We start from the raw sequence: 72,089 nt of genomic DNA on the forward strand, positions 1-72,089 counted from the left end.
GTATAATAGCATTGATATAGGTAATAGCCGTAATATATAAGGGAACTTTACATAACTTGCAGTAATCAGAAAACCTTATAGGTTGAGGGTATAGGTAACTAAATTATTAGTATACATTAGTTCCTATATATATGTTTAATATAAGAGAGAATAAAATATATATTAGATAAACTATTTATATAGTTACACCTTACACACATGTATAACCTATTTGAAGACAGTTGTAGGTACTGCAGTACAAATACGTCTCACTGACATCGTTAAAGTTTCCGACGAAGATGCACATGATGGGTAGGTATATATTTATAATATAATATAGTTATACATATACTCATAATAATAATATATAATAATAGTCTATTATATAGTATACTCATCATATAATAATGTATACTATTATTTATAAGTCAGTTTATATTAGTCCTGCAGTACTCTATACCTATACTGACTATTATATACTTCTATGGTTTTGTGGGCTTTTAATATTTCGGTGCGTTTACCGAAAAGTACAAATTGAAGATAATTATTACATTACAACAACAACAACGATATTATCATCATCATCATCATCATCATCACGCGCGCGCGCGGCAACGCCGGTCCCTTTGACGGTGGCGGCGTGGTGCTATATCGGGCAATAACCGACGCGACGGCGGCCGTCCCGGTGTCCCGGGCGGCGGCGGTGGGCGTGTCTTTCGGAGGCCACTCGAGGCGTGTGTGGGTCCGGAGCGAACGAATCAATGAGCGACGGCGTCGGCTGCGGCGTCAGCAGTGGGAGAACCGCTCGCCATCATTACCCGGCAATTTAGTCGGCGCGTACACACACAACACATACACACAAATATACGCTTATTGCATTACGGTATATGGGTGTTCGCGGTGCCCGTGGCGTCTGATGGTGGGGCGGCGGTGGTGCGCGCGTGTATTGGGGCGGGCCGGGCCGGCGCGGAGGCACCGAAAAATAGGTGTTAACTATATTCAATAGCCGCGCCGATGCCGTACCGTGCGCTCGTCTGCAGTCGCGCCGCGCCACATCACAATCGTCCGGTCGCCGTCGCCGCGTAATAGTCGTCGTCTGCACAGTGCCGCCGTCGTGTTCGTGTTCGTCGTCGCTGCCGCGTTCGAACGACTCTGCAGTTATAATAAATTAATATAAATATATTATATCCTACACTGTTGTTATCGCCGTTTTTGTTTTTATTGTCATACGAGTGTTTTAAAAACGTACTCGCGCGATGATGGTGTTGGACTCGGGACAAGCGTCTCCGTCGTTACGTCTGTACGCCGCGGCTGCCGCGGCCGCGGCCACGGCCACATCCGGTGGCGCAGGGCAACAGTCTAGTGGCGGTACAGGAGGTGTCCAGATGCCGCCGCATCCGCTGTTCCCACATTTTGCCGCCCGTTTCCCGCATGGTATGGCGTCCGCGGCCAGTTTTGCGGCCGCCGGCCTTTCGCCGTTTCTTCAGCAGCACCACGTCGAGCACGCGGCCGCCCAGCGATATGCGATTGCAGCAGCAGCCGCCGCAGCAAGGAACAACACGATCGCTGGCCACGTAATGTCCGCCGCCGTGCACCAACAACAACAACAACAACAACAACACCAACACCAACACCAACACCAACACCTCCACCACCGGCCCAACTCGGAACCCGCGAGCAAAAAACGACTGCAACACAATCACCAGCAACAGCAACAGCAACAGCAGCAGCAGCACCAATTATTGCTGCAGCAGCAGCAACAACAGCAGCAACAGCACATGATTATTAAAATGTCAGGCAATCATAGCGATGACAGCGCCTCCGAAACTGGATCGCCCTGCAAAAAAGGTTAGTTGTTTCATACAATAAATTATTATAGTTGTAATCTTTAGGCGTAAAAATAGGTATATTTGCATTTTGCAGCAAAAAAAAAAAAACAAAAAACATAAAAAAATGTCTGCAGGTATACTAGTATACTGTATATGTAGAAGATTTTTTTACATTGAGCGTTTTCTTAAATCCCTCACCAATTTTGTTTTGGATGTATAGGTATACGTACATTTAGGTATATAAAGTGATATATAATAGGTATTTTGTTAACTGCACTTGGCTAATTATGTTTATATAAAATCATCATATACCTAATAGAAAATTAATGCACAATACATTAATATTGCAGTATATAGCATCGCGGTATAAGAATGCGAAAACAAAAATGTGTATACCTACCAATCTAAATATATTGGACTTATTTATATCATGATGCTTATAACTTAGGTACATATATCATACTAAATTTTAAGTTGGAACTTGTACGTAGGTATATAATATCAAGCACTATATATACGACGGCAGTGTATCGGCATTTTTTACGTTTAGTTTTAGGGTATTAAGTTATTTTATGATTAGGGTGGGTACCCAATTAATATTGTATAATAATATTCATGATTTACTACATTTTATTAAAAACGTTTTTTTCTCAATAATATGGAATTATGTATAGTAATAAAACCAATTCGAATTTCAATCTTGTGATGAATGTAACTAAATTATTAGCGTGTGAAATTGAAAATTTAATAGTTATATATTATATATAATAATATATTCTCACGAAAAATGTTTTAATTTAACCCCTTTCGCGTGATTATTAACGCAAAACGCAATTACATAACATGTAGGTACATCGATTTAAATATAGCAGGTAACCCTAGTAACAAGATCTATAGCTGGACAATTATAAATACCTACCTATATAAAATTGATAATGAATAGATTTTTAATTCGTATAATATAGACATAATTGTGCAGTAACATATTTAGATTTATTTTTAGATCATACCAAATTTTATAGAAAATATTAACTTATAGTGAAACCTGCTATTATTGCGGTATATATTATATTATAAATCTGTGTTAGAAATTAATTCATTTTAAAATTTTACATCAATCTGTAGGTATACATTTTCAGGAGATATCTATATATTCTATATGTATAATTGTATAAGAAATATAATATATACATATATATTGCCGAATTAAAATTAAATAGTTTTATGATTTTGATTAAGTACCTACATATCGTATTTTATACTTATATATAAATCGTGAGTATTTATATAGTTATGAGGGTCGTGGTGTACTACGATTGGTTCTTTATTATTGTGATATAAGTTCAGAGGCTAGGTGCGCCATTATATCAGGAAAAATTTAAATATATAATGTGTCAATATATATATATATATATATATATATATATATATAATGGTTTAGTATAATATATGGTACATGTATATGTATACATATTTTTATTTTTCAAACATAAATATACATAGTACCATTGTGATATAATATAATAATGTGCCTATTATAGTTTGATGAAACTAGTATAGTTGATATATTATGGATATAGGTACAGCTGTATGGTTCTTACGAATATTATATGCATACGTTATAGGTATAGGTAGGTTTATATATTATTTTATCAACATAGTATATTATGTTAGAATTCGATTAGGAACCTACACGTATCTATGTATGTATATTATGTAGGTATAAGTATATGCAAGTTTTTTTTTAAAAAAAAGCGCAATTTATATCTACAATTGTAACGATAAATACGAAAATCGCGTGACGGTAAATATTCGAAAATAAAAAGGGACAGTTATATAAGTGTGTATGTGATCGTTTTACTTTATTTGTATTATTAGTAACTATACCATTTAACCGTGGGAACCCTACAAGACCGGAAGGGTGCTCCCTCGTAAGACAGGTGTGCAAAATATAGTTATGTCCAAATCCTGCAATTTTAAATACTCATAGATTTGTTATAAGACTGTATATAGGTAGATATATCATTTAGTAGGTTAAAGTGTGCTGAGTGATTTTTGATCTACTATAAACCATATATATAATATACATATAGTCATTTTCCCAAATAACTGTAGATGTATAGGTACATAAGTACCGGTGCATTCGAATTGCGTCCCTAAATGATATTTTGTCCGAGTTGCGCCCACAGGTTTTTCAGCGACTGAGAATAATATGTTAGGTGATAAACTCGTAAATGCTATAAATATCTCAATTATCGATACCTTATTATCTGTCCGAGAAATTATAAATACACCCTTACAATTAATTGTTGGAAATTAATTCTGTTCATGTTAGCATCAGACATCAGTCACACTTCGACATTCCATTGTTCGACAAATCAACACAAATTTAACACGTCTTAGTTCGTTCAAAAATCGGCATACAAAAATTTACCCATTTTATAAAATAATATACAATTACATCTTTTAACTACAGCATTTCATAAAATTAACATTTCATTTTAGAACAATAAATAATTTAATATATAGAATCATTAATTACAATACATCATTAAACCACACCATTTATACAAATGGCAGTCCTCAGTCTGTAAAAGTGGGAAGGAAAATATGTATATGGCGTATAGATATGTATACTATTAACCAATTAATCAATTATCAACCAGGACGCAACTCGTACTTGTCGCGAAAAAATTGAGGACGCAACTCAGAATAGATATGTTGTGCAAAAACCACGGATGCAACTCGGATATCGCGATGTATATTTTCGTATTTTGGGAAGGAACTCGTATGCAGCCATAAGTACCTATCTACTTTTACATTTTATTTTATTAATGTATATCTGGACTATTATTCATCTTCATAAAATCACTACAATAATATTATACAATCTGTAGTAATTTTATATATATATATAAGTAAACTCTTTTTTTTGTATATTACATTCTATATAATTGGATCTTTACGCACGGACACATAAACGCATAATTAACAAATAAATATATATTTGTCAATTTCAGTTCTAAATATGAAATATGATTTAATTTTAATAATATTATTATCATTATTATTCATAATCATATTTTTTTTAAACTATAAAATCTATAAATTAATTTCACTATAATATGGAAACATGGAATCATTGCAACCTTGTTGTGAATTGTAATTATGTAGATATGCAACAAAGTCATTCATAAATTTGCAGCTATAATTAGGTATATAACCTGCTACTTAAACTTTAATCATCGCCAAATAATAATTATGATCAAATTAAAATAATTAAATTAAATTAACATACACGTTTAAAAATTATTAAAAAGTTAAAAACTGTATTTTATGCTATAATATATATATATATATATATATTTAATGTTTTGGAAGCATATTATATTTGTAAAACTATTTACAATAATATAGCTAAATTTTGTCATGAATCACACAAAATATATTTTCACTTACAGTCGAAATACTAAATATTGCATCTCGCATTTTAATAGTTTTAAGTAGGCATAAAACAATAATAAGTATAACTACTCTATTATACCTGGTTCATATCAATGGAAATAATAAAAATAATCGAAACGTTTTATTACAATAATTATTTCTATAATAATAATAAACCAGAATCTGAAATGGCTATTATGGTTTATGTTTTATAAATTCGACAATTTTTAATAATTATTATTAATTTTACGACTTAGTTATGATTAAATAAATATATTATTTCATTTATATCATTAATTTTAATATGTTATAATCAGTAAATTAAATGTATATATTATAGTACCTAATAGTATAGCGGTAACCTTATTATGTTAACGGGATGCCTTATTATTTGTTTTATTTGAATATTTATCTTCTATTGACTATTATTTCGGATTAAAAATAAACCAAATAACATTAATGTTACCTAATCAATTAACTAACGTAATAAACGGGTATATATAAATGTAATATAAATATTCAACTACATGGTAATATTGTTTTACTCCTGTTCTACTACCAGACTACTAGGTTATTAGCAATTAAATATCATAACCATTTGCTTTGATATATACGAACGGTGAAATAATTAACAGATAAAAATGTTCAACTATGTATAGTATTATAATGTGAACCTTTGCAGTGTTATCGAACGTGTTATTTTTCCTTTTTTAACACCATATGTATAAGTACCAAAATCAAATAAATATAATTAATATATATATATATATGTATATTACATTCTATTATGTGTATAAAAATTATATAAAGAAAATAATAATTGTCTACTTTAATAGCTATTATGTTATATTGTTATTACTTTAACATCTAAATTGATTTTAAACATTTCAGTTTTATCTTTTTTATGAGGTTCAATTAGAAAAATTTGATTGTATAGCAGTGTTTATATAGGTATTTGTTTAATATGCTTATTCATAACCATGTATAAGAAATAAGTCAGAACCAGAACGTTTTTATTGATTCATAAAATTACTATATTCTAAAAAAAAAAAAATGTAAATTCTTCGTTTTTTATTACATAATTTAAACGTATCAATTGATTTCTAAATGTGTTTGCAGCTGTGGATATTATATAGTCTCTGGAGGCTCATAATGAGTATAATAATAATGCACGTTCGTTGCATATAGATACCCCTAGATATACGCTGCGATGGGCAATAATGCATCATACATAAGATATTATAAGTATATGTATAGACAAATCATAGGTATATTTGTTATTTGTAATAATATATATTATAATAGGTAGGTACTATGGAGTATGGAGTCTAGGAAACTATAGGAGTTTTGTATGTGTGTATATACTATATATGTATGTAGGCCCAACAAACGTGGTCATCATTTTTATAATATACTTACAGATATGTATTATGTTAAACACTTACTGCCTTCGTCTAGAGTCGCGGGTAAACAACCTCTAATAAAATATATGGCACAATTCATCCAGATCAGTGGATTAAAAGCTACGTATATATAATATTATATATTATAATGTGTACGCCGCGTGCATGAATGTAACCGGTCATTACTATACAATATTATATACACACATATATACTTATTTTATATTAATAAAAAAATAAAAACCCCTATACAGCTTCGTTAAACGTTTGTACATCGAATTTACCTATATCATCATTATATAGTACATAGTTTAATAGTATATTATGTGCACAATAACGTGTCGGGAGATTTAAGAGTTAATTTTAACTGTTTTTCGTGCGGCAGCTATTAAATACAATTATTATTATTATCGTTATGACGACGTATATCTATATAAAATACATTATATCATCCAAGCGATTGTACTCCTATAATGTATAATATACTCTCATCCGTATAAATATTAATCCTTAAAAAGTATAAAAACTTTCGCATTCGGCCAATATTTTTTCTAAATCTTATATATTTATAATTATTGTAAAATTTAATCTTAATGTTATTTATTTTCTTGTATTATAACCGTTTTTTTTACAATAAATTCTTTCAAAAAAATATATATATATATAAATATAACAAGAGACTTTATACGTGCGAATTTTCAATTGCAGGAGTCATTGATCTTCATATTATTAAAAATATATCAAATAGAACCATAATATGACAACTGCATATTATGTAGAAATCTGAATCATGTATAGCGTATACATTATATTTTTTGGTAAAAAATGAGGGAGTGGGGTTGGTCAACACCAAAGACACCCCCTTGGCTACGGCATTGCAGTGTTGTGGTTATATTATTTTCTTGTTTTCACCAAGTGGTTATATTCTGTATAAATGCCTTTATAGGTATCGTCGATCCCAAATATACATTCACGTATCTTAAATAGTTATATTAACGTCATAACTAATAGATGCGATAAAATTCTGCAGGATAAATTTTAGAATAACCATTTAGCGAGTATATAATAGATTATAATAAATTGTGATAGATACTATTATAATATATAATATATATAGGTTTTTCGCCATCATGCCGAGAAATATTTTTCTACATTTTTATTTCGAATTGGTGCCTATATAACGTCAGAGTTGACTATATCATAACAGATTAAGAATCGTGGATATACCTACCTATTATAGGACTTTCACGAATATATCTATAAAACCAAATATTTACGAGTATTATATAAATGAAGGATATAAAGCTAAAATACGAGAACAGATTTTATTATTATTAAAAAATGTAGCAACCAAATTATAACATTTACCTGGATTAACCTTAGCACTGTATTCAAGACTCTCCGAGTATTATATATTATTTACCTTTCATCATATCATAGTATAATATAGTAATACCTACCTATTTTACCATCATCATGCCTCGTAGACATTAATATATTTCTTTCCAGGCATTTTGTAAATTTCTTGAGTTTTTTTAATCTTTAATGAGGTATATTGGATCTTATTAGATGGCAAAACATTATCGGTACATTGAGAAACACATAATATAATATCAAAACACTACCTAGTCATTTCAGATAAATGGTTTTTATTACACTTGTAGGATTTAATTATTAAAAAAATATATAATAATATAATAATAATAATTAAAAAAACCGTGGTATCTGGATTATAATTATTATAATATAAATATTATATACATAATTCATTAATTTATGCTACTTAGATTATAATTTTATAATGTTCTTTGGGTTACAATATTTCAAATATTTATTTTGCCAAACAAAAAGGATTTTAGACGGTTCTATAATTATTTGTTATAAAATACATAATATCTATCTATCAACAAACTAACCGACTTTATAATAATAAATAACACATTTTTTAAATTAATTAATGCTGTTAAACATTTTGAACAAATTAAAAAGATATAAATTATTATGCATAACCGATGAGTAAAAAAACAAACTTGTTATTAGGTAGAAATTAAAGGATTACGCATTTCTGTCGAACAATACAATCAATAATAATTGATAGATTTACGTGTAACATAATATGTTATTATGTTGTGCAAATTATGATCTATGCGGTATGTTATTTGCTCGAAAGGTTTCTTTTTTAAATCATGTTTTCGTATTTACGATGATTGACATTGACGAGCGATAAAGCAATCGATCCGAAAGCGAATTCGCGGTAAAAGACGGTCTGATCAAAGGTTTGAATCGATTTGAAATAAATAAAAATCAATACGCCAAACGATGGGCGAGTAGTATAAAAATAATAATTATTATTAAATTATTATCGTGGTTTTTGTTGTATATATTTTACACGAGATATTATGACGGAAAACACTGTTTAACGTATATACATTATTGGTAAACATATTATTGAATAATAGTACCTATATATATATATATATATATATATATATATATATATATATGTATTATATACACACATTTCTTAGAAAATGTCTATGAAACGTTCGGGCGATTATATGATTAATGATGCCCATAATTGATGAGCGTCTTGAGCGCACCCAAATTGATTAGAAATTAGCTGTAAATCGTCTAATACATATTATAATCTGAACGTATATTAGATGTGTACATTATCATAATGTTTTGACCGAATATTGTTTTTGTGAATAATCGCCGCAGGTATTCGCGTAGCATCGCTTAAACTCTCGTTCATGTGATAAATAGAATTTGTTTTAACTTAAAAACCATTTGTATGATGACAGAAAAATTACATTTTTTCCACGATAAAAAAAAAATTATACATTATCAAAGATTTTATATAATATCATATTTTGATACCTTATGAAATCTTTGATACGGTGCAGATGCAATTTGTAATCGTATTGTCGCCTTAGATCATGTACTATGGATGGAGTCACAGCGTATTTTTAAATCCTATATTTGCGACAAGTGTCTGTTTTATAGGTGTTCGATATGCGCATGCACAATTTATTTCGTTGCATAATTATCCATAGGCTGTACCCAAGGTCAAAATATAACAGTATAACATATGGATAAATAAGCGACGAATTACATCGCGCATGCGCACATCGAACACATAATTTGGTAACTCGTCGCTAATATCGGCATCATTATTTTGTATTGGTATAATTCGCCGTGGCTCCATCCATATAGTATTTTATGATCTAAGATTGTCATATTATGGAATCGATGAGAAAACGTCGAAACCATTGTATATCACTTCGACGCGCTAGGGTTTTATAATTATTATAATAATGATTTTTAATATTAATTAATCCCACGAATATCAATTATTGTATACAACAGTCATTTTATTGATATATGCAATTGACGTATGATAATGTGATATGTATTTCGTTGTTTTCTGCCACTGACGTAGTCGAGGATGCTCGCGTATAGTATATAGGTAATAGGTATACCGGAACACGGATGTATGAGGAGGATATTCACTTCTAGATATTACCTATGCAGTGTCGTGTCTAGAATCGATCCTTAAAACAGTATAAAATAATATGAGCATAATTATTATATCCACATCTTGCACGTCACGTCGAAAATCTCGTCGCATGCTGCACGCGTGGCACGTGGGAATTCGGAAATTTCTAGCCGTTACGAATTATTTCGCTGTCGTCCATCTAGAGGTCATAACATGATGTGATGTAATCTCGTGCGCGTGCGTATTATATTATACACATAAACATGGTGTGTGTGTGTGTGTGTGTGTGTGTGTGTGTGTGTGACGTCGCGGGACCGTCTTTTGTGTTTGCGTTCGAATCCAATTGAAAATTTGTGCGTCTTGTGTGTGTGTGTTTGTTATATTTTCTTAACGAGAAAAATGGGTCTTGCGACCGGTAGAGAACAGCCGCCACAGTAAGGTTAGATTATATTTGTTGTACTGCTGGTACCTAAGTATATAATATAATAATGCGATGTGACACGTCTACTCGCGCGGTTATTGCGGGTTAAGTATTTCAAATTATGTACCAATACCATTGTGCTCGCCATACCAACTCGGCGGTCACGTAAAGCCGATATTTCAATTCGTTTTCATTTGTGACCACACGCGTGTGTGTGTGTGTGTGTGTGTGTGCCCTTACTTATACGTATATAATACGTGGACAACAACACACGCGTGGCAGGCACGAGTCACGTTTCCGTTTCTATATAAATGACAGCAGCAATGTGTATATATATATATTATTATTATTATTTTGCTTATACGTATACATGCGTACAGGTATACATGTGTGGTGAAAGACCCGTGGAAAGACTCACAGCGACGGAGACGGAGAGGGGGACAATTTCGATCATAATTAAATTATAAAAATAATGATACATACGATTCCATATAATATGATGTGTGACATGATTGAACGTTGGAGACGCTTCGTTTTATGTGCAATCGAATTTATTAAATTATGCAAAAGTATTACAAATTACAATATTTATAATTATGTATATATAGTAGCGTATATTTAGAGGTTTGAATCTATATCGAGTTGCAACTATATATCTATTAGGTGTGATTAAGAGTGCAGTAAGACCTGCAACTAAAACATATTTGGTAAATTTTTTTTTTCGAATCACTCAAATAATGATAAAAGATAACATTTATCATCGCTCAACTGAAAGCCAGAGATAAAGAATAATATATATATGTTATTATAATATTATTATAATATGGGTGTGCTACTATATATCAACAAACGATTGTAAACTGTGAATAATCTATTTCGATGTATAACGCACGTACCTATATGGGTACAAAATATAAAGTTATAATAAGTCTTGATCGACCGACGATGATCGAAATGCGCTGCCACTTAGGTGTTATAACAATCAAGGTATACAATAATATCATTTGGTTAGGTTAAACATCCGATAAGACAAATCCCTTAGGCGTATGATATTGCAGTGTAAATTACTATAGATCCCGATGATGGAGATTGAATATTGGACGGTTATGGTCATGTTATTTGGGCGGTTTCTAGTTTTCGAAATATTATATTGTTATCAGTGGCGCAACCAGGGGTGGGGTTTGGGGGTTGTGACCCCTCCCGAAATGTGTTTAAAAGTCAAATATTTCAAAGTGTCTTCACTTCATTAAGTGAAGACTTTTTTTTTTGCTAATTTATTTTTTTATATGTATAACCCCTCCCGAAAATAGATCCTAGTTGCGCCACTGATTGTTATCCCGGCGATCAAGAAAAAAAAAGCTAAGGAGGAGCACAAAACGGACAGTCCGCGTATTAGGATAAGTGGAGGCAAGCGCAGCGCCATTCGATATATACACCACAACCATAGGTTGGGTTAGGTAACCTATATGTTTAATACTTATATACCTATATATTATTATATGATATAACATCATGAATGATCGCGGGATTATTTATGCTCCGGGCGATCCTATCCGATCAAATTGGGTGTATATAGGACAGACACACACACTCACATCATACGCTGCAGCGGTGTTATTCAATTTCGTTTCGGAGGTTTTTTTTTTCTTCTTCTGTGTGTATCCTAACTATATATACTCTACCTGCACCCTGCTCCGTCGCAGCGTATAATATTCGTATATATATACATATTCGTCTGTATAAATAACACGGTAATAACATTGTCAGAAATGGGCTGTATACATAATATAGCTGATACATAGGTACCATAATGTGTATATACGGGTGCAAGAGGCGAAAAACGTCCGCCTTTAAACGGCCCGTCGTTGAAAGTAATAATTACACAGTCTTGTGTTTCACGGGTTATTTCATTAAACCATCGCGCTGTATTAAAATAATATATTTTCCGTCATAGCCGCACGAGACCGAACGCGAACGCACGAGGTTCATTATTATTATTTTGATGTAGGTACCTAAATTCATTTTTTCCCCATTCCTGTGTCGAAAACGCATTTCACATCGGATAAAACAATTATCACACCAAGTAATGAACGTTTTTTTATCATCTTTTATAATAAGATGTTTGTCCAAATATTACTAACTAGTTTAACTTGTTGGATTATATTTTTCGTTATAAAATATTTATTTTATAGAATAGGTATACCTAAAGATATATAGGACATAATCTATACCTACTGTCACACTTTTTTTTATAGTCTTATATTTTACTAATCATTCAAATATTAAGAAATAAAATACAATATGGTGATGTATATACAGTATGTATACTATACCGAATTTTCAATAATAAAAACTTATCATCTCGAAAAGTATTAATGTTTTTGATAAAATTAATTATTGTAGACACAAATTCTACACGCGATATCGTTATATAACTCAATATTTCAGGGACTCCCGCAGAAAAGTTGCTAAAGGGGGAGGAAATGTAGGCACCTAAATATTTATAAGAAGATTTATCACTAAATCTCTCATCTATTACTCATATTTTGTAATACTATCATAAATATTTTTTTTTTTTAATCAGAACTAATTGAAGTTAATATAAAATTAAACTATTAGTTCAAATATTTATAAAAAAAAAAACATAATCAAGTTTAAACAATAAACAACTTTATTTGATTGAATTTACATAATATTTTATTATTTTATTCAAAAATTAATGACGATCTCCTTTTTGAAGCAAATAAAATTTCAACCTATATCAAACACGATTCGTATGTATTCATACTTGTGTATTCACCGATTTCGGCAATACGTAAGATCAACTATTTTTAATTACTTTAACTCGTCCGTGCTAACAGACAATCCATAGGAACCACTCAAAAGTGACTCAGTGATTGAAAATAATTGTAAATCATAATATATTATTTTACGATTAAATACCTCCTACACGACTTGTTAGATAGATACAAGAATTATCGAATAGTCGCTGAATACCCAAGACCAGCTTTATGTAAAAAAACTTCCTATTTTGCAACTGACACGAAATCTCATTATAGGTTCAGTGGTACGTTTAAAATTTTAATATTATTATACATACTCAAAGTTTCAGAGTTTATGTTTAATAAAACTCATCAAATCATAAGCTAAAGTCTTATAGGTTACAAACAATATCATCATTGAGTATAGGTAATAGGTATATATATCTATATATGTATATACTACACTAAACTCAATGCTATAATATTTTATTTTACGTGTTTTATAGCATTTTTTTGTGATCACCCGCTTATTACCTACACATTATTTTTGTTGGTTTAAACTTTAAATAACGCTTACTATCTACTGTTGTGTATTTTTTTCTTAAAAATCATTTAACTGAAGGCTAGTTCTTTTATAACTGTTAACATTTAAAATCACAAAAGTATTACTTACAATGTTTTGAAAATAGTAATCCAATAATGGGTTTCTTGTATTACATTAGGAGTTGTTACAGCAAAAAGAAATAGAACAAATTAAATTCATCAAGTATATATAATAATTTCATAAACGTTGGTGAGAATATTTCAAATGTGAAATGTGTAAAGGTACTCTGAATATTTGAAAAGTTTATACACCCAGATAATTATAATTTTAAACGTATACCACTAAACATGTATAATAAATTAATAAGTAATAAACTAATAACTGTAGTTAAACAAAATTAAATTAACACTATGACTTTTCACTTATGGAAGGGCATTTATTATAACGTTAAAATGTTAGCTATTTGATGAATACGGGTAGGTCTTCTGAATAATAATAATTGTTCGAAAACAAAATATTTTTATTCTCCATGTGGATAATTTTATTTTATCACAGTAAATGTCACAATTATTAATTCTTATTAATTATGGTCTTACATTTTTATTTTTGATCGTATAATCTTCCAATAGCTAACGTACTTGGATAACATTATACAATTTTCATTTTTGGAACGTGTTATTCGATCGATATCAGATTTTTATATTTCAATCTTATAATGAGGCAATTTACCAGATGTTTTTCCAATACGACCAAGATATATTATGTAGAGTTTCGTAAGTCGTATACTTATTATATTAATAATGTAATAATACTTATATTATAAACATTCAAAAATAGCGCAGAAAACCTATATAAAATTATAAACGCTATTGGCATGCCACCGTCTGTCCGAATTCCGGTGACCCATTAGGAAATTGAAAACTCGCTCCTAATTAGTCGCAATTAGATAAGCCAGGCTGTAAAGAAACTGCTTTTATTTTTTTTTATCGCCGCCGACTTTCATCAATAGAAATTCGCAGAACGGAGATCAAAGGCCGCAAAGTGTATGCCCGAGTTTGAATACATCTATATACGTGCATATTATACAATATGTACCAATGTAGGCTATATTATTTTTAATAAGAAACAAACACACCTTTATTAAATATTTTTTTTCCTTTGTGATCACCAGCTGATCGGTTCGTTTTAATTAAAATACGAGTATTAAATATATTACACTTAGAGATTATTATATTATTATATACCTATTCCTATACATTATAAACTTGCAGCTTATCAATTTTGAGGCGGTGGCGCGGTACAGTACCTGCAGTATTATTATATATATATACATATATATATATATATATATATAATATAGATATGTTTATTATTGAAGCTGGCCTAATTGATTAAATATAATTAAATAACGAAAATATTTATCGATACAATAAGGTTATTCGATTCATATTTTATAATTTTTGAACGCAATAATAATAATAATAATTAATAATAACACGATTCGATAAATTAATCGTGTGTTGAGATTTTTAAAGGAATGCTACTAGTCTTATAGTGAAATATATATTAGTTATTATTGATTTTCTGGTAGACTTTGAATTAGATGAAAAAGTTTTTGATTAGTATGTACTACACTATTTACTAATAGAATATGATCTAAACTGTTTAAAGTTTTGTCCGATTGGACCCGACCCCCGTGGCCCTTATATATATATAATGTGTGATATATCCGTATATGTTATATTAATATTATATATTACACGCTTTGTTTACGATTTTGGTACACATTGTTTAAAATTAATTATACATCTTGTGCGTTTTATATAGATACACATTAGGTAGGTTCTTACACATAGGTATTATATTATAGGTATACGCATTATGCACTACACACAAGTTTGTCTTCGTATATACTTTGTATTCGATTTTATTATTTCAGTATTAAAGCCCTTTAATAATGTCACAGATCACAATTAAAAAACTAAAAATGTCATGGAATGTTTTCTCAAAACTTGTTATAATAAGCGTTCTATATATTATATAAATAATTGAATTGTAATTCTGCAAACAGTTATTGTAACGGGTGAGCTGAATTGTTTTTTTATTATTATTAAAAATTATATAGTTTGTAGGTATATGTATGTTATATAGTATACGTATGTGTTATACGTACATAATAATATGTAAACTAGATGCGATAACATATTCTTTACGGCTGTCTATATACAGTAGTTTTGTATTGATTAATTTCACAATATATTATCACCATCGTCTATGATAATATGTAATGTACCTATATTAGAAATTTAATTTATTTTAAAAGTAATGAAAAATAAATATTTTGAATTCGCTTAAAAATAATTTAGACATTTAAGTTTATATTCATAATTTATTAAATTATAATTATTTTGATTTAAATATATTATATAAATTTACCCGGGTATATTATACATAAACGTTAATTTAATAATAATAATAAAAAAAAATAATAATTTAAAATAATTTATTTAATTCATAAAATATGATTTTACAGACACTACACGAAACGCATCTTAATTAAACATTATTTTTATTTATAAATATATAAAAAATGTATGGTAACCTATAGTCAGAGCTTGATTTCTACTCATATTTTAGCCGTTTTAGAGGGATAGGTGGTGACACGAACCTTGACAAACACCGTTTGAATTCAAACTGCATAATAGAAATAAAAGCAATGAACCAAAATTAAATAAGACTCGTAGAAAAAGTCACCAATAAGTTATCTTATTATATATTTTATATTTATAATAATATATGATTGGAATTAATTACAATAGGTATATGTGATTTTGATGGGCACAACAATCAATCGTTTAATCAGGCAGTTACTATCATATTTCATGATGTTTATTTCAAATATATTAATCGTACGCTAAATCCAATAATAGTAGAATCTTAAAATACTTCTTAAATATTAAATGAAACTTAAATAGCAGTTCGTAAGAGAATAATATAAATAGGAGTACAAACGTTTTTCGCTAAATTTCTTACACTTCATCCGCTAGACTGTAACATTTAGGTGTATGCTATTTTCGACCTTTTGAATAACAATCAAACAGCTGTCCGGGGGAATTAAATTTTGAGTGTATAATACATTTTAACTGATCACTGCGATATATATAAACATGTAGAAAGCGGTGGCAATTTTTTCCACCCTCTCTACTGGTTATTACTATTATTATTAAGTTGTGTTTTGTAATTGGGTTGTAATCATAAAACTCTTCACCCCGTGCCTTGTCCCCATCATGTCCACCACTACAATATATACGTATATATACTAAATATATATATATATACATTCGCATCGTTATTAAAATGAATTAGAACTCGGTGGCGGCGGCGGCGGTTTGTTTACAGGAAATTACAATTCAAATCACGCTCCCTCTTCTCTGTTCCATCGTTCGAACTACCCCACAGTTCTATCATCCCTGCGTATTATACTGTCGATCGTTAAATTAACATTGCTATATTTTATACATAATATTATTTTCTGCCATTATACAAAGTCGATGGAGGTGATGGCGTAGTAAGTCACAGGTGGCCGATGGGAGTCTATATATATATATATATATATATGGATTATATACCGTCGATATACACTCAATTATTCGTGTTATTATTATTATAATACGAAACGATGAAGACGTTGTCGTTAGGCATCTGGAACATATTTTTTTATGTAAAGTAAATACACATTCCGGTGGAGAGCTTAAAAATTATTATCTGTATGTAGGTACCTACAGCAACAAACGAGTATAGAAATTAATCATATTTTTAAATTTTACTAAACGCCTCTATATTATAAGGGATGATTACCTACATACCGCATTGCTACATATGTCTATAATATACATACTCAACCATATGGCGATGGCGAAGACTTCCGTTAACGAAATAATTAACATTCTAAACAAGAACTTAATATTACCTATACGTAATACGTCATTCTATGAGAATCAAAATTAAAATAATGTTACTATAATTTCAATATATACGATAGTAAAACGCAAACCCATTTATAGACACTATTAGCTGTATATACCTATAATAGGTACATCATAAGAAGTGTGTTGAAAATAAGTTTTCTTCGAATCAATATTTGCATACTATACTGTTTCCGCAAGTTTGCAGTACAAAATACAGACACATTATATTATTGGTCATATATTTGTTTATTAAATATCTATAAATAAATAATTTTACATTTTAACGTTTCTCTACGGTTGATCGATTTAGTTTAAATCGCAAACCTATATAAATTTATTATTTTATATAAAATAAAATGTCTATGACGACGTGTAACGGAACTTGTATACGCATACCTTTTGGAACTATACCTATATAAACTAACAACACTAACTATATTGTCTTATTATTATTATTTTTAAAAGAGTTCATTACAAAATATTATACGCGTTCAGAAAGTTTGTTTTCATGCAAAAACGCTTCGCACGGTTGCGTGCTTGTAACATTTCAGTAATTGTTATACATTATATTATATCTTAGTAAAACACTTATAGTAATAATGATAAACGTATGTATATAACAATGTGTACTTAGTATTTACTATATTATAATCTATGCATATGGCAATGTGTATTTTTATTTTATTAAAACATTCCATATACATACACCGATACACCTATGCATTAATTTGTATTCATCAATTAAACAGTTGGCCAATAACGAAAAGTGAATTTTATTGACAATAAAATAAAAGATATTCATGTTTAAACAATAATATCGCTACCGGTTTATCGACGAGTCGGGACGCTTATATTTTGGGAGTTCACAAGAACCTGTTTCCTATATTATTATATATACCTACCAACAATAACGGACGTAATAAAAATGAAATTATGAAATATTTAACACACCCCCGTAGATATACCGTGAGCGAAATGATTGAACATGTCAATTTATTTCGAAAATTCAAATTGTTAAATGTACCTATACTACCTATAATATGAACGTGACTTGATATTCCTCAATTAATCATGATGAAAACGAATGCGTATACATTATTGGTTTATAAGACATATATTTGAATGTGTTTTTTTATAAATCCTTCATGAAAAGTTTATTTAATGAATAAAAATGAAAATTGTGTGTAGCCTATAATATATACGTTAGGTTAGTACTATCTATTCGTGCTTGTCCTTATTGTTAATTTTCAAGGTAATTTCGCAGTGGATTTAGCATTTTGAGCACATAAAAGCCGATTTTCAGCGATGTAGGTATATGTCGTCAAGGTTTACATATAATTGGACTCGTGCAGTATAATATAATATAACATAATATATATATATTAGAAACCCGGCTTCCATCGTCATCTATCAAATGAACTTTGTTTAATCAAAAACCTCTTCAGCGTAATGGAAGCCCGTGAACTAACTTTATCTATCCCGCGCCAGTGGCCCATATGTATACATATAAATGTTGGCAAACTTGCCAAACATCGACGTGAGAAAGCTGTACAGAATCCGAAATTTATTACGAGCTCGAACTTCCAGAATATCGCATTATATACGTACCGGTCGGATGATAGCCAAGACGATCCGCTTAACGTTCAATAATAATGGTTTTACTACGACGAATACCGCAATTTACTCGACAGAGATGGTCACATTATTTAAAAAAAAAAATCAAAAAATCTCGAATCTGTGTTTGCGACTGCCCAAATATTTACGGGAATTAATAATAATATTAATATCACGACAATCGCTGTTTAGCATAGGTACTTAAGCTGTATACTTTATATAGCACGCACATATGCATGATAATTAATAAATAATAATAATATACGAAATCTTTTTCAAATTTTTAATGATATATATCGTCAAAACATCAAAACATAGTACATATACATACAATTACCAAATTTAAATTCTCCACACGTCGAGCCGATTGCGCACGTCTGACGATGATGGCGCCTTATATTATTATTGGCATACCTACCTATATATTATATAGACCGTTCGTGGCGCTACGATTTCCCGCTAATATAATATTATATATAACGACAGTATTATATACATATATGTACTCAGACGCGTAATTGTGCCATCGCCGTCGTCAGTGTATAATATTATTATATGATAATAAAAATTCAACGTCCTAGATTTTAGTGTCGCCGCCCGACGTGTGTTTTGCACATCGTTTTTTATTTTATTTTTCCCTATTGGTCGCCTTCGGTCTTGTTTGTTGCGTTTTTTTTTTTTTATCATCATTATTGTCGCCATTATTTCTATTACCATTGTCATATCGTCATTGTCGCCTATAACGTCTCATAACATAATAATAATAATAATAATAATAATAGTAAAATAATACTCATATATATGTGTTGTATACGACATTACACGTTTTAGAGATGCCATTTCAGCGGCGATAGAGAAAGGTTTTGTCGGAGCGCCTATCGTGAGAGTCTCCGTCTCCGTCGTCGTCATCGTCATCGCGCGACGTCGGCGAACGCGTTAATTCAATTTTAACGAATTGTTATCCGTTTGACACGGTCTACCAGAAACACGTCCCCCGCGTTCTTCTCTTGTCAGGAAAAATAATAATAATAAATAAATAATGTAACGTATGTGACAGCTGCCCCGTAACATCGTCGTCATTATTTGTTTCCACTTAAGACAAGGCATTTCATTGGTCAACTGTATATAATATGACGTATATACTCGATAAAGTATATTATGTATATATATACGCTGTTGGTACTTATATTCTATAATAGCACTTATATATTGTATTTAAAACAATTATACATATACACATTTTCCCGATTTAAACATTTTTCATTTTCGACAAAAATGTATACACTGAAATACTTAGAATTTTTTTTATGTCAAATTTAAAATTTTTCATGATCGATTGAAATCTAAATGTGATTCTTACTTTACACAACCGTACGAGATTATATTTTGTACAACTATTCAGAATATTGTTACCTTCATGCTACTTTAGCAAATGACTTTAAAATTCCCATATATAGTTGGATTTTCTCGACGATTAAATTCTGTATAGATATTAGATACCAACTACAAATGTTCAATGTTTAGGACTATAATAAATATTATTAGTACTATATATAAGTGAAACGAGTTTTTTAAAGTTTAAGTATATCAGTGGACCAGTTTTCAATTATTCTATTTGAGATTTATACTGGAAGCGAAAAACGTTGTACGTGCGGCAGTATCAACTGTGATTCATAAAAGTTATCGCAATTTCGTTGTCGCCATAATGGCGGTCTCTGAAACATAGTAACTGGGGTAACATAAAAACAATTCGTTCGGTTATGATTCGGTTATTATACAAATATTTTTTTTCCTCTCCAAGACCCCTCTTGGACCAACTCTGTTTTGGCGAAAATTAATTTTTCCTCCCACTCGCCGCTACCTCTTAGACCGCCAGAAAACTACTTCCACGCTCCCGATTCTATTATCTAGTCTCGTCTTTATGTTTTTCCATAATATTCTTGTATGATTTACGACCGTCTGAAGTGCATGCACGCTACGAGATAAAAATCCTCGTGGAAACAGTTACTCTGTTGTACAGTCCAATATTGCCATATGTCGTGGGGACATGATTTATAATGCGATTGCGAAATTGTTTTAACTCAATATGCGGTTTTTTTCCCTCGGGCTTGCATAATATGAAATATATACTGTAGCCATACAGCACTGGTTCCCGTTGGTACTATTGATCAGCGAGGGGGAAATATAGATATATTATATATTAGTTTTTATCTACAGTTTTTCGGTTCGTAAACAATACGCCTGTTGTAAACTTATGTTTCAATTCGAGAACTTTGAAAGTGTGTTTTTAACGCCCTACGGTGTATCAAACTTTTTACCCCGGGCTTCGGAAAAGCCAATTTTCAACTTTTCGGTAATCGAAAATACAACCACTCCCCTGTGGCGTAAATCTGTTTCCGAAATAGTTCAAATCACCCGGAATGTGAAAAAAATATTCTCTAATAATCTAAACCCTGAGGGTTTAAAGTATTTTAAAAACACCTAAAAACTATCATTTATACATTATACTTGCGCACGCTGCACACACAAAACGTATAAGGTTACTATATAGTATATATAGACACACTTATATAGTTATATTACACAATATATATAAATAATTTTTTTTTAGAATTATATTTTTGATAATATCGATATTTAAAAAAATATATTACGTGCAATATGTCAATATAAATATGCCATGAGCAAATTTAATTGTTGCCTGCATACGTCATCATACGATAGGTAATACCATATGTACCTATACGAAGTTTTTGAGAAATCAGTATAACGAATTGTAATAGTTTTCCACCGCATAGCATACCTATACTTATTACTTATACGTATAATTTATAATTTTGATTCATCAAAAATTATATTTAATATCAATGAAAATTTACATGATTAGTCATGCGAAACGTATATCATGCATGAAAGAGTAGGTAGTAATAGACAGAAATTTAACGAAATATAATAGTTCTATAAGGGGTTATATAATATAAACATTCAATACTTATACACTATGTAAGTACTTATGTACTATATATATATATATATACCAAACGACATGTATATAATATGTGGCGATGCGTGATATCACATTGATCCTTATAATTACGAGTAATCTGAAATTCACGACTAGGCAATTTAAGTGGTAACATTTAACTCACAAAAAATCGTCAGAGTATCTTATTCAGGGGCGTTCTGATAAAATATATTTTTATTATCAAGTTATCAATATATGTTTAAAAAAACCATTTTAATCATGTGATAACGTTTATATAGGTGGAGTTGATGGAGACAGCGCAGCAGGTAGTTCGGAAGACCTGGCCAACAAACGGCGAAGGTCCAGAACAAATTTCAACACGTGGCAGCTGGAGGAACTGGAAAGGGCGTTTTTGGCCAGCCACTACCCCGACGTGTTCATGAGGGAGGCTTTAGCCCTGCGGTTGGACCTCAAGGAGTCCAGAGTGGCTGTAAGTATATATTATGTATGTATTTATATATACATAATATTATATAAACGCAACAAAGTTATTGTACCCGCGCGAGAAATTCGGATTTTTTTTTTATCTTTTATATATAAGTTCCCTCGAGTATCCCTCTCGCCCAATATTTTGATTTAGAACCTCATTCCCGATGCTTGTTTCAGCCAACTTAGGGTTGGTTTTTGTTAGTCGTTTTTTTTTTTTTATCGTGAGGGGTGGAAAGTGCATATACAAACGGTTCTGTGTATGGTTAAATAATTTACGCCACCATGTTGCAGTCCAGAGCATACAGTCAGAACACGTCCCTGGGGTGTAATACGTTCTGGTCTCGGGACCGCAAATTCCGGAGGCGAGAAATAGACGATAAACTTTAGTGTGCGCGTATATATACCTATTCATATGTATATACACATAGGGCCTATGCTATCTTACTATATATATATATACACGTGTGTGTGTGTGTGTGTGTGTGTGTGTGTGTATTTATATCGAATTATTATGGAATTTAAAGGTGATTTGTTCTCGGGAACTTTTCTCCAGTTTATGGTAAATTGTTAAGATCAAGTGTCGGCATATATATATAAATCTATTATAAAATGGCATAGGATTTCATGCTTTGATATTATCTGCATTGTTGCTGTAAGTACCGAAAAAGGTATTTATTATTTGATCCTCATCTGTTTTCTGATTTTGCAAAGGGGGGGGGGATTATTATTGTTGATAATTTATAATCGTCTGAACTATGTCATATAATTTAACACCTTATTGTTATAATAATATAATTAGATACTGAAACAGTGCGTAAATGTTCTTACCTATAAAAATAACGAATTTATTTTCACAGGTATGGTTTCAAAACCGACGAGCGAAATGGAGGAAAAAGGAACACACCAAAAAGGGACCGGGTCGACCGGCGCACAACGCACATCCGGTGACTTGTTCCGGAGAGCCAATACCTGCGGACGAGTTACGGCGTAAGGAGCGCGAACGGCGGCAGAAAAAGTTGCTCAAGAGCTTGGAACGACAACAGAGGAAGTTGGCTGCCAAAGGAGTGCACGTTGACTTGGACACGCTGCGCAAGGAATGGGAGTCTCAGCAAGCTAACAGTAAGTGGTGTTTTCCATACGATAATACGTAATACATATAATATGTTATTAAAACGTACGCGATGTGTATAGGTACAATAAAACTATTATCATCGATTTCGCCGTGTCGAATTCCTTATTAGTAGTTTTTAAACAGCCATAATATTGTGTATTATGTTCTTTATACTTTTCTTTTAATTAACGTTATGCAATCTACAAAATAATAACCTATATAACCTACCTATATAGTATAGTATGTTATATGTTCAAAACGTATAGCGTAGGTATATGAGTAGATACATTTAATATAATAAGATTAATAACATTATGCCTACAATATATAACATGTCGTTGTACAATGTATACGACACTTGGTCCCATATCAGCGTATAATTATTTTAATTCATTCTTTGAATCGTTCGCATGGAAAAAAACTATTTCACTGTTTCGATGTCTATAACACTCATCTTGAATTCTCCAAGTCGACAGTATATATACCATTTACGACTACCGCATGGTATACAATATGCGTTTCGTTACGGTTATTGGAAATGTTCTCATGGCACTAAACTCTATGCGTATAGTGCGTTACTTGAACGAAAAACCAATCAAAACGACCTCGTTAAATGGTCTTTAAAAGTGTGGACCATACCCAGTATCCAATGGAATTGTCGGGTTCTATATATAATAAGATTAAGAAGTCGAACCGAGAATGATATGTGCATGCAGCTCTCAGAGTATATTAGGTATATATTATTATCATCACTATTATACTCTATGAATATAAAAATAGTTATACTTATGGCCGTTTTTGTTAGTATTTAGTTATAGTATTCGATTTTCACGAGAAATGAACGCATGCGAAATCATGCTAATATTTAATACACAATACGTATATATGTATAGAGGTATAGCTTCCAACGCTTGTACAATAATGGATATTAAATAAATATGTCGTGACGTGGTGTATGCTATCGTAGTTATAACACAATTTTACATTTAAAAATAATATAAAAGATCATTTGATTAGAATTTTCTTTAAGTTGTGCATTTTTTCAACCGTGATTTGTTTTTGAAAAAAGCATCGTCTTACAATGATATTGTGACACGGTAAATTTAATTGCAACGATTTTTCTTTTCCATTACATTTTTTTCTGACTACTATATACCTATAAACACACTTATTCCATCACGTTTAATATAGATATTTTATTTGGACAGAATTAAGCACAATTATACTACGTATAAGTATTATGTATAATTATCATAGAAAATGGGAATTTCAACTTTAAATCGTATTATTATTGTGGTTTAAATATGGTATCACGAACTATACGGTTATAAATATAAAAATCTTAAAAATATGTGCTTATATGATGCAAAAATCATGAAGCGAAATCGAATTTATAGTTTGAATATTTGACATTTGTTTGTTCGTATAGACGCGGCCAAAAAACACAGTCAGATGGATTGCGGAATGGTCGGTGGAGGAATGGACGGAGTCGGTGGATCGTCAAACGCCGGTATGGATCTGTCTTTTCACGACTCGTCGAGCTGTTGCAGCGGACAGACGAGCCGGGACGAGGAGATCGACGTGGTCGGCGAAGAGGACCACCTCCTGCACCATCACCACCAACACCAACACCACCACAGGATGTTACACCACAGGCGGAGCGCAAGTACGACGTTCGACGACGACGACGATGACGATTTGGACGAGGACGAGGACGAGGGACTGCCGCCGTACGCGCGCGCGGCTGCGGCTGCTGCGGCGGCGGCGGTAGCAGCAGTAGCGGCCGCTTGTCATCGGGGCAACGACAGCTGTAGTTCGGACGACGAATTCAGCGGCGGGCGTTTGTACAGCCGGACACCGGCCGCTGACGGCGAATCGTCACCCCCGCCACCTCTGCTGAACCTGACCACGTCGTCGACGGCCACCGCGGACAAGGCCCGTCGTCTGAACCCGTTCAGCATCGAATCCCTGTTGGCCGGTGGCAATCGACCGTTCAGCATCACCGCCGCCCACGTCAACAACATCAACAACAACAACAACATCAACAACAATAACAACAACAAAGCGTGAACCACCCACGTACCTCATCTTATACATTCCCACCGTTTGTTTGCATAAGCGTTGTCGTCGTCTTCGTTTGTCGTCAACGTCATCATCGCAGGTTCCTATACGAGTATATGTTGTAATAATATGATATGATTCAGTCGAGTCTCGATAACTCGATTCTCAAAGGGGATAAAAATAAATTCCACTTGTGTATTTTTCAAGATACATACTTACCTCGAACATAAGCTAAAAAGCAACAAGGGGCGAGAAAAAACTTGGATTTATCGAGATCTTATATAGAGCCAACGAGGTTCGACTTATCAAGACTACTCTATACTGTAAATGTTTTAGATATTTAATTTTATCGCAGATCGATGGCCAATGATATTTTGTCCGTAAAAATTACGTTTCGCGATTCTTTGACTCAAAATTATTTGATTTTTATTCTGGAGACTCCAGCAACAGCGTATATAAAATATTGGTAATTCAGATGACACTTGGCTGCAGGTGAACAATAGATCATCGTAGTTTGTATAATATAATACGCGTTACGATATTAAATTTTGGTTAACGTTATTATTATTTTCCAAATTTTTCATTCGATCGTGAATCGATTTCGTACATCATATTTGTATTACGGTGGGTTATACTTATGTTGTACATAAATAAGCACAACAGAGATTCGACCCAACGACCAACCGGACAAGCACGCATTTTTTTGTTAATCACTATTATTATTATTATTATTGTTATTCTTATTTGTTATACAATTATTTAACTCGTGTACCACCTGTATGGCCATTTGATGACAACGTGATCAGGAAACCCCGTCCGGATAGTACCTCCTATACATATTAACATGATGCAATGCGAAAACACATTGGAACCCGCGTTGATCAATATATCATATTATATTGTTGTGTCGTAATACGTCATACTATTTATTTACTGTTCTCTGTACAGATCTATATATTAACTCCCCGTCCGTAATAAACAGCCCATTAGTATAATAAGTACGACAAGATTCTAGTCAATAATATACATATACATATATGTTGTAAGTTAACACATTGTATATATTATAATAATTGTCGTACCTATATATTATATAATAATAATTATTATTATTATGAATTTGTAAGTAATATTTATAGTTAAGACACGTTTATGATAGTGTTTATTTAATTATTATTATATACGATATATACCGCGGACAATATATGTATACTCATTACTCATATAGTCATATGTAATGATTTTTTTATTTTTATTTTTTTGTTAAGCGGCGCACGATCGAACGTTGGTATATCTGTAAATTTAAACACGCGAGTGCAATAAGTGTGTATATTATACCTAATATTATACTACCTGCGTTTATAGTTTTGTGTACGAGTCCGAAGAAACGTATTTATAATATTGTATTATTACATTATATTATTATTGTATATAAATATTTCTTATTGTTTTCGTCCACTTGTCGTAGACAGACCTTCCCTCTCCTCGTTGTCGTGGGGCACGAACAGTAGTGAAAGAGTGACGAACGGAAAGATAGAAAAAATTAAACTTATCGTTTTCGATCGCTACCGTTCTCGTGCCCTAAACATATACTTACGTATATATATATATATATATATATATGTTATACATTATATATACGTGCATCAATCCCTTATTCCGGAATGACTTGTATAAACGCGTTTTTACGTTAAGGTTTTTATTATATATTACGTATACGATTGTATTATAAAACGAAATAATAATCATAATAATAAAAAAAAGTTGAATTATTATTATTTCATTTTTTTTTTTTTTATGGATGCATAGAAACGTTTTTTTCCCTCCATTTCGTTTATACCATCGCACATAATACAGGTATATATTATAATATTAAATATACCAGTGCACAGGTACACACCGGAGGAGGACCGCCTCAATGCGATAATAATTTAATAATAATTATATCGTTTCCGACGGAAAGTAAAAAAAAAAAAAAAAACGCGAGAATACCGCTCCGTGTATTATTGTACGTACGGCAGACGATCAAACTGCAGTCACATGTACACGTTCGGCATGAGTATGTATACAACGACTCTCGCGCACAGGTGTACTGCAGCAGAAGAGGAAAAGACGAGAAAGAAGAGGTTCGTATATAACAATAATAATAATATAATAACAACATAACGTGTAAAGCCACTTTATTCTGACATCTGTGTGTGTACGTACGTACGTTTTCCGCGCGGTGCTACGGCGACGATGAAGACATCTTTTACAATTAGTCTCGGCTGCCGCCGCCGTCGGTGTGAAGACATTAAGTGTGTTGTACGTTTGACAGGCACCCAACACCTCGTAATATTCAACACCTCTCCGTCACCCGCCTCCCTGCCGACCGTCTCGTCTTCGTGTATATGCGTCTATATTATATTATTATATACTCACTTATTGTTGTTGTTGTTGTTTTTGTTGTAATAACGATACACGACGACCGGTCGCGTCCAAATCAGTGGTGCCCAAATACGATAACATTACACTCTCGTACATTATTCACATGACGATCACGACGGAATTTCAGAGAAAATAATCACTTTTTGAGGTGGATATCGATATAAATCATTCGATTTTACGTGTTATAATAATATAGTTACACTTAAAACTCAAAGCTTATAACACAATATTCCGTTTTATAAATTATTATTTATTACAGCTATTATACCTATCCACATAAGTGGACTCGATTTTATGAATTTTTGGCCTTAAACCGTCTAATTTCGTCTAATTTTCTTTGGTGATTTTATTCACTTATTGTCTTTGTATAGGTTATATAGAAAAAGAAATCAATAATTTTCGAAATCCATTAACACCGGTATTTTTTCTTTTTCTTTTATTTACTTTAACTATATTATATAGTACTTTATGTAGACAATGTAAATAAAAGATGATATACCTACTTGACGGACAACGATGAGAATGTAAATAATATTTTACGCGTGTCTGCTTAAGAAAGTTCACGAAAATTGATTTTTTCAAAACGAGAGTAAATAAAAAACCTAACTTAATATGTAGTCATACCTACTCACCTATCCAATAAAGGTATATCGTAAATCAAAGCTATTTCATCGGGGTCCACAAAATGATTAAGCCCGACGCGACCAAACAATAGACAATATTATAATAATACTATGTTTAATAGGTACACGCCTTAAGAAGTTAAACTCGTTTGTTATGTCTTATATGTTATATTATATTAGTACATTATTAGTAAACTACTGCCAAGTGCCGATGTCGTTGTTCGACATTAATGATAACGTATATACGTGATGCCGAGACGGCGAACGATCGGTGATGGGCAATAAATAAACGCGTTGACCGAGTTTGTTAAAATACAAAAACTACCATATTATATTTGAATATCGATTTATGATAAATCGCCGAAGAAACCGGTGGGAAAACAATAAATTGGCTAAAATATACTGTCAACCAATGAACCAAATTAGTTATACTGCACGAGTTCAAATCTGCAGCTGCGCCGAATCGAGGCTACGCCGCCGTGGCACCGCCCAGGTACCTACATATTGTTAAAATTCATAATTTATTATTATTATTATTATCGTAATACGATGTGTATATGTGTATAGAAGCGCCGATGTTTCTATCCATTTTCGACATCACGCCGCCGTCGTCAGTATAATATTATGTGCGAGCGATGACGGGTTCCCCTTGGAGTATTTAATTACGACGCGCATTCCATCGGTATAGTCGCCAACAGTCGAGTACGTGCCGGTGATTTTTTTTTTGTTTTTTTTTCTCGCATCATTCCAAACACACAAACATAGCTTTCATTTAATGATATTAACAACATCATTCGTATCATAATGTGTGTGTAATGTGCGCAGTGTGCGGTTAATCAATTACAAAATAATATAATATTATTGTTTATTAATTATCTCGTTGCCGCGCGCGGATTTAAGAGGACAAAGCGTACGTGAGACGGCCGAGACGAAAATCATGTGCCTATACCTATAAACGCCGATACGATATATACTAATTATTATTCAAATAGCTAGGTTACATTTTAAAGTTTGCATATTTTATTATGTTGTTGACGCGTTATAGTCAAAATATGCTATCATTGATCGAGGGTGTCCGTTTTCGACCAAAATCTTATATACCTTCCCTTTTCAGTCAAAATAAAAAGTTAAATAAATACTTTATGTGATATAAATTATAATACAAATAATCATTAAATATATAGACAAGTTTTATAAAATGAGTAGAACGCATATAAATAATTAATAATAATATAAAATACAATTACAATATTGTCAATAAACGAATGAGCATCTAATATAAAAACATAAAATCAAACATTAAAAAAATGTAAACATGACAATATTATTCCTAAATATGTTGTCTTGACCACGTCTTTACATAATATTATGTAATACTACAGTACCTATGACTATTGAGTCATGAGCATATTTTAAACTTTATGGCTCATAATAGCAAAAATGATTATCGTCAGGAGTCAAAATAACGATTACGGGATCTAAACTATATATAGTTTTTTGTTAAGCATAGCATTTCCCTAAAAGAGATTATTTTTTCAGTTCGTTCAACGGCTCACAGTTAAAAAAATTATAAGCGAGTGTAAAACTGTTTAAAATATCGTACAATATAAAATCATTAAGTACCTAACGTTAGGTACCTTTAAAAATTATAACGTATGTCAAACCTTCGCGATGTATATACTATATAGGTACACCTACTTCCTTGGACTCGGCTATATAGACAAGTTTAAAATGGCAGCGTCCCATAATTGACCATCACGCATATACACGCGTAATAACATTGATTTTATGATAGAATAAAATATTATAAAATCAATGGTATTAATTATTATTATACGATATTATGATATTGGGCATAATAGTCGCTCGCAACTGTTTTTCGACGGAAAAACGCACGAAACGCGTGAACGATGTTATTATTACACCATTTGCGCACTTAAACGGTTATCAAGACCGTCTCTCATTTATCGCGTGTCGATAATTTTTGTACAAAAACCCAATTAAATTTATCTCGTGTTCGATGTGCGGCACTGCAGCGTATATTATAGGTATACCTATATATTCCTATGTATTACATATTATAGTATTAAGGTACCTACATCCCAATGGAGTTAGGGCCCGCAGCATTTATGGGTATAGGTTACGCGGTTGTCATCCGCCAACTGCTATTAGTTTCTTATAAAATTATTATTCGGATGATGAAGACGAACTGAGGTGAACTTGATTTCTCAATAAAACCGCGCCAATTATTCTTTCTAAATTATACCCATCACATATTATTTTATATACACCTATAATATACATATATGTACTGCACCTGGCATAATTATTATGTAATAATATTACATAAAAAAAAATCGGTAGAAGTGAAAATAATAATATGTTATCAAAACAAGATTATATATATATATATATACAGATGTTAAGCCAACGGATAAAAAAAAATATATATAAATACAATTAAGCCTAATTGAGTAGTAGGCATTACACTAAAATGTACTTAAACAGTCATCGATTACCTATATTATATAAAATTATAAACACATTTCTATTAACGGTAAAACACGATTGAGCACGGCCCTTATTATCGGAGAAAAATTTTTAATATTATGAATGGGCACGCTCTTAATTAATACCTTTTTTTGTTCCAACGCTACTAATATCAATCATCTTTATTTAATATTTTGTGACCAATTTTTTAATGAAATTCAATCTGAACACTTTTACATTTTAGTTGTAACTTCCACTAAAACATTTTCCTCATTAACGCTTTATAAAGAAATATATTTATAGCACAAGTTGTCATTATTTTCATGAAAAAATCAGAAAAAAAACATTAAGTAATTTATTACTCTAAGTGTATAACTATACTGTAACTGCTTACTGCATGCATGTGTCTAACTCGTAGGTAACCATTTATACAGATGTTCAAGTTAAAGTAACTTATTATTTATTATTATTATTAATAAGGGTATAATAGCCAATATAGGTATCCTGTAACTTTTGTAATCAGTTACAACTAATCAATAATGACTTGCCTATATCCCTGTCTGTACCTACCTATGTCATAAGAATAACGTAAGCAAAACGGTTTTTCATTAACTTGATAAAGTTTGATACGACGTAAAGATTTTTGCTTATTAAATAAAGTATGAAGTGGCTACTTTGCACAAGTATTTTATTTTTCCGAGTCGTTGGTTCATTGAGAAATTTTAAATATGCTTGACCATAAAGGTACAAAAACGCGTGCTCAACCGTTCAATAACCCTTAATAAATATTAGAATAAAAATATTTTAGTAATTTTAATGTTTCAGCAGTAGGTAATTATTTTTCCGAACGACCCACGCTTCCACCGTTGTCGAATATTATAATGTGCGTTATTAAAATTAGTGAATTAAATGAGATGGAAAAAAAAAACGGAGACATCATCTGCTGCAGAATTTTTTCCTTGAAACTAGGTCTTTCCACGACATAATATTATCATATACCTATGGGTACACGCAGGTGAAAATCATTAGCCATTCGTGATTCGGCATTTATATATTTTGGTCGTCAGAGCTGATCATAACTCATTTGATAGTGACGGATGGCACCCTGCCACGTAGAATTAAAAATTGTAATTTAATACACATTTTCATCGGTGAGCATCGTACCCAAAACAATAATGGAATGATATCATAATATTTTCATTTGCGGTGCGTCAGATTTTTACAGCGCGATATTGTTTTAGATTGGCCGTTTAAAAACGGAATACTATTTATTAAATTGAGCTATTGGATAGGCAGGTATATAATTTATTATAATACTATATTGTTTTTTCACTAAACAATTGTTTTTTTTTTATTATTCATTTACATACAATAGGCGCATTAAACGTAGGTAATACGATAGTGGAAAAAACTAGTAGATAATATTATTTATATGTATTATTTTGTATTTATGTAATATTATAACATAATATAATCGTCAGTTAATATTATAACTCCTGCTCTATACAAACGATAAACTGATTTCTATGTATGCTGTATGTGTTTTTATAACGTGTGAAAACAACAGAATTAACATATTGGAATATTAATCAATCATACTTATTCAAATTGATTTATTATAAGCAGTTTTAATTTAAAAAATCCAGTGAATGATAATAATTATAATTATAATTATCAATCGCAAAACAGATAAAATATGTATATATCGAACATTTGTTTCAAACACATTATAAATCTCCGAACGGTTTTTTTTTTTTTTAATTAAAATATTTGAATCAATTTCAGTAGTCAAACCTGTTTTCAAATCACCATCATTCTTCAATTTTACAGCAAACAACTCGTGTTACACAATGTTCTAATTATTGAAAAATAAAATAGTCTTCAAATATTTGTAATCGAATAACAAACTTGTTGGACGTGTAAAATATTTGTATAGGTACTTAATATAATTCGTTCGACGTAAAGATTTTGTTTTCGGCATAACACATATAATGAAGTGAATTGGAGTTGCGGTGGAATGCATTATTAGTTATTACCTAGTAAAACAAACTACAGTGAACGAGAAAACGACTTTCTTTGAAAATAATACATAAATCAACTTGGAGAAGTTTCTGTATTAGTATTACAGATTAATAAAATAAAAATAATATTGAATATATAATAATAATAGTATACGAATTTCTCACGATAGAGATTCAACATAGGTATGATTCGTGATTTAAACGGCAGTCATCGAATTTTCCTCATAGTTATTTCTATATAGTCATTTTTGCAGAAAAAATATAAGTACTTGCATATTTCATATTAAAATTACATTTTGACTTCGAGTGGAACATTTGGTATGAAAACGAACTTCATACCGCTGGAAAACCCAAAATAATAATAATGGTATACCGACACAGTTTTTCCCTTTGTCATTTTAAAGTACTTAATGATTTTATAAAATTTTTCAATTAATTACAATAGAAATATACTAATATTATCTGTAGACTATAATCAATGATAACCATTCATATAAACAAAATAATGTTAGATTTCCGTTTGCCGAAATAAATTTTGACGAAAATTTCAGTTTGACTCGGATGAAACAAGATACCTACATTTGATAAAATAAACACAAGACAATTAAAAAACCCATAAATGATTTTGAATTGCCACCAAATATGATATGTATACAAAAGTAATTTGCAAACAAAAGTAAAACACAAACATTTTCAAACAAAATGTCTTAAAATTGATATAATGGCCGATCAGTAGGTACATCTCAATTATTAAACGCCTCATCTTTAATACATACTTATACTAGTTATATAATACCATAAACAGTATAAACTTATTACAACCTGTCACAATTTATTCAAGCGCTGGGCTTGTTCTATAAGAATTATATTTTAGATTTGTGAATGACTTTAATTTGATGCACCCTCAAACACGGACCACACCACGCCATATTTTTCATTTAAGTTGAGCTTTATGCAAAAAATATGTCAAAAACCAAACGCATGAAATAAAATAAACCTTGTTTAAACTTACATTATATTATTATTATTATGTTGTATATTGTCGGAACAATAAAACGTATAGAATAATACAAGAGGCGAGATATATGATGCCCCCTCTCTCACTTCATCGGTTAGGCACCTACCTTCTTTTACATATTATTATTCTTTTAACGATGTATATATATATATATATATATATAGGAGTATAAAATATACGTAATTGGTTTTGCTCAGTGAAAAATTATAATCTATTATACTCTGTACGGGCGGCTATTGTGGACGACGAAATCGTTTTGACGTGTATATTGTTATGATTAATATACTATTTCACCGCGCGCGTTATATGCTATATACATAATAAATATACATATATACCTGTGTACGTATATAATATAATAAGTTAGGTACCTACGCTGCTATGCGAGAAAGTGCTGAATAACAAACAATATTGTGTACCTTACCTATATATAGTGGCGTTGTGAACCGTATAGTGCGCGTATAGGTACTGTTACAGCCATAATACGAATAATATTTCCAATAATGATAATGTACATAGTAAAAGGTTTTGGTTTCGATTCACCCTCTTAAAATTCACAAAAATTACACTTGAAATGTAGAACCACGTCAATATATTAAATTTATTAAATTTTTTTTTTTATTGTTACAGCATCAATATCATGGTTATTAGCTTACAATGTGATGAAGTTGTTAAATGCACATAATGGATTTTTACAATGAATTTTAATAATAATGCAAATTAAGTTAAATTAAGTTATACATTTCTATTTTTTTTTTTTTAATGTGATTATTTTTTCCGTGTCAGCATAGGATCCTATATAGCTTCGTATAGATTGTCTGGTATTTAGCATTCATTTCTGGCCTCTGTGAAGTTTTGGCAGTGGATGATGATGTGTTTGCTTTTATAATATAGAATTGCAAGAGCGGCATGTAGGAGGTTCGGTCTTAGGTATCCATGCGTAATTCTCGTGCGGTCAATTCTAAGTCGGTTCATGATTACTTCTTTTAATACAAAATTGTACGAGGAGAAAATTAAAATTAAAAAAGAGCTCCAATAATGTATTATAATTAATCGGATTCACAAAATATGATTTGATGTTTTATCAATAGATAAAAATCCAATTTAGCTGCTACAATAAATATAGACAACTCGTTTTCCACAATAGTTGAAATCAAGATTTTTATGTAATCGCTAAAAATACAAGTTAGGAAAGTGGTGGTCGCAGGACACTCTTCAATAAATTAACCTCTGCAAATCACCGATAAACACAACAATATTACTGTAGGCTTACATCTAAGGGTCTAAGACTTGGCAGAACTTAGACCGAAGATAAAACTACGCCTTGCACAAAAAATAATAGTTACAATACATCACAAATTATGGTTCAATTAATTAATGATATTATGGTATCAATAAATTGATCGTCATACCTATATATGTGTCAACGAGAGATTATAGACGAACAGTAAACTAATTACACATAGTTTCTACTTTCCATTCACAGCGCATATATAGGTAGTGATAATTATTATTTTATACCGAATGATGCTTTTAACAGTGAACCCATTATCCCGAAAAGGTCTAGTAATATTTATTTTTGAATAATATTAAATCGTTTTTGGAAGAAGTAATATTTTTTACTACCTATATATTATTATTTTATTTTAATAATATATTTTTATATTTTTAAATGATACCTTTCTTTTGTATTCTAAACCTGAATACTTTTATTAATAAATTGTATGCATAAAATTCGAAATTCTAAGGAATAGTTAACACGCATTACGAACGGAGTACTTATTACACCTATATAGTGGACTAACATTTTAATTTTTTTAATTATTTAAATATAAGATTAATTGTACACATTATAAATATAACAATACAATATCTCTTAAATGTATACCTACCTTCTTTAAGCATATAGCTTTTGATGAAGGTGGGGAGTTAATATTACTTACTAATAATATACAGATTACTTAAAGCCTTAAACGATAACAGGATAAACACGTTTAGTAATTATATACAAATTATACAAGTTATACAAGTTAATTGAAATAAAATTTAGATTAGAACAAAATATAGGTAATAATTAATTTTAAGCAATGATATTATATAATATTTTATAATATGAATGATATACATTTTATTCAATATTTAATATTGACCAATTTTTAATAATATTTAGGTTTTTCGATTTTTTTTTTTTTAAATCTAAATCTAGAAAGTTATAAAATTTCGGACCAAGATAATTAACAAATTTTTTACCAAAAGAAGTAAACGTATAACTAATTTTAGCATCATATGCCCTAATTTCCCTAGTTTGTTTAGATTTATCTATATTATACCAATTTTCCATATTTTTTACTACCCATAATTGTAATTTTCTTATACATGAGCAGCAGTGAGCTAATCAGGCAAAACTTAGAATTCTTTATAATTTTGAGACGTAGATCCTTCTAAACTGTATTTATTTGGACATATTCTAATAATTTTATTTTGTTGCAGTTGTAGTGGTTTAATAGCTTTTTGGGTAAGACATCCCCATACTCGAATGCCATATTGAAAGACTGCTTGGTATAATGATAAATATATATTACGTACAATGTTAATAGGAAATGTTATCTATATATACATTCCACCTTAAGTTTTCATCATATATAATACCCAGGTACCATGTAAAAGGTACTTTTGAAATTGATTTACAAATATTATTATTACATTGCTCCTTATCTCTACAATAATGGACAGTGATTTTATTGGAAGGCACTTTTTCATTGTTTATAGTAAAGGTCATAAACACTGTTTTTTTAATATTTAATAATAGTTCCTTTAAGCTTAAATGATCGACAACTCTTGTCAATTCATTTTCTGACTTTTGTTATACTGAATCCCAAGTGGGACCAGAAAAAAGCAAACATGTATCATCTGCATATGTAATTATTTTCCCATCAATTTTTAGATCGCATATAATATTTATGTATAATATAAAAAAGATCGGTTCAAGTACACTGCCCTGAGGTACTCCACGTATTATTTCCCTTTCCTCACTTAAAACACCATTTATCATAACTATTTGATTTCTTTTAAATAAATAACTTGTAAACTATTTTATACTACTCGTTTTCATACCAAAACTAGGTAGAATTCTAATTAATTCCAAATGATTTACCATGTCGAACGCTTTAGCAAGATCTAGAAATATCGCCAAAGTTTTCTTTTCCTTATCTAGTGCATTATAAATAAAGCTAGTGGCACTATAAAGAGCCTCTTCGGTACCTATCCCAGGTCTGAAGCCAAACTGATTTTTTGATAATAACTTGTTTGCTTCTAAGTAGTTTATTAAGCAGTTTTTTATAATCTTTTCTAATATTTTTGAAAAACTACATAAAATAGAGATTAGTCTATAATTATTAACTTTATGTTTATCTCCATTCTTATATAATGGAATTACTATTGCAGTTTTAAATTTATCGAAGAATGCGCATTTGCGTATACTTAAATTACATAATATGTATCATACATCATTGCCCCCCACGGGTCTGTTTGAAGTTTTTTAGGGGTAGATGGTGAGTTACATTATTTTACCTAGTCTGCCCGATTGTTTTTAAACTACTTCGGCGCCACTGTATGTACCTATGTTAGTGGCCTCAAGATACTTTTAGCTATATATTTTATCATAACCAGCTAAGGTGTGATCTTTAAGTTTATCAATTATTTGAAAAATATCCAATTCATTGATTTATTCTTCAAATGCAGTATCAAAAGAATGATTTAGTAGTTCAGTAATATTTTCAATATTATGTAGTATGATTATTACAATTGCTAGTTTTATGATTTCCCACCTGAATAAAAAAATCATTTAAGAATTGTGTCACTTTATACGGTTCATATAAAGTACTTATAGCCTTGTTATTGATAATTATAGTTTTTATTTCGTTTGAATTATGGATAACTGTGTTCGGTAACTTCTTTGATTGATTTACTTACCAATCTCACCGTACTCATCTAAAATGTTCACAGAAAGTTATCTACTTAGGGATATGAAATTAAAAATATATGTAGCGATTCAATAAACAAAAATGTCAAAACCTAACTATTGTATTGCGATGACTCTGGCTATGTAAAAAATACATAACGTTAATACTTTTCGATTTAATGAACGACGCGTGCACTGTTTGATCATAGATTTATCACTCATCACTGTGTGCATAATATATAGAGCGTGTAGAATAAACACAATTGTTATACGTACCTATATTATAGTCATAATACCGTCTTGCAGTTATCACAGTCATTTATGATATTATGATATATTATACACATTTGCAGTATGGCCGTTAACATAAAGAATTTTAAGTGTATTAAAATAATATTAGGCATGTTGGGCGATGTTTATTTTGGGCAGCCCTGGCGATGCGGTCCTGAAACCATACAATAAACACCTATATGGCGTGTAGGTATATTATTTATAAAGAGACGGGGCGGAGTAAAGGAAACAAATACACAACACAATCGTCGGGGCCCGTTACGCGGGGGAGTAAATTGTACGTGTAATTTAATAACGTCTAACAAAAGATCAGAGAATCGTTTGACGGGCACGTGAGAAAGAGAGAGAGAGAGTGACGAAAAAGAAGAATATGAAGAAGTGGAGACGCCTCGAGCGGCGGCGGCGGCGACGGGAAATTAACCGTCGGCGGCACGGTAGACGGCCATATAAAATAGCTGTTATGACGCGTCGTTATTATATTATAATAATAATATTACCAACGTCGTATATATTGCACACATTGCGTATATTTGTAATAATAATATTGTAGCGTATATTTATTATTTTGTCATTAGCGCATAAATTGGCGTTCGTATATTATGCTGTTGACGAGTGATCTTCATAATATTAATACCTAATATTCGATATTTAATATTCGTCGGATGTCGTTCGACTCGTATATAATAATAAGCACCGCTAAGTGACGTTTTTTTATCAGTGTTGTATTATTACCATCATCGAGTTACAAGTTTATTAAAATTATAATAACATAAAATTATTAGGTATACCTACTGATATTGGTTCAACGTACCCAGTCGTAGGTAAAATATTTAAAAAAAAAAAAAGCTTAATCAAGCAGTCAAACTATCTATTTTTAAAAATAAATCATCTCTTTGGAACAATTTTTGGGAGGGTTATTGGTATAATATACTGACGGCTGATACAGTGATACTGAAATTAAAACTTAACACTTCGATTAGAAAACAAATAAATTATGTGGTATCGTATAACATTTTACATGGTGAATAATATTTTCGGTAGACGGTTGCAGCGAGCCAATCTGGTTTAAATAAAGATGTATATGATACGGGTATCTATAATGGAATATATTTACCATTTACCAATGATTGGTTACAACATAATTAATTTAATGATGCTTTACTAAAATTGGATGAATCAATCGTAAGTCACTGTATAAATCATTTTTAAGTAAACATTGACCTTACCAGTTGCCAATTTGCCATATTATATTATTTCATTGACACATTAAATGTTAAAGTAGGTATAGTGATGATTGTTTCTAAAACTCGGCAGCCCGGGATATATTGTAATACACTATACCATAATATAATAATATTAGGTACCTACATATGTTTTTACCAATGAAATAAAATTTAATCTCTATTGATCGAGCTATATAAATATACAGACATAATTTTAAAATATTCAACTATATAGTTATTTATTCGTGTTTTATTTTTAATCAACTGGTCGTAGTTAAAAATTTATCTTCCTGTATACAATTTATTTTTGTCTGCCCATTTGTGGACGGTGGTCAATATGGTTGTATTATATGCTGTAGAGAAATACAAAATAAAACGCAAAAAACGATTTAAAAAAAATGGTGTTTCAAATACATCACACCTCCGCGGTTCCGCACACCATCACGTACTTTACATTCGGACAATTTCAGTACTTGTATCGTAGTGTTTCGTCAGCATGTGTAACGATATAATTGCGAATGACGATCGATCAAATCATCAAATAGTTGTACCAATTTATACCTAAACGAATCCCGCGTTTAAATTTTCCGAAAAGTTACATACTATTGTCTGAAAAAACGCAAACTAAGTGCAATATATATTATATACTATAATAAATTACACCTATTGGCTTTTACCTCTTTTTATATGACATTTCACTGACACGATGAGCGTTTTAGCGAATTGTAATTCATCGACCAAACCACTCAATAATATTTTAATATATCGATCATTACGTACTATATATTTATAGAGAAGTACAAATAATAATCGACGTTTTTAAAAAAAAAGTATGATTGAAACGTATGATGCATCTATCTGAACTATCTATTTTATACAATATATGATACAACTACCATATATATAATATTGTTACGTATAAATATCATAGGCGTGCGGAGGGGGTATGCAGGGTATGCAGCTGCAAACCCTGAAGCTTTTTGAGGGGTAAAAATCGACTCTAGAAAAAACCTTTTTTGCGCAAGAAAAATAATTAGTACGTATTTTAAAATATTTATAATGATAACAAATGATTAAAAATGAGAGAAATTATATCAGACTTTAACGGCGGTGACAACGTTTGATTAACGTAGAGAATCATAACAAGGTGATTACTATATGCTAATCACCATCCAACGTAGAAATATACCTATGGCCGGGTGCTATTATAGCAAATTGAAACATCTAGTTGTTAGTTATCAACTATTGCGAAATACACACTTTTTATATTTTGTCATTGTATTTGTTACAATATTTTTTAAATTAAACAGTAAGACATTTGTAGTATAATATCTATAGTGTAGAATTATATGGTGAACTAAATTACCAGTATCATAATACTAAAAATGTATCAATCTTTGCATAAGTTATCACTATTTAATATATTTATATATAACTTATAACTCAGTAAATATTTTTATTTCCACTTACTGTATTTTTCTTGTGTAGGTACAATAAATAATTGTTTTGATATATTACTAAATCTAAATTTTAGAAGTTTCGATGCTTTGAAAATTATTTTATTATCACAAGAATATATATATATATATAAATTGTAGTAATCAACATACTAAGAATTGGGCATACTTGGCTCACATGTTATTTCTTCATGAGAAGCTTGTCCTAGTCTGACGTAATTTTGCAGATACCAGAAATCCTTAAACATACCGAATTACTAATATGAAGCATTTAGACCTGATCATGAAAACTGTAACAAAATCATAACTTTCCTAAAAATAAGCAAACTGTATTTATATAAACCTAATTTAAATATATTTTTCTTAAGTTGTGTTCTTTTTTCTAGTTTTTTTAAAATACTTAAACTAATCATATTGTAATATATCAGAATCCCATTATATTATAAGGTAATATTAATATTGTAAATATCGTTATCTAATACCCAATAACCTTAGTTGTTTTTGAGGCTTTAATAAATAAATAATAAATAATAATAATATTATGAATAGACAACAATTAAAACGTACACAACCTAATGTGTTTCATGCTTAAGGTGCGTACGAATACATTTATTTATATACAATTTCATTATCGATGATATGTAATATCATTTATAGGTAAGTGTTATTAACAACATTCATATATTATATATATTATATATACCTACGTATATCTCGTACTCATAAAATTCCATTTACTGCATTTACTGACAGAAAGTTAAATCTATTTTATTTTTATTTTCATGTTTAGTGTCTTAAGTACAGCAGTTTGGCTTATGGTTAATGTTTCTTTAAATTTGATTTACGATAATCTTGCACAACTTAAATGCGTCTGTTTGTCTACTATAACCATTTTTAAATTAAGTGAATTTTGATTTATTTCGCTTTAAATTTCAGCCTATATTCTCTTTTGGCTGCAGTAAATTATCCTCTGTATACTGTATTATTACATATACATACTCTATTGAGCGCTAGAGAAAATGCAATAATTCATGCAATTTATATGTTTCCGAAAGCTATTATTGTTTCTTTGTTGTTTAACGATTATTTATGTCAATATATAGATGACATATATTTTATATTTTTATAAATTTCGTACTATTGTATATCAAATTGAATTGCCTAATTAATCAGAATTATATGGTAGAAGTATATTATTATATTACCTGAAAACATGATAATTCTGGAATTTTCGTAATATCCTAGCCGTTGTTGGCAATGACTGTAAAGGATCGGTAATATTGGATATTTCGTAGTTTTTTCAACATTTCCGTATTATATTAGGCAATTTTATAAATGCGTATATTTGGAAGAGAACGAGTTTGTCAATAATATTTCATGCTTTGTGGGAAAAAACGTTCTGGGAAACCTCGACATAGTCAGAGCCAAGGATCTGTTGAACGTGTCAATCAAAATGTAGAAGATATATTTTGGATACAATATGTATGATATGAGAATAAAAGTAGTGGTTAGATGTATGGATTAAAATATATTATATACAGTTCCGAAAAAATTGAGCTTTTAATTCAGGTAAGAATTATTTAAATCATTATATTTTTTATTTTTTTTAACTGAAAGAAACATTATTAGTTATTACATTTATACATTAAAAAGATTACATTTTTGTGTATTGGATGATATCCGTATGAGGCGATATTTGGATGTTTAGCTCGATAAGACGTCGCATCAATATGTATGGATGAAATATATGGCTTTTAATCTGAAAAAAGATATTGAGACTATTTTACAAGTTTTTAACCCGACTCTCGGGTTAAAAAATCTTGGTACAGATTCATTAAAATTTGAACAATTTTATACTATACAAGTTGAAAAAACGGACTAGCCCTTAACAATAGCTTATAGAACTTAGTATTAAAAAATAAAATTAATATCTACTAGTGTATATTTTATTTTAATGTGAATAATTATATTATTATAGTCAATCAACGACAGAAAAATTCACCATGGACGAACATTATTTGTTAAATATATACGCTGTACACTAACAGATTTCCTATCCCAATTCACAGCTTTAAAATAGAATATTTAAATTCAACAATATTGTAGACAGTTATAGTAGTGTGTATACAATTTACAACCTTTATGTGTTGTTTATTTAAGGGGTAAATTTAAATGTTTCCCATAAATCTAACATACTACCTAATAATAACTTTCATGTTTTTATGTATATTATATATTTATATATTTAGGTATACAGTCACTTATATTATTGGTATATATTATATTCCGTGTAATTTATTTTAGACGGGTATTAAGTCGAATATAATTAAATATTCCTTTTATGATGGTAGTTGTAATAATTAGTGGATAATTATTTTCTACATGTTCTATGTAGTGGATAATAATTCAGACCAACGGCGTAAAACACGATCCAAAACATAAATTATTCATTATTGGCACATCACATGTACCTAACCTATATAATTGTTTTTGAAGAGTGTATCATTGACTTATAAAGGTATAGGTACACGTAAATAATAGGCAGTATAGGTACCTTAATTCAAGCCGGTAGCGTTTTCGTGATTTCCATAATTTTAATAACTGTTTTAAATTAAATGGAATTTTATAACAGTGATGTATAATATTACGTTAACAATGCACTACTTACATATTTACTGCTGTATAAGATTAAAATTATTCCAATTAAACATAATATTATGTAAAAATTATATTATTTTGAATAAAAATACTTCATGTTCACTCGATTGTATCCAATGTGCGTGAATAATTAATTGTATTATTTATTGTTATTTTCAATTTTGTTAGAACGTAATATGTATGTTGTACCTACTGATAGTGTTTACAATATTCTTGTGCGTTATACCTACCAGTTGATATATATTAACTCGTTAACCTTACATTCGATCGTTTAAGTCTCTCTGTTCGTGAAATATTTATAATAGTTAGGTATTAATTTTCATGTTGTATCCCAACGAATTTAGTAGTTTTTTACGGTTCTGTTGGTTTTACACTAATGCGTAAGTATATTAGTTTTAAAACATTTACCGTGTAATTTACTTGTCCGGTAGAGTGTCACATATTATAATAGTAGAGGACAAATGACTGTGTGAAAAACAAAACGTTTGCTACGGTTCCATATGTTTCTCACGACAACAAACCGGTGACTATAATGAGGCTTTTTCGTTTTTGAGATTCCAATCGAAGTACCTACATTACTCAAAACTATATACCGTTTTAATTTTTTACACTTCTTGTTTACGTCGGGATAAAATACAGTCATTATCCTAGTAAAACTAATTTATTATTTGATGAGTTTGATGAGGTGTGAATACAGATTTATAGATAATAACATATTGTTTTAAAAAACAAAGCGTTGAGCATTATAACTATTTAAGTGTGCCTATATACTACCTATATAAATTATAAAGTATAAATAATTATACAACATATTTTAAAAATATAAATATTAATATAAATATTTTAAATAGTTAACCCCGCATAGAAATTATAAAGAACACGCTATATGTATATTGTATACCTATATGTATAAGAAATAAATAAACTAAATAATTTAAAATTTACTTATTTTTTCTTATAATATACATAGGTACTCTACTTAATGATATTCAATAAGGGTTATGTATCAAAAAGAAATAAAAAAAAATAACAAAATATGCTTTGGCGATAGTGAAGACGATCAGATGTTTGTAAAACCTTTTGGATATTATATATTATATACATGATATAAAGAGTTACGGAGATATAATAATATCCTATTATCATTACTACCAGAGTAGTACACACAATTTATTCGAAGAATGTGTACCTGACCGATCGAGCATAAGCTGCACGCGCACACGTAATAATAATATATATTTATATAAACGCTGTTATTAATAACAATATTTGATTTATAGGCACATGACTTGGTCACGACAAACAGCCGCCCATTTCCAACACTTTTATCCTGGCGACCAGCACACCGAAACCGCCCGTGTGGACGTGTCTTGTTTCGACAATACTAAATCGGTCGATAGTCGATACTAATAAATGTATTATTATTATAAGTCGTCGTCGTCGTTCTCGATGGATGGTGGGCGAGGAGGATGACGTTGAAACATATTATACATATATATATATATATATGTGTGTGTGTGTGTATAAGATGTATTGTCCATAAGACCATAGACGAACGTTTTAGGGTGCTACACGCGTATTATATATATAAATATAATATAATATAATATAATCGCAAATATAATAGCATTTATATCATCGTCGTCTGAATTTATAATTATACACTGTTATTGTGTAGGTAGGTATAAACTTATTTTTGATCAAAGTATAATTGTACCTATATTCATATTTTTAATTACTTTTTTCTAAAATATTGGTTGAGTATATCTCATATCTATTGTAAATTATAAAATACACACTTTTCAACGATTATTAATCGATGAGACTATATACGATTGCTTTTTATTAATTAAGTACCTATACCCTACACACATAATTTATTTGTGTATATGTAAGTTTTATTTATGTATATATCACTTTTAAACAGTTATGAGCTAAATATACAAAACTACAAAATTATAAATTAAATTAATCTATTGTTTAAAATAGTGTGATCCTAGTCAGATGTTATATTGAATACAGTTGTATAATATCTCGAAAATATAAAATAACTGCTGTGGACGATGTGTTGACACAATAATATTTAGTAGATACATATACCTGTCTGACCACAGTTATCAAAAATAGAAAAACAATATATTGCAGTATTGCATGTATTTGACATCTATAAATTGGAAGGAAAATCATCTAAATTCCAATTTGATTCATTTGATGAGCTGGATTCATATCATATTAATCGTATAGAATCGCGTACCTGTCAGTTATTATGTATATATACAAATTTGTTCGATGTGAATAATTGAAATAATTTTCAACTTATTTGAAATAAATTGCTGTCAACTCTATTGGTAAAATATTTTAGTTCGATCAATATCAATTCATAACATATAGTTAATTTCGTAAGACACTTTAATACCTCTTATATGCGAAAGCAATAAGCATGCATTCACTTTATTTAGAATTAAAGTTCCTTAAAAAATGTATATTACATTTAAAATTAAACTTAAATTAAACTGTTAACTATTTAATATATATGTTCATACTTTTATGACTATGGTGCTTATATGTATACATATAGGTATATATTACTATTTACTTTATAATATTTTAACACAAAACCATTGTTTTGAGATATACTTTTAGGTATATATAGGTTTGGTAACTTAAAATAAATTTAATTTAATAAAAATGTATTAAATAAATATATTTCATTGGTGTTGTCGTTGAATCCAAAAACTAAATACTTAAGATAAAATACAGTAGGTATAAATCTTGTACAATAAGACTAATATTCTACGCACTATACCTAATATAGTAGTAATAGGTTAATATCTTACACATTTAGAACCTATAAGTTAAGATTATAAACTTTTTGGTAGTTGGATAGTTAATTATGCTCAAAATTGTTACCTTCAAATGACATATTATATAAAAATGTATTGTTTATTATATTTATATATATATATTTTTTTTTTTATTGAAAATTTATTATACATTTAGTCTCGACAGTTATTTACACAGCAATTTCATGTCAGCAGCCTAAAATTTAAAATGAATACGACAGTTGAAATAATGGCAAGAGATGTTTGGGATAAAAGTATATGTTGGGGGTTAAGAGGAATGAAACAAGGTAAAAAGACGTTGGCGCTCAGTTGTCATGGTGGGATAGTGGAAGAGGATGTGGTTGAAATCACAGATGTTGAGATGTCTGGAGTGTGATTAAAAACACAGAGAGGCGAATCGTTTAGGGATAATTCAAAAGAATGAAAAGGGAGTGTCCATAACGAAGGTGGAAAAATGAACTGATTACTTTACGAGATAGATTTAATGCGTAAAACTGTGATTTAGCCGGGATAGTGGATTTTAAGATTCTGTGCCATGTGGCAAAATGATGTGGAAGATTATTGTAAGTCGGACACAAGATTTGAGTATGGGACAGAAGTCTGGCCAAGGAATCAAATTTTTGATTGGTAGTTTTATTAACATCGTATTTTTGACCAAGGATGAATCAGCGGTTTTATTACCAAAGATGCCTGTGTGCTCTGCAATCTATAAAAAGCCTTTATGGATAAGAGAAAATAAAAGATTTCTGATTAGGAAGTGATTATTTAAATTATTTAAGTAAAAATATTATATAAAATAAATAACTGTTGGCTTACTATCTATTTATCGTACAATAATTATATAAGAATTTTTTTCTATACCTACGTTACAATAACAATAATTCAACTTTTTTGCTTAAAAACATAAATCAATATTCATTTTAAATCTAGATTAGTGCTTTTTCAAAACTTTTTAGTATAATCTTGGTAAAAAATTTTCGACGTTCATATAACACTTAGGTATTCTGGTTTGTAGATTAAAAATTAGTTTGTGGTTTTAACTATAGGTACTATACCTAAGTTTGTGTTTATTTTGCCATACAACAATCTGCAGGTGTGTGGTTTTTGAGAAAATATCATAAGTGTGCGGTATGATTTGTAATTTAAACTTATTACTGAAGCAAAGTTCCACAGATAGACATAATATTATTATGTTAAATTCACAACCATGGCAATCCACTCGTATTATACACATATATTGCATTGATATTCTTATATATACCTACAACCATTCATCGCTAATAATTTTGCCGTCATTAACGAGTTATAATTGAATTTCACACAATATAAGATAATAAATTCAATGAATACATCTATAGTCAATACATTATGATATTATAGGTAGGTACCTATTATACATAATTGAATGCATTACACACACACACACACACACACACACACACACCTAATATTATGGAATACATACCTATCAAAAGATATATTTTGAACTGTGTGAAGACGCGACGATGCGGACATGGTGTGGTGTAATTAAAATAAACAAAACGAAAACGATGGTGCACCGACGAATGGTGTTTTATGAGTGGTGGAGTGGAGGAGAGACAGTAATTAACCGGTTTAGGGTATATAGTGTGCGTGTATATGTGAGAGAGAACGGTAAAACGTTATATTATTGAAAGGTATCTATGTACGTGTAAAGATTTTTTTTTTTAAATTTTAAAGTGACTAAAGGATTGTGCGAGCCAGACAACGGCAAACGAATAGATAATAATAATATATACGTCGTTAGGTGCGCGCGATGATGTAGGCGCGTTAACGCATTAATAACGCCGCGGTGTCTGGGCGATGACGCAGTCGGTCGTCGCGTGTAAGCTGCAATAATACAATAATAATAATAATAAAGCCTCCGGTGCGCCGAAAAGCGAGCTGCGAAGACTTAATTAAGAAGAAGACTGAACGGCACAATATTCAACATGTACAGGTTCAACTAAGATGGTCGTTATCTCGTTCGAAATGTGCAGTATTTTCATAAAAATAACTTTTTTATTCAGCTTTAAGAAGGTACCTACGTAACAACTAATATTTTATAAAACTATACCTTTGCATTATTGGAAAAATCTCATTTTCAAAACATTTTTTACAGTTTTTGTTAGTAAAATAATACCAGCAAACCGATATAATATAAATAAGTCATTTTGTATATGACCTAATGAACTTAAACGAAATGTTCTATAAGTAAAATATACGTATTTTTCACTTGTTTTTTTTTTTTTATTGAACTTAAGCCCAGAAACTATGACCATTAGCTGTTTTTATAAAGGTTTTAGTAGGATTGTTACTGTGGGAGAGGTTAGGTTTTGTACACGTGTCTGTAAAAATATACATATGTATGCCCATACCAAATATTTAACGCATTTTTTTCAAGCATATTATTTTAGTTTATAGTTGAGCAGATATAAGTTACATACTTTCTATTATAACTTATAAATAATATACAATTGTATAAGTACCATAATACTATTACTATAGTGGTATAATATAGTCTAGACCGGGGCTCAGAAGTTATTATAGCACTACATTTTTACTTTTTTGCGTTTTAATGTGCAATATAGAAATTAGGAAATATGAAAAATACAATTTAAAAAGTTTTGTTTCTTTAAAATGCTTTTAACTTTTACGTTTACATTAAATTTTACAATTTATTTGTGTACATAATATGTTTTTCTGTAAGTATAAAATAGATTATCTCTGCTTAGGAACTAGCCATATATCTATATATAGTTGTACCTATAGCTAACATATTATATTGACCACCTGTTCAATAATTACAACCGGTTGTTTTATAAATTTCAAATAATTATTCTTATATTAGACATGCTCGATGAGTAAATTAAAAAAAATTTAATTATTATACATCAAAAAAATAGAAATTAACTCCATTATAAATAAGCAAGATGTCACTAAACCTAAAAATTTACTAAAAATAGTAACATGAAATTTCATATATAAATATATGTATAATGTATTAATGAATAACATCAGTCATTTGCGAAATGCGAAACTAATTTTTATTTTGCCTATGATATATTCTAAGACTTTCATAATTTATACAAATATGCAAATGTTTAACATCACTAGTCCCGAACTCACGTTGAAATATACCCGGCTAGGGCCAATAGGCATTTGCTTTACACCACTTATGGCGTGGTATAAATAATATAACAAAATATCATCATTCCACTTAAAGCAAAAACCGGGCTAGGCTACTGAGTTAAAATATACCGTTTTTAATCAGTTGACAATTAAAATAAGTAATTAATATCTATTTTTTTGTTTAACGTTAAAAAAATGTGTATACTGGAATAACTTAATTTTTAAACTGCAGCATCTATTATACATTACTTACCACAAAAATAGATGTAGATAAGGTAGGATTTGTTTGAAGTTAGACTCTAAATTTTTTTTTTAATTCTGTAGTTGTGAGGTGTATGTTAACAGTCGTAACACTCAATATTCAACAATCAATCAATAATTTACGAATTAAAATGTTTTTCTATAACTTGTACGTTCACATAAATTAATAATTATTAATTATTCTTCATATCAACAAGAGTTTAAAGATCAAACTCTTCGGGTCAGAGGAGTTAGTTAGCTTTATTCAGTTAACGGGAATCGAAATATTTCAATCAATTAAAACTAGTTTTTCGTACACACTATCGGTATGTAGTATGTATATTCATGTAAAATATTATTTTTTAATTAAACTGTATATGATGTAATAATGAATAGTTAAATTATCGGTTCATCATAAATAAAATTGAACAACTTATAATTAATATGCACTGTACAGAAATACAAAATTTATGAATTAAAACACATAAATGGGTACTACAGCAGCATTAAACATACGTGGTATCTAAGTCATATATAAGTAGAAAATAATTCTAGGCTTTGAGCAACGACGTGACTAATTTTTATACAGCCGACACAATATTTAATCAAAACGTATACGTAATAAATACAGTTGTTTTAAAATTAAACAAGATGATACAGAACTCGAAAGGCTTACACTAGCTGCTGTTAGGTGTAATTTGTCCTTGGAGTTGTGTCGGAGACAACTCGACAGGTGCGCTTTAAAATTACATACTAATTTCGAGCACCTACTCACGTATTATATATATATATATATATATACGGTGGAGAAAAGCTGCTGATGATCACGCGTGATCTATACACTTACACGGTTCGAGGTTTATGAAATACATTTAGAAAATTGAAGATGTGTTTGCGGTGGCTTTGGTACATAGAAATCATTAGTGCGCCGATAACACGTGTTATCCCTATGAGGAACAAGCGCTGATTGATGAGTGAGCTAATGACATTATGTGTTCTGCCGTTCTGGTATATATGATCTCGAAACAACACATGTGGCGTCGATAACATAATCGTGTAACAGGCATTCAATAACAAATGTTAAGTTCGGAATTTCAGTGTTATATAGGGCATGGTTGATCGATGTTCTTGAATCGTAGGATTTAGATATATATACGGTGTTTGCTTTTCGGCCATAATGACGACAGTTGACATCCCATTTATTTACAAAATAGACCATCTGATTATGCGTTACGGTTTACCTGATACTGTAGACTGTATTCTATAGACGTACAAATGTATTAACCTGTAAATATCTGTACAGAGTTCTACATAAATAGGTAATGTTATCAATTAGGGTTAGAAATTTAAACTTATAATAATTGTTTTTTTTTTTTGCAAGTACGCGAGTTAACCACAGTTACGGAGCAACTATAGGATTTTTTCAAGGGGGGTGTCCGCCAGTAGCATATACAGTATTTCCCCAATTCATTTCCAAATTTGTTAGTATACTATATACAAGTGACAGTTGTCACGACTACTATTAAATATTTACCTATTATATTATTTTATTCAAACGATTTGAATCAAACCACCACTATAATTATTTCTGAATACACTACTGACGTCCAACGTTTTATTAACTAAACAATTTATATCACGTGAGTACGTGACACGTATGTTTACATTAAAGTTACATATAATTTTAGTAATTGTCGATAAACTATGGACAAAATACTTAGTAACATGTATCAGTTATAAATTATAACACAAGATTTAGATTTAAAAAAAGATTGAACATTTTTTTTTTTCAATGGTTATTGAATATAATTAAATATAAATTTCCTAATATACGGTTTAAGGGGGTGTCCAGACACCCAAAACACCCCCCTTGGTTGCGCCACTGCATTAAATTAAGCATAGTTTAAGACTAAGCTTAATAGCAAACTATAGTTTCTTACATCCACAATCCACATGTCCAAACTTCACATAGCCTTAAAAATGTATTGAGTCTATAACAAAAATTGAAAAAAGTATGGACTCTAAAAAAGAATGTTATTATACTTATTGTTAAAATAGATGAATATTATATTGTTGTGATTAATGAAATTCTGTAAATGATGTTTGCTTTTATTGAATACATAATATTAGTTTACATTTTTGTAAAAAACGGTTCTAAAAAAACGTTTCAATCATATTTTTAATAAATAATATATATTTCCTAATTTTTATCGATATATCATATGAATTTAATAATTCTATATAGGTTGGTACTAAGAAATACCATTCGTTGTCGCATCATTATTCTATTAATATTGTTATCCATCGGCGTTGCCAACAATAATTGTTAATTTCTAAATGCATATAATTTGCCCAAGATATAAAATTTAAGTATTTCATCACTGCCCTCTAAATAATATGACAACAGTTTGTGGTTACATAAATAAAACAATTGATTGTCATTGTGTTGACTGCGCATAAATTAGCAGGTGCATGTTGGGCAAGGAACGCAATAGACATTTCACTGCAAAACAGTTTATCTTTAATTAGTTATTCTAGGAGAACGTGTGAAAAAATCACTGGCGTAAGAACTTAATTTGTAAAACTCTCAAATTCATTATAATATGTTAACAGATTATATTAGATGGCAATATTGCATAACATTCTTGAAGATTCGTGTCAAATGTATTAACTATTTTTTTTTTCACATATTGTATACTTACCTAATTTTAACGCGCATTTACCTACAGTTGTACCTACCTATATAATAGACAAAAGTTATTTTTATTTAATATTCACAAAATACTAATTGAATAACACAATTGTACATTGTAAATTTTGTAGATTTAATTACAAATAATCATATTATAATTTAATTATCTTCTATAAATATTTATAAGATTTCAGTTTTATAATTAAATATGTATTTTAGATGATGGATTTGAGTTAGAAACTGGTTAAAAAATGTAACTATGATCGTTTTTTAAATAACTATCGACATATAGTATAATTACTTATAGAGAAAATATATCTGATTAAAGAAAATGATTATTATTAAAAATATTCGTTGTCAGCTGATCTGAACCTTTAGGGGTCAAGTACGTAAATTTATATATTGATGTTTTTAAGTAGCTTGTTCATTCTCCCTGCAGTACATAGGTATAACATATTATACAATCTTATTATTTCATATATACATCTGTTTTTCAATAGCCCAGTCATAAATGATACTAGCCGTCAGCATTGATTTTATCGTCACTTAAACATAGAGAACGAATAATAGTGGGAGGGGGAATAATTCTGTTCGAGATTGTTTTTGCTTCGGGCTTAAATGAAAAAAAAAAAGGAGATGGGCTATTTATACATAATCGATAAATTTAATATAAATATTTAAGAAAGTATAGTTTTAATCGTAAAGATTTTTAAAAATTAGGCGTACAAATTTTTAAAAGCAGATAATTATATCACAAATTAATAATTATTCGTTACATTTCAATTAACACAATAGTTTAATATGAAACCTAAGCCATAAAATGATTTTCTAAAAACGTAATTGCATACGTACATATAGACACGCAGTTATTATTTTATAAACATACATATATATATTAATAATTCACTGTAAATGCAACAAAATTACGGTAATTTATGATTATTGAGAGGATTTAACGGTCAATTTAATTAGTGGACATTATATTTAATATTTTTTTAATAATCTTATAATCGTTACTATGTAGCATTAAATATGAATAGATATTTATGTATGCACCTAATATAATATTTAATATTACAATATTGTACATATTGTATATATTGTACATGTAATCTTATTATGTACCACCGAATTACATAACTTGTCAAACATTCACCTTAGAACACGATGAGAACATCTAGTGTAATATAACTTACATCCCACCAGTTTAATTTACACGGAAACAATTTATCCGCACACATGTGTTACCTGCCCATTTAGTCTATCACGATAACTAAAATGTTAAATTTCTCCGACATGTATTTGGTTTTCGCACCCATATACACGGATAAGGCAGTGCATGACATTATAATTTATCACTTGGCATGTCAAAATATCGAGCTTGTTAAAACAACATTATTTTCGAATTATAATGGAAGGCATATTTATCATGAAAAAAAAACTGATGAAAAAATCAACAACCGGCAATATTATTACTAATAAAGTTCGTTGATCGATTGCATATTATAATTACTATCGTGATGTTGATGTGATTATATTGGTACCTACCTTGAGTAGAAATATGGTAAAATTAACTGTCGACTACAAATTATCGAAAGGTGTGGACACATTTACTGTTCTTAGATCGATTAGCAAATAGCCTCTTATTATGACGTTATTACTTGAAAACATGATGATAATTATTTGGACATTAACTGTTTCAGATGATTATAAAATAATTTCCTAAAAAATATGAGTACGTTTAATCCGTAGATTGAAATCACGGTGAACCGCTCGTTTTATAAATAATTTTCGAAGAATTAAAGGTAGGTATATATAGTAAACCTATAGTTATTAGTTATCACTTAAAATAAATGTTAACTTTTTAAATATTGACATCAATAGTATAGGAACCTACTTAAATTGTATTTTAATTTCCATACTGGTTAGAAAGGTTAGATAAGATACTATATTTTAATGTTTTATGCACTGTGTCATATATTATGATTTATGACTCATAAATCTTATAATTTATAAGTTAGAAATTAAATGTGTTCCAAATCAAATGGATCAGCAGGGCTGCCAGGGCTACATGTGCATAACATAGGTATACATCATACACGCACGAGGCCTATAACAGGAGTCTCATCTAAGTTCGTTCACTTCAAATCCAGGGCATCTATTGCAGCTGGTGTCGTGTTATTGTTATAAACTTGTATCATAATATGATCATCGCATGTTCAAATTTGTATATAGGTACCAAGGTAAACACTTATGGAATAAATCGAAAAATAACTTCTTTTAAGTATTAAAAATATCATAGGTAGTATTTAATAAACTCAATTTTTAGTTGATTTGAACTTTTGGAGAACTGCTTTTTCTGCTCAATAATAAAGTGACTACATAGATGATTATAAAATAAAAATCATCAGTATAAAACCAATATAAATTATATTTATTTATTTATTAATATTAAAATATATCTAACTTACTGAATTTAAAATGATAATTTTTTTCTACTTAAAATGTAAAACAGAAATAATACTTTTATAATATTATAATTCGGTATATACCTAATATACCTATGTAAATGTTTTAGACGTATAATTTCATTTTGCTATATTAAAAAATATAGCTTATATAATATGTGAAATGTTTTGTATATTGTAATAATAATTATCCATTGTATACCAACTATATATTCTTTTAATTTCAGAAACTATCGAGACTCCAAAGCTAATGGTGAAAACACGTCGAAATGAATTAGCTGACCAATCAATAGAAAGTCTGTGAGAATGTTTTGGTTTTATATAATTGATTAACCTAATTGGGCAAGCTGCAGTATGTTTTGTGAATAGAAGATCTATAATGGCCAATAGGTACTTAACGCTATTTGGTGTTATATCATATGGTAGGGTACTATATATATATATATATATATATATATATATATAGGTACCTATTGTCTATACAAGTTACAACTGATTGCAGCGTTAATTCACGAATAACGATACCCAATATTAATACTGAAACACTCAAATGCATAATGCATATTTCTTAGGATTAGGAATATACGAAATATAACATAAAGAATAAATCATTTTCGTTCGGAACGCTATTCGGTACATATCAAAAACTTCAAGCATAACAACTTGAAAATATTTAACTAAATGAATATCAGCTATAAGTTCTGTCCGAGGCATAAAACGAGTAGGTAGTAGGTACGAACGTTGAAACTTAGTAAATTCGTATATTATTATATTAAGTTACCTACATGTATATGGACACGTATATGATGCACACACGTGCTATATGCCTATACATACATTATTATATTTATACACTTCGCCTCTGCAGCAGAGCGATTTGTCAGGTGTGAGATTATGGTAATCGGTTGTTGTTTTTTTTTTTATCTTTCGGAAACTGGATTTGTCCAATACCGAAAATTATTATTGTGTGCGCACATTTTTATAATAGTCCAGTTGGTGCAATTAATTTCTGAATACGTCTGTCGCGTTGCCTGCTGAGAATTCAGTATGTACCGCAGCTACACGTGAATAATCACATGGACACGCGTAATTTGTTCGGACTTGATTTATACCCAAACAACCCCCGCTCTCGCCGCCATCACCGCCGCCTATTAACCAGGATAACCAGGTATAACATATACGGTTGATTCATCATAAAACAATCACGACGTATTACGCCTTGTTTGACGGCTTATCTGAGATAATAATATTATATCCGACTTGTTAGTTTTGCTTTGCAGCGCACACCGTGTTATTTGTGAAAAATACACGTACATATTATGTGTGTGTTATATATACTGATTGGAAACAATTTTGTTCTAGATTAATCATTTTTAATTCACCTTAATATAACATTCTTAATGTATGCATATAATATATATATATATATATATATATATATGTGTGTGTGTGTACTTATATATACACATATATATGCACTTGCAGCTAGTAGCAAGTTTTAATGGTTATCAATTTTATTTTCAATTTGAAAATACTTTAATACGTTGTTATTAATTTTTTTTCTTCAATGAAATTATATATTATTCGATGGATATTTCAATAATTATTCGTTACACGTTTTGAAATATACAGATCATTTATCAAACATCCATTAAATATACATATAAATAGTTACCAATTTATTATGTTATTGATAGGTAATAATTGTTTTGTAGAAAAAAAAAACACTGATAATTAAAGTAAATTAGAAACAATTTAAAATTAAAAAAATTATATTATTCTACTTTAACTATTATATTATAGAATTAACTAAAAACCGTTTACTAAAAAATATCTTTTTAGTGAGTTATGTAGAGATTGCAGTATACTTGCGTATCAACTATTCAGCTATTGCAATGGCTTATAATTACCAAGGAATAAAAAATTAAATCAAATTAAATTTCACAAAATCATACATTCAAATAGGTTTTCTAACAAATGTTCTACGATAATATGTACTTTTTATAATATCTGTTTCACAAGGCTGTTTTTCGACTGGAATAAGACGTGTAATCATATTATAAGTGTACTGCAATATTTGAAATCATTACAATTTATATAGTTATATATAAATTATTTTGGCTTTTACATACTGGCATACTGCAGTATAAAATATAACAGACAACAATATTAGGTACTAACCTAGGTATACAAATTATTTTTATTAACCATTGTCCTATAGTAGTTTGATACAGCGAAAACTATTTACTCATTGGTATTATAGTCATTATTATTATTTTCTAGTGATTATTGCACACAATATAATGAATTATCACTTTCATGGCAATACTAATGATAATAATGATAATAATGATAATAATGATAATAATGATAATAATAATAATAATGATAATGATTGTATGCATACCTAAGGTAGGTATATAGTTATCGAAAGTATTTATTCAACTGACCCAACTGATGAAATGGTGTGAATATATATGATAAATGCCTATGTGCTTATTTTGTACGCTTATATATACAATGTTTATAAGTGGTCAATGTTATATAAAGCACAACTATCTACATCTCATACACTATATAATAAATAGCAAAATAAACAGCAATTTTGTACTAGCTGATTTTTTTTCTATCTATAATATGATAATATGATAATATCATATTGTTGTCATACTTTAGTTTTTGGTGAGACTATTTCTATGCAGTATGTATACAGTTTATTAATATAAAGTGTGATCTTTACTATAGTTTGAGATTCTGTACAATACTTATTAGGCAAAGATATTGTGTATAAATGTATTTTATAGCCTGCGTCATTTATTCGATAAACTTTTGGTTCATTTTTTCTAGATTGTTTTGTATGACAATTAGGTATAAAATGAACATTATTATAATGCTTAGATTTGAGATTTAGATCAAAATGTTCCCAGGAATTTCAGCGAGAGGCTATATAGCTCCATCAAATACTACCATAAATACGATACACCTGCAGTAACTCCACTTACAGCTAAAATGTTTGCAGATTTTCATAAATTGTAAAACTGCAACTTTTATCATAAATCTTAATGGTTTTAAATACATATATTTAATTTATGGGACATTTGGAAGATATTATGTACAACTAAATTCTGCTATCCAATAATTACTTAAGTGCATAATATTAGATGCTTCACGCGTAGCCACTGTTAGATACTGATAACAATTGTGATTAATGACCATTGTGTACCACACTACGCCACTGGAATTTCTGCGGATCCGTATTCTTTGCAACTACTACACACAAAACATCCAATATTATATATTCTAGTAATTAATAACATTATAATGCGTACCTATATCTATATGACTATATGTTAAACAACTATAGGCAATAGCTGTTAATGTGTAGGTGACCGGTACATCACTCGGCGATAAGGTTCCACACGGCCATATATGTGCCTATATATACAGCGTGAATCATTTATGTTCGATCAAACACAAGTGGAATGTTAAGCCTCGTCTCGTCTAAATCAGTTTACCCGAAACTATGACTACATACACCCGGTTCGGTGCAGTAGCCGAATACGATGAAGTATATATTTAATAGCTAGGTATATACACATAAGCTCGTTTGTACGGCGGTGCACTGACTTATAAGCAAATTAATATGCAAATTCAGCCCGTCCCCGAGACTACAATTTTGTTGTTTTCGGTTGTTATCCTTTTTTTTTTTTTTTCATTTTCTTATAATATTATTATTATTATTTTTTAATCCGTGTAGTTATTTCGTTTAACGTGTTCCAGGTAATTATTTTAAATTGATATTTTACGATTATGTCTTATAGATGCGTCGGTCTTGCAGTGGTCGACCGCGGTCGAACGTGTTATTAAAATATATTCCCTCCGGAGCTTATTAATTTTCTCCGTCACTGTATAGTGTACACTTTACTGCCTCTCTCTGTCTCATTGCAGGTGTGTGTGTGTGTGTGTGTGTGTACACATTATATATTATGTAGGTAATTTTTTATTACATCATTGTAATAAAAACTTGTATCTGTATACCTTAACAGATATTTAAATTAATAGATTATTATTGCACTTGTGCGCGCCGAAATCTATCGTCCAGAGCCCAATATCATTAGCTGACACTCCCTATCGTATATTATTATTATTATTATTATCATGTTTCGTTTAGTGCTTGCTGAAAATAATTTTAATCTTTAACGGGCACGTTAAATGAGACACCGCCACAAGGCCCCCATGTGATCCGGTGTTTTGTTTGTTAGACATGATTAATTTTTATCATTGTTTTCAAACTACTGCTATTATTATAGGTTTATAGTTTGCAGATGAATCAGTTCGCGGGAATAATATACACTTATTGTGAATAGGTTTAATGTATTTCATTTTATAATAGTTCACTTACATAATATATTATTAACCCGCAAAATACATATTATGTGTATACCTATAATTTAAATACCTAAGTCATAAAGTTGTTTTATTTAAAAAAAAGTTTCGTTGTCCAATATGTTCTATATTATTATAATGTAAATAAAGATCAAGTAATGTTGTTTACAGTTAATATTTTTTGCATTGTCTTCAACAATGAACTTTGTGGATTCCATTTGTTCTTAATATCAGTAAACTCTCAACATAAATTGAAAATGAACGTTAATGGCATGCCGTACAGTATACACCAATAATAAGTATTATTTTTTACACGATAAGATAATTCGAGGTTTTGTGTTTATATCTTAGAATGATAAATGTATTTGTACATATTTATATGTTTCGTTTTGTAAGTTGCAACTGTGTTAAGTGAAGTTTAAATAATAAAGTCATAAAGACGTCCTTGTTTTTGATGGCGTCATTGATGCGGTGGTCTTAATATGTTCAGAGAGTTGACTTGAAGAAACTTTCAGCCAAATTTAAGAATTTCTAGATCTTTTCGTAAACTAAAATTTCTTATAAACCATGGAGAATTATTTTTAAGGTTAAATTTTGTTCCAGATATGACAATCATATTAAATGTAAGCAGGAGGCGCATCAGTACATTCTTATAAATTAGTAGGGAACAATTTTTCTGTAATGTATAGGTACTTCCTATTTATAGAATTAGGAACATCGTAATCATCATCTTTTGAAATGTAGATGACAAGCGCGGTCAGAAAGACACATGATTACTGATAAGTGATAACTTTAAGTTATTTAAATCAAATTTATAAAAATTATTGGTTGGTCCAGACAATTGTCAAGATTATATTAAAACGAGATTACGTGAGAACTTAGTATATGAAATATATCCGATAATTTATAAAAAGCATATTTTTTAAGAAATAATTTTAATCCATGGATGTTATTGTTTAAGATTAATATATTATATACGTTAAGTATAAATATTATGTGTACCAACCTTACATAACCACATAGGTAAACAATTATTTAAAAATACTAATAAACAGTTTTTTAAATTTCGTATCGATTGCATCTATTCAAAATACACGTAACTATGTTCGATTGATTAAAGTATTATTGATTCAATGCTGAAAAACATTAACTCTATGAATAATACTCCGATTTATGAATAAATTTCGTTAATTTATATAGTTTTTAGTTTTTATATTTTATATTTTAGTAGATGTATAATTATTTTCTATAAAATTAAGAAGGAAATTTATGCTCTCTAATACAGGTTGATAAATATGTCCATATAAGTTAGTACACTCAAATCGTACGATATTACTTATTAATTTGTATATAACCCTACCTAACTATTTTTTACACCGTATATAGTACACCTTGAAGACTCAGATATATGAATTTAATTTTGTTTATTTCTTAACTATTTTTTTCATTTTCAAATCAATTAATTTAAATTATCAACCTAGCTGGTTTTAATACAAATTAGTTTCCTTGACATATGACCTTCTTAAAATCTCCGTTAATTATTTAGAATATAATATTTAAAATAATTATGAATGTTATATTCATATGTTAATATTTAATGTTAATTTAATCAATTATTTGTTTTAACATGCATACAAAATTATTATTACTCATTTTATACGAACAATATAAACTTATATTTTATTAAACTGAATTCTTAATTTATTTTTTTCCTTAACTATTAATCAAAGTTATAAATTAGCAATGTTTATAGATTTTAAAGTGAAAGTTACACCATATTTCGTTAAATTTAATTATTTTTTTATTAAAATTCTACGCGTTCAATATTCAAGGCTACATTTTTGGAACAAAATGATTAATGTAAAAATAATAAGCTTAAAATAAGTAAAAATATTAATAATAATATATTAGTAAAATATATAAAGTGTTACTGTTCAAAAATTATAGTAATCAGTATCAAAACAAAACAAAAAGGCGGGTAAGTCGTGGATGTCGCTCTGCTGTACAGTAGGTTACAAGTGGGTTACTATATCCATTACGGATGGAATTAAATTTGAATCCAATGATATTATATCATTGTATACGAAAAACGATTCTGAGCGAAGACGGTTTATCTGTCTAGGATATATTATAGATAATTAAAAATTTTAAAATCTTAAATTTTAAAATCAAAATTTGAACTTTAAATGCTTATAAAAAAAAATTGTGAATACGCATTTCTTTTATTTTTCAACTGCAATTGTTACAATATGTTAGAAGCCTTGTATTAAATTTTCAAGCTTTTCTACCGAACAAATAAATTTTTATCGATATTTATAGAAAAAAAAAACCAAAAACGTTGAAAAATTAAAATGTCAGTAAACAGCTCAAAACAAATTTAAATATTTTGAAAATTTTATCAAATATAGAAAATGCCTATACAAACATTTAGTCAAAATTCAAGTATCTGCGGTCATTTGTTTTAGAGTTACGCCAAAATAAGGAAATCGCTAAAAGCGAAAATCCAATGTTGTAAAAATTTAAATTTCAAATGCTCATAAAAATATAATTTGAATTTCCGATGCACTTTTTATTTGTGATAAAGATTGAAAAATTTGTAAGGAATCTTGTACTAAATTTTCAAATCTTAGATTTAAAAGGTACATTTTTTATGAATTTCTAGCTTAAAATAATTTGTGAATTTTCGTGATTTTTATGTATTTTGTCAAAATTCAAACTTTGAATGCTTATAAAAAAAAATGGTGACTATGAATTTATTTTATTTTTCAACTGCTATTGTAACAATATGTTAAGAGCCTTTTATTAAATTTTCAAGCTTTTCTGCCTAACAAATAAATTTCTAATCGATATAAATTTAAAAAAAAAACTAATAATGATCGAAAATTTCAAATGCCTATGAATAATTCAACTTAAGTCGAACATTTTTGAAAATTGCATGGTGGATAGAATATACTAATTATATAAACATTCGGTGAAAATTTCATGTATCTATGGTCATTTGTTTTAAAGTTACATTAAAAACCAAAATCGATTTTGTCGAAAAATGAGTGTGCGTAAAATTTCCCGTTTTTCCCTTAATTTTTAGTTTGTTTTTCGCGATTATTTAGAAAAGTATTAAGAAGTTTTTACTTTTGGCCCCCCCCAAAGTACCAACTAGATTCACTTTCTGATCGATCGAGGTACTGAAGTCAAAAATCGAAGCATATTGACTGCCCCAAAACGTGATGACAGACACAAAAAAAAAAACACACATCATGGTAAAATCAATACATTCATCGCTCCGCTCAGAATCTAAAAAAATACAACACAGTTATGAATTAAAAAATAAAATTTTCAGATACAAAAATAGCTTAGATATATTTAAATTTGGAATAATAGATAAATATTTCATTCGAAATAAGAATTCAGTTCATCTAAAAATACTTTTTTTTTATTGTTCGCATCAATTGCAATGGTCATAAAGAGGACGTCATACTCGCTATACTGTCTCTGTCACATGAACAATATATAGCGAAAATGTTGGGTTCAGAAATTCCAATTTTGTGCTATTAGATTTAATACTTGAGTCAATTGACTTACTTGACTTAGTATTAAACTTAAAGGTAAGAACATTATCTGTGTTCTATCATTGATTTTTTATAATATTTCAATTTTAATCTAAGTTATAAGAATTTTTAAATTTTAATATTTTCTCACTCATATAACTTCTTTAAAGATTAATATATCGAAATAACACCGATAATCTTCTATGTTTAAGTTTGGTAATAACTAATAGGTCAATTTGCTTTAATATTGAAGTAAGATAACAATACAAAGTTGAAGACAACATCACATACGGGCACGACCTCCTCTCACAATATTTGTTATTTACATTATATATTTATATTATTACTCCCCGTTAAGTGTGGCTATAATGGGTAGCTTCTTGTTCAAAATTATAGATTTTAATTTTATTCTGTCATTAAATATAAAAAAATATAAATGTTACATACTTACATAGGAATTTAAAAAAACATTTTATCGAGTTGTGAATTTTGATTTTTTAATATAGTAAATTAAGTTTTGGGTGTCTAAAAATGGACCGATTGTTTCGTATAGATTGTTCGGGATGTTAAATTAATTTCTGTCTTGATTTTTGAGAGAAACTTGAGTAATGGACGATGATGTGCTTCGTTAAGTTTCAATGTTAGGCATCAAGAGGGTTCTGTCTTTTCCATAAAGTTTTCATGGAAGTATTTAATGTTTTATTTCATTGAGAATAACTCTCTTCTTTCTGATTTAAATCATTATATTTAGGCCAGAGTTCAACGGATGTTTCATTTCTTTAAATACTTAAAATAATAAATTAGTGTTAGACGTTTTTTCGAACACTAAAATTCTTTCAGTCTGCTGTTTATCATTTAAATTTCTTCAATGTTATTTTCTCGAAAATAGCTGAGAAATTCAAAGATGTTTAATATTGTTATATTGTTTAAATAATTAATTGATATTAAGCAATTATACATAACTAGTAAAAGTTAGCATTTCCTATGTAAAAATAATTAGAAATCATAAATTATAATACCTTCTAAGCTTATTTGGCCATATCTTAATATTACATTAAACGTCTTAAAACAATTAGTTGCATTTTCCATTGGTGATGAGTCGTTACAAAACCAATAAATTATCAAACCTACTTAGAATAACATTTGTTTTGTGTTGTTTATTTTTATTAAGGGGTCAGTGACAAAAAAGCTTTCGTAAAAGGTCTACCAGAAGTCATTGCTTATCGGACACCGGAACGTTTTAAATTGTTTCGACTTTTTAGAAAATATTACAATACTCGGATGTAAGTACCTACTAGTTGTAGCTTATATGTATTCCTAATTTAAATAAATAATAATGAATATAGTTTAAATTTTAATATTAGGAATTCAAGTATCTATACCTATGCTCTATACGATAAAATTGAATTTGAAATTTGAATATAGTTGAACTTGAACTAATTAAAAATAATGCTCATAGTTTATATTTTCTGTTTGAATTCGATTGTAAAATATAGTAATTTTAATAATGATATTCTCACTGAAATGTAATTAAATACCTAGTTAACATAATATAAATTACAGACAAAATTGTTTGTACTTTTTAAATTTAAATAAGTTGTTTATACCTTATAAGGTATAGATTAAATTAAAATATTTAATTTTTTTTTTTAAATTTGATTTGATATGTATAAGTAGTTAATTAATTATAAATTATGTTTTAAATTAATAACCATAGGTTATGTGGGTATAATGTATAAATTTAAGTTGTTCAATTTCATTTTCCTTTGATATTCTCATTCTGAAATGTATATGCTCAAGGGAATATAGAAAGACGAAGGTTTAAATGATTATAAACATTTCTCAATAATTTTTTACTCACATATTGCAAATTTTTTACTTATTTCGCATAATAATATTATCAATTATCCAATTTAAAACCAGGACACTTGATTAAAGTAGATGTTTGAATAAATAATGAGATTTGAATTTTGATTAAATATTTGATTTTTTTTTTTCCATCAAGTGTTTAGTATACACACTAATGGCGTATAATAACAAATTCATAATATGCACAAACATTAATTATTATTTTTGATAATGTGGTGTGGTAATGTGGTATAATTATAGTACCTACATAATATAATCAATGCTATATAATTACTTATATCTATTGCCTATTATACTATTTTCTAGATAATATTTACAAAAGTAATAACTTTAAATGTCACAGCAATATGATTTTCCAATATTATATCTTAAATATCTTCAACAAGCTGTTAAGTTTTTTAATTCGTATTATTGTTTTAGTTATACACATTTCACTATTGTGTTGTATGATTATCTTATTCAAAAAAAAAAAATCTAATTATATTAGAATAGAATCTCGCATGAAATTTTCAGTATATCCGGGTTCGTGTTTACCTTATTACAATAGATGCTAATTAGTTAAATTTAATAATATAATAACAAATATATTTTTTTAAATATAATTTATAATTATAATCTTTATTGCATAAGATATCGCATATTAAAATTTATCTATATACTCAACTAGAGAAATTTAACCTATTTTACAATTTAACGTTCATCCAATGCATTATATTTTAATTAAAATCATATTATAATTAAAATATTACCGTTTGAATAATATTTTACAAAATACTATTATTATAAATAATATAATGAGGTTGTATTCTTATATAGAAACACATTTTATAAACTTAACCATAATTACTCAACATAATTTATTAATCAATAATTTACAAAGAGATGTGTTAATATAACAGTATATGTTAATAAGTACGGAGAACTTGACTCTACACATAATAACATCGCAATATTTAGTTCAAATATATTTTACGGATCCGTTTAATATGTTACTTCAAAATAATAATAAATACTTCTTGTATAATATTATGTTTCTGCAGGTCGTTATAATCTTTTTAGCACACGCCTCTTCGTGATATTAATTACTTTATTATATTGGAATTAATAATATAACCATAAAATATAATGTTATAAGTTATAAGTACTATGCACAATTTTATATGTATTAAAGTAGGAAACTCGTGAATACTATGTATAGGACAGCATAGCAAATTATTATGAATACCTAATTAAAATTTTAGGTGAGAAATTTATTTTGTAGAAAATTAGCCTTATTTTCTGTCCCCTATGAGCACAGCTATGTATTTATTGGTTATAGGTACCTAGTTCGAAAAGGTTCCAAATCTGCAAACAATTTATCTGCAAAAATTAATTAGGTACAAAAGGTACTGTAAAACTTAGTAAACATAATGTCAGTAGGCGATCTATGATGAAGTCATTATTTCCGATTCATTCGATAGGCATTTGAAATATGAAAAGTTCTATTTTAGAACAACAAATAGGGAAGAATAATCTACGATATAATATTATTGTGTTACGTAAAATTAAATATAGACAATTTTACACATTTACATTTTTCATTAAATTATTTACTTATATATATATATATATGTTATTTTTAGTATATTTTGAAATCAAAAATATAATCATTACTTATATGTGAATAATATAAATTATAATAAACATAGAGTTATATTATTAAACATATTTAATAAAACAACTGTTTTTTTTCCAAAACTACTGTGACGTGATCCATTAGTCCTATATCCTATTCTCTCATGTATCTAAAAACATTCATTGGAAAACAAACACTAAATTTTTACAGTAAGCATTATGATATTTTAAATTATTTTAAGACGTCAGCTGACTATGTAAACAGAAAAAACGAAAAATAATAAGACAATATCTATGGAAGTTAGCATACCTAAAGATACAATCAAAGGATAAATATTGTATCCCCGAAAATTAAACTCTTCTGGTGAATATCATAAATTTAAGCATCTATTATCATTTAACTACATAAATACACTTTTCTCTGTCTCTCACGAACAGTTACCTAAAATCGAAATAAAAATAAAAATGTTTTGGTATGAAGCCTTGCAAATAGTAGCAATGATGTATAATCATTAAATAATATAATATTCTGTGAAATTTAACTGTATTAGATAGAGTTAACCAACGCACAACCTACGTAAGACCTATCTACTACCTATATATGTGTGTATAAAAATGATAATCTATTATATAAATGTGAAAATGAAAACCTTTAAAGCCTATAATTATATACTTTCGGAAACTACTGAACCGATCGTTATGAATTTTTTTTAAAATTAAAGAGCTCATTGCGGAGAAGGTTTATGGCATTTGATCGATTCTCTAACTTGGCAACATAACATGACAGGCATTCTAGGTTTCCACAATCACTACAATTCAATCCTCCTTGACCACCCAGCGTGTCCGACGGCCGACGGTTAAAAAAATTAAAAATTTCTCATATTTCCAATAAATCTAATGAATGGTTTCGTGAACGTGCAGTTTTAGCCCCTAAAACCGACTGCACCGTCAACATCATAAACGAAAAATTTCTCCCAATATTCGAAGCTGATAAAAAAAACTATATTACCATAGATACACTTACTAATCAAGATGATGATATCCCGATTGAGTTACTTGACTCATTAAATCAATCAGGTCTGCCCCCACACAAACTTGATTTAAAAATTGGTGGGCCTATTACTCTCATGTGAAATTTAAATGCTCCCAAATTGTGCAATCAAACGAGATTAAAAATATTATCTTTGAAAAAAAAAACTTATTGAAGCTGAAATTCTTACCAGCTCAGCAAGTGGTCAAATTGTATATATTCCAAGAATACCAATGATAACAAACGAGTATCCCTTCGAATTTTAATGTGTCCAATTTCCTATTAAACTTTGTTTTGCTATGTGAATTAATAAGACACAAGGGCAGACAATGAAAGTTGCAGGAATTGATATCAGCGATCCCAACTTCCTGCACGCATGGACAAATTTATGTTGCCTGCTCTCGTGTAAGCTCAGAAAAAACGTATACATATATGGTGAAAAAACTAATCATATTGTTTATAAAGAAATATATTGATTACTATTGTGTAGCATTTTTCCAAAATAATAAAAATTACTTTTCAAAAAACGTATTTATCAAGGATTTTTTATTAGTTGATTATATTAATCCACCGTTAGTGGAATTAAGTAAAAATGACAAACTTGGTGTGACTTTAATACTTTAGAGTTAATCGTACACTTACGTACAAACAGCACGAGGTCCGCGATCTAGCACAGGTAAATTGCCTACTTGATAATATTATACTTCTGCGAATCAGAATTTTTATTCCAAGTAACGGAAAAGTTAAGATAAGTTTTGAACACCATACACCGATTTATTAAATAACAAATTGAACAAAGTTTAAGTCATATAGACTTAGTACATTTAACGGGCAACGAAGTGCACGGGATCATGACTTATTATAACTATAATATATTAACAAATTAGTATTTATTTTATAGTAATAACGTACTATTGTTGTATAGTTAATATTGTGTTAGACTTCGAGTAGTATATTATTAATTATACACACATATAAAATAATTAAATGGTTAGGTATATTGTGCCGATGAATCAGAGGAATTATTGATGTATTGGGTACGCAATCAGCGCGGTATCAGCGGCGTTAAAGAGTAGGTATGTTATTAAATAAACCAAACTAGATATAATGTTATGTGTATAATAATAATAAAAAAAAAAAAAATAATAATATTATAATGACTACGGCGCGGGCAGGACCACGGCGTCTCAGCTTGTCGAGTATACTTACATATTATTATTAGTATTATTATTATAGGTGTATGGTAAAACGTATATAGAAGGCCGCTAGCTGTGAGAAACGATTGGTTCGTGTCTGGATCGGTGTTTATCTTTCGGTTTGATCCACACGAGTGTGATTCTCGAAAAACGAAATATCTAATACCTGCAATATACACTGCTATAGAATACACCTATACTTATCGGCGCGTTATTATAATATTATTGTTTAACCTGGAACGAGTTGTACATGAGTAATATTGAAATTTATATATTTTACTATGTATATAGAATGTACTGTACTCATTCCTAATATTCGCACGCGATTTTGTATACATACCAATTGTATTACATTTGAAAACTCCGTGTTTGAAATCACATCATAGTCATCATACATTTATTACGAGTGGGCCTGATGGATTCTAGATGATATTTATAAGTAATTTAAGTGTAGAATTTGTATCCTCTTGACTTCTAGAGTCTATATAGGTACATCTCATTTTATACTTCCTACATGGGTTACCATAATAAGAATTATACCTTCGGCAGTTCGGCGTATTATAGTGCTGTTATTTCCCTAATTAATTGCACTACCACAACGAATAATGATAAATGTATTAATACGCGTAATGTGTAGATGGTACAGACTTAATGCAGTACGCAATACGCATATAATATTCATATATAGATTGAGTGCAGCGAATATAATATAAGAAGAATATTTTCGAAAATCGTTATCCCTATATAAATGCATATTATACAATATACTCGTTATATTTCCTACTTAACACACTTTGAAGATTTTTTGCTTTCATACGTAGGTAATATTATTATAATGATGACCTATGAAGTGTTAAAAAATATATACGTCAAATCGAGCGCGTCTATATGCGTATACAAACTGTTTTCATTATATTATACCGTCACGAATATGACTATCGTGCAACCAGAATTCTCTGAGAAAATGGTTTTTAAATTGCAATCAAATTTGATTCGTAAGACGTTAATATTCTGTGCGGGAACAACATAATAGCTATAAACCGACTAACAACTGCAGTTGGCTAAATTGTCGCAGGATAATCACTCGCTGTATATATTATAATATAGACGATAATTGGATTTAACGTGTTGATGATTTGATTGAGAAACAATAATACGTTTCCGAGCCCCGAGACAAGCCGCATTATATTATAATGTGATACCGTTTAGTAGGGGCACTGCACAGGACCTACAAAATCATATAGTTCTTTAATTTGTGTTAGTATTATTATTATTATTATTATTATACGTATGCAGTTGATGATCGCCGCGCCGTGTTTCGAAATCACAAAATTACAACAAGCCCGATCGCGAGAGCGTCTTCTTCCATTATAACGAAGAGTCATGTTGATTTACGACACGTTGTTTCATTTTGCATAATGGATTGGATTATAGAAGTTTAATTTTAAATATTATAATTACACCATACGGTATTATAACAACAAATCAGGTGTCGAAAACACGGAAACGTACAAGCGGCGGCGGCCAATCCAGTATATTATATATGTATACATACACCACCACCCTAACAGGCCTAACGACACGATAGCATAATAAATACTAATAAACATAATATTATTACTATCATTTTTATTAATGCGTTAGAAAATACCACATCGAATATTATTATTTGTGTTCAGAGTTTGAGTTTTCCGTTTTTATACTGTACATTTCACAAAAAATTAAAAATTTTATATTTCCAAGATAATTTTTGATACAAGGCCTAATAATATCCATGAAGATTTTATATACATATAATAAAACGCTTATAATCATACGATAAAATGATTAGCTGAGTTATTATTATGAGCTTTGTGCACATACTTAAATTAAGTTTATAAAATACAATATATATTATATTGCAGTGAGTTGTTATACCATGCAATCTGATTTGAAATTAAATAATTCAGTATATCCATTATAATATTTTTAATAGGTTCTTTTTTACTAGTCTAATTAATATTTTAACAAATTTTTTACATTAACCCTGTTTAGATTTTCTAGTCTGACTCGGAAAACTACACAATTTTTATGTAATCTTTAAGTATCTTAATATATTTCATGTTGTTATTATTTTTTTATTGTCAAACCATACTAATATTTAATGAAAAATATTATGCCTGTGCGTGTGTTTAAATCATATAATAATATATAGTCTACACTTTTTAATTAACCCATACATTTTCACCCTTATTTAAAAGCCGTTTTAATAGTTGTTTTGATGGGTTCATAATGTAGAAATATCTAATAGTAATAAAAAAATAATTCTCTAAATTTATTACTCGGTGGAAAAGTTTAATACATTTAAATAAGACTGCGAAAAACTTACTCGAGGTGAAAAACTTACTTATTTCTTATTCAAAGTAGGTGTGGGTATATAATATAGTCTAAAAACTAAAATATAATAAATTAAAGCGTGCAGCATATACTATAATCGTATATTACATCATAATATAAAATGGATAATTTTAGCAACACGAACCTTGTTACAGAATATTATCGGTACCTATATAGTTGAGGTATACGCCTATAAGTCATAGAATAACTTAAATCAATTATATGTTTTTTCGTCAATTATACTTTTTCACAAATTTATTGTATGAGTACCTAAATTAATACTTAAATTAATTTATCTGTAATATTCAATCATTTTTTTAATACCATGATATTTCTTAAAGCATTATACAAGGGTATTCCTATATAATATACACAATGATAAAAGCTCCTTATTAGAAACATAATAGTATAAGTAATAGTTG

At 29.3% G+C, this 72,089-nt stretch overlaps 1 protein-coding gene across 1 annotated transcript; it reads left to right on the plus strand.

Moving 5' to 3' along the window:
* The first annotated feature begins 970 nt into the window (after positions 1-970).
* Positions 971-27,867, plus strand: LOC107162336 (uncharacterized). Its single transcript, XM_015509186.2, has 4 exons — positions 971-1,827; positions 22,728-22,918; positions 23,775-24,036; positions 25,458-27,867. Exons 1-4 carry the CDS (start codon positions 1,236-1,238, stop codon positions 26,096-26,098), a joined length of 1,686 nt encoding a protein of 561 aa, XP_015364672.2. The 5' UTR covers positions 971-1,235; the 3' UTR covers positions 26,099-27,867.
* The last annotated feature ends 44,222 nt before the right edge of the window (positions 27,868-72,089 follow it).

This window comes from Diuraphis noxia, unplaced genomic scaffold (assembly GCF_037042655.1).
Source record: "Diuraphis noxia isolate RWA-SAM2 unplaced genomic scaffold, SU_Dnox_SAM2 contig0002, whole genome shotgun sequence".
Classification (NCBI taxonomy): Eukaryota; Metazoa; Arthropoda; class Insecta; order Hemiptera; family Aphididae; genus Diuraphis; species Diuraphis noxia.

Coding starts and splice junctions, on each gene's coding strand:
- LOC107162336 (XM_015509186.2), top strand. CDS start 1,236: ATGATGGTGTTGGACTCGGGACAAGCGTCTCCGTCGTTACGTCTGTAC. Junction 22,919..23,774: donor TCAAGGAGTCCAGAGTGGCT/GTAAGTATATAT, acceptor TTATTTTCACAG/GTATGGTTTCAAAACCGACG. Junction 24,037..25,457: donor GGAGTCTCAGCAAGCTAACA/GTAAGTGGTGTT, acceptor TTGTTCGTATAG/ACGCGGCCAAAAAACACAGT.